This window comes from Phragmites australis, chromosome 2 (genome assembly GCF_958298935.1).
Source record: "Phragmites australis chromosome 2, lpPhrAust1.1, whole genome shotgun sequence".
Taxonomy (NCBI): domain Eukaryota; kingdom Viridiplantae; phylum Streptophyta; class Magnoliopsida; order Poales; family Poaceae; genus Phragmites; species Phragmites australis.
The window spans coordinates 31,758,642-31,825,274 of record NC_084922.1 but is presented as its reverse complement, the minus strand read 5'-3'; the positions used below and the strand labels follow the sequence as shown (position 1 = coordinate 31,825,274).

Here is a 66,633-nt window from a genome sequence, read left to right as displayed (position 1 = left end):
TGCCGTCTCAATGAGCGTGCGGTTCTTGCTTTCGACAACCCCATTTTGTTGAGGGAAGTAGGGTGCCAAAAATTCATGCTTGATTCCTTTCTCATCAACAAATTATTCAATTTGAGTGTTCTTGAATTCACTCTTATTGTCATTTCTAATTTTCTTGATCTTTAAGTTGAACTCATTTTGGACTCTTCTTGCAAATTTTATAAATATTCGGTGAGTTTCACTCTTGTCATGCAAAAAGAACACTCAAGTGAAATGAGAATAATCATCAATAATTACTTTATAATCCATATTTTTTACCGCCAATGCTTATCTAAGTAATAGGAACAAAAAGATCCATATGAAGTAGTTCCAAAGGTATTGTGGTCGTCATGATGTTCTTGGTGGGATGAAGTGCTCCAATTTGCTTTTTGACATGACATGAGCTACAAATCCTATCTTTCACAAAGAAAACATTTGTTAGTAACAAAATATGCTCGCCCTTTAGAAGTTTGTTAAGATTCCTCATACCTGCATAGGCTAGCCTATGATGCCATAGCCACCCCATGCTAGATTTAGCCATCAAACAAGTCTCAAGACTTGCTTTATCCGATGAAAAATACACAAGATAAAGCTTTCCCTTCATATGACCCTTGAAGACTATTGAGGAGTTATATCTTCTAAAGACCGTCACATCAAAATCGGTAAATAAGCAATTGAAACCCATTTCACATAATGGAGATACAAATACAAATTGTAGTTCAAGGATTTTACAAACAAAACATTTGATATGGAAAGGTCGTTTGAGATTGCAATTTTATCTAAACCCATTACCTTTCATTTGCTATTGTCACCAAACACAATATTCTCATGTGATAATCCACTTGTATCAATTAATGAGAACATTGATTTCTCTCCGGTCATATGATTTGTGCAACGGCTATCGATTACCCAACTTCTTCCACCGAAAATATAGTTCTACAAGAATTGATCAATTTCTATTTTTAGGTACCCACGCTTACTTGAGTCCTTTCAAGTTAGTCACAAGCACTTTTGGTACCTAAATAAATTTCTTAATAGAAACATGCTTATGTCTAACACCAACATACTTAGCAGAAATTCTACCATGACTATTTTTCTTAAGCACATATGAAGCATCAAAAGCAGCTTGAGATGCATGAATATGGTTTTGGATACTTTTAGCTTTGACAAAATTGATGAATTCTTTCTTTTGTACCAAGGTTTCAACTTTCTTTCCCTTAGGAGAATACTATATAAGTCCTTCATGGTTGAAGTTGCTTCTTTGGTAACCAAGATACTCCTTGAGAGCCTTACTACCCATGTGACACTTTAAAAGGCTATTGTGAATGAGTCCTATAAGCTTCTCATTTTGGCTTGCTAATGCTTGCATAGATTTAGAGTTAGTAGCATAAGCATTAATATCAATATCTTTGTATCTAGAACAATCAATGTTGTTTGAGACACTAGTGGAACAAGATGCATCATTAGAAATTAAGGTGCTACTCTTGACAATTTCAAACTCAACTTCAAGGGCTTTATGAACTCTATTTCAGCATTCAAAATTCTCTTAACGTATTTCTTTTGAATTCTCAAGACTAGCATTTGAAGCTTTGTCTAACTCAAGCATTTTAGCTAATTTTTCGTTTTTCTCCCTCTCTTTAGCAAGGTCCTTCTTGAGTTTAAGGTTTCTCACTTTTTCAAAGATGAGCAATTCTTCTTACTTCTCGAGAGTTTTCTCTTGACCTTCTATTGTCTCAAGAAATTCACATATGCTAGGTAAAGATATTTTACTCAAATCATCTATCAAGTCATCATCATTATCACTACTACTACCATGCTCACTAGTAACATCAATATATGCGATCTGGTAATAGATGATACCTTGCGTCCTTTTTTCATAAGACAAATGGGTGCCTCATCGTCGCTTGAGTGATCAAATGGTGACTTAGTCGGTGGAGTTGTTACAAAAGCAATAGTTGCAACACCTTCATCCTCATCGGAGTCGGAGTCGGTGTCGAAGTCGTTGGAATCCCACTCTTGACCAATGTGAGCTTGACCATTGTAGTTCTTCTTGTGATACTTGGTCTTGTCTTTCTTGTGGTATTTCTCTTTCTTCTCATTATCTTTCTTGTCCTTCTTGTTTGGACAATCAGCTATGAAGTGACTCGGTTCACCACACTCATAGTATCTTCTCAATGAATGTCTTCCCTTAGACTTGCCGAAAGCTTTTCTTCTGCCATCCTTGTTGCAACTACTCTTATTGAGAAACTTGTTGAATCTTCTAACAAAGAGTGTCATGTCATCCTTTCCTTGGTGGTATTCACTCTCATCTTCACTTGAGCTTGATTCAACTTCTCCTTTTGCTTTCAAGGCGAGATATTATTTCTTTGAGCTTGAGCCTTGGTTGGTGAGATCATAAACTTCCTTAGACTCATGTTGCATCAACTCATGTGCTAGAATTCTTCTAAGTACATCATGAGGTGTGAGATCATTGAAGTATTGTCTCTCCCGGATGAGTGTCACCAATGTGACATTTCTTGGAGTGATAGCTCGGAGCATCCTCTTGATGATGAAGTTGACGATCATCTCCTTGCACCCAAGCCCCTTGATTTCATTCACAAGGAGACTTAGGTGATTGTACATCTCACTCAGTGTCTCATCATCGCCCATGACAAAACGATCCAACTTGCTCTTTAATAGCTCGATCTTGGACTCTCGGAGAAGTGCATTCATGAATATCACGAAGTGTGTCCTAAATTTTTTTGGCACTCTCAAGACCTTCTACCCGATTGAACTTGTCTCCACTCAATGCGCTAAATATTGCATTTGCGACTTGAACGTTCTTGTGTTCATTTTGATCATCTATGAGGGTGGGTTTGTTTGGATCCTGCACTAGATAGCCATTTTCCATTATACGCCAAATAGAAGAGTTAATAGATTTCAAGTGCAATTTCATTTTATGCTTTCATGCTGCATAATGAGTACCATCAAAGTAAGGTGCTCTACTGGAATGACTTGAAACATATGAATGTGCATTTGGATACTCATATGGAATTTGACCTTTCCCTTTCTCCGTCATCTTGAATTCTCCAAGCGGTTAAGCCTAATTGTGAGATTAGCCTCTGATACCAATTGAAGGATCAAGATATGACCTAGAGGGGGGGTGAATTTGCATTTTTTTCAAATATTATAATAGAACAACACAATGAAAACAGATATCAAATATTCTGATATAAATATCGGATGTTCTGACTTAAACCAGAAGTTCCGATGTATACGATCATTAGGAAGCTTACTGGATTTTCATGGGTTCAGAAAAAGAGAACACCATCAGTTCCCTGCAATCAAGAATAAAAGCCATTGATCTTGATACCCATATCACTTTGAACAAATTGATTTTTATTCCTTATTCTAATCTAATTCTATTGTTGAGACAGTTGAAAATCCACAACTGACATAGGCAAATCAAATAAGAACATTAGTGAAGTTCAAAGCTTTTTTTTTGTTAATTTGAATAGGTACCTTGTAATTTCGGACACAACTAATATTGTGCAAATTTGGCTTGCGATATTTTGCTTCAGTTTTTTTCATTAGTAGTACTCTGACCCTAACCGAACTTTGTCAAATTATTAATGTTGTTTGTTCATATACAGATGGTGCAAATAAACATTATTGATGTTGATTCCTTCCTGGCATGGACAAAGAAAAAAGGCAAATTGAAGAACAGTTAGCATAAGAAAGACCAATATCTTGGCAGTTAAACAACTCATGCACGTCTGCTTAGTGTCCTGGGCATTTCATCGAGCTCTTGGTAAGCACTAGTGTCATCAAATTATGTTAACAAAATAGTATTATAATTTGATCTGCTGATCATATCAATCAATAAAATGACATGTCAATTACCATTGTGTACGTACATCATGATCAAAGTGAATAAGGCCATCATCAGTGAATAATTAAAGTGAAGCGGCGACGCGCAGAGGAGCTCCGCATATGTGGGTTTGCAGGTGCGAATGACTGAGCATGGGCGAGGGAGAGGAAGAGGAGTGGTGCCTAACCGAGCTTCAAGGGAGAGCACAAGGAGTGGTGCCTCACTGAGCTTCAATGGAGAACGGAAGGGGACTGGAGGGGCAGAGAAGGCCAGTGGTGGCCTCGCAGCAATGACATTGCAGCTTCCCCTATCCGCCACCTTTGGTGTCCACAAGTGCATGACAGTGGAAGAACTTGTGGGCCGCACTTAGCTCGTGTGCAGCACGAAGGTTGTGGCCAGTAGCGGTGGCACTGTAGGTTCCCTAATCCGTCGCAGCCCCAGTGCCCGGATCTGGCCATTGCCATCCCTACGCCCGGATCCTGCCGTTGCAGCCCTCCAACCACATGAGAACCCGCACATATTTGTATGGGTTTCTGCTCCACGCTCGGCGGTTGCCATGGAACAACGGGATGGGTAGTGGAGTTGAGCAGTTCTCCCTGGAGATTGACGTGAGTTGTGGTCAAGGTGAGCAGTTATTGGGTCTCCATCGTAGCTGAGTTGGGTCTACATCGCCACCCGCAACCTCCCTGCCTCCCTGAGAACTAGTGACGCCTAATAGTTGGAGGAGGACTAGAAGAAATTACAGCTAAACTGCGTTGTGAGGTGGCGGCGGCGGAGCGTCGCTAATGTTGCGAGGAGAGAGTCCAGCCAACGGCCTTGGAGTGTGACATCTTGAATTTAGCATATTAATTAAATAGTAAAATTTAGTGCAAAATTAAATTTTGATTAGTAAATTGAAACCAAATAAAATCAAGGAAGTATCTGTGTGAATATTAATACTGGTATTAATTGGCTAAGTATTCCAAAATGCTCCAGATTTATTTTAAGGTAATCTATGCCTTAAGTTATTTCATACGCATTTGGTTTACAGTTTTTATGCATCTTTGAGTGGAGATTTGAATTAAATGTCTTTCAAATTCAAATCTTTTCTTAAAATTCTTTCCAACTCAAATTCAAATTCAATTTAAATCTTTGATTCAAATCATGTTCCCAAATCTCAGAGCTTTACCTCTATCTCATAATTCAAATATCTCCAATTGAATTGATCCTAATCCAAAGTTAAATTTAAATTCAAATTCAAATCTCTCTTTTGAATTTAAATCCATATTCATTTTCTTTTTCCTTTTCACCCCCGAGCCGAATCTCCTCTCTCTCTCTTTTCAGCCCGCCAGCCAGCCCAGTCTTCTTTCTCTTCTTCCCTGCTTTTTCTCCCGCGCACGGCCAACCGGCACGCTGCGCCGGCCCAACCGATCGGCCGAGCGCGCGCCAGCGTCGCCCGCACCCCGCTCGCGCTGCGCCATCCACGTGTCGCACATCCACCCAGCCCCCGCCCGCGCGATCTCCTTCCTCCTCTAGCACGACGTCGCGCTTTACTGGCGCTCGCCACCGCGGCACCGGCGAGCAACGTGCCCTCTCCCCCATGCCGCCATCCTCTCCGTTTTCCCTCTCCTTCTCTGCTCTCTCTTCCCCGTAGCCCGAGGGTCTGGCGTCGCGCGACTTTCGTGCCCTACCTGCGCGTGGCCGGCGCAGAGCACCCATGCCACAGGAAAAATGGTGGGCGCCGCTCTGCCACCTCACCGTCGTGCTGCCCACCAACATTCGCTTGGTGTCATGCGCGCACCGCCCCTCTGTGCTCCCTCTCCCGTTATAAATAGCGCCGCCCTAGCCTCTCTTCTCGTCCTTTCCCCACATTCCACTACCGCCATCGCCCATTCACGCCATCACATCTCACCGTTGTCGATCCTCCGACCACGTGCTGCTAGGGAGCTTTAGGACCTTGCTGCCGTCCCGGCCGCCGTCCATTCGCCAGAAGCCCGATGGGAGCTGCTCGCGCCAGTAGACAAACAGCGCCGCCACCACCTCTTTGACGAATCACCAGCTGTCGTCCCGCTCCTCGTCGTCCTTGAGCACGGTGAGCATCCCAAGCCCTTAGCGCCCCTCCTAGATAGCGCGTAGATGCCCCTAAGCTCTCTCTTGACCGGTTGCCATGCGCCGCCGTGTGCTTGAATTCCGCCACCGCTCTTTGGCTCAATGCCGGCGTGTTAGTACTCCATGTGCGTCGCTAGCCGTCGTGCCGTGATGCCTAGAGGCCTTAGGCCCCTCTTCTTATGCGGATTGACACTTCTCAGTATAGGGGAGCGCTGCCCGATTTTTGGCCACGCCGATGTCCCTCTTCAGCTACCGACTGGTATCGATTTCGTTGCCGGCCGTCGTCGATGTGCTCCTCGCTACGTTCACCGTTCCGCGAAGAAGCCTGGCGTCGACTTCTCGTCGTGAAACCCCGTCGGAATCCCACGCCGGCGAGCTTCCCCTTGCGCGCCGCCGGCCACTCTTTCCCCTCCCTTCCGTCGCTCGCGCTGCGCCAGCCATCGCCGCATGCCCACATGCTCACTTGGGCCAGCCAAAGGCTGTGACCTGGCCTGGCCGAGTGGGCCACAACTCGGCCCGAGCGCCGTTGGCCTGCTAGGTCAGCCCAGCCATTGAAAGGCCGCACCCCAGTGGGCCAGCCCAGCTCTCACAGCCTGCTAAGCCAGTCAGCCCAACACTGTGTAGCCCGAGCCCGGCCCAGACCTGACCTAATCTGGACCCATCTCGGCCCAACTGATACTGTTAATGTGGGCCTAGGTTACTGTTCAGTGGGCCCCACCAGTGGGTACTATTCATAAACAGTGCCATTTGGTATTTTTTAGATTTAATTTAGATTAAAACTTCGGGGAGCTGTAACTTCTCCATTCTGGCTCCGATTTCAGCGATTCTTTTGCTGAAATTCATCTAAAATCGAGATCTACTCATCTGTCATATTGTGATGTCCATTAGGGATCATTTGGTTTTCCATTTGGTATTATTTGATATTTTTCCAGTATAGCCGTTATTGATCGTAGTCGCGATTGCAGAGCAACTAGAGTTCTGCGATTGCTGCGCAGGAAGCATCAGGAGCAAGGAGGATCCGTACTACAACCAAGACTCTAAAGAGAACTTCGAAGAAGACAAGTCCTATCTCCTTGATCATACTGAACTCGTGGTTTTCAAATAATATACATGATCAACTAAAACCGGACTTATTATCGCATGTGCTATATATTGCGTTTTCTTTCAAACTACCTGTAGCAGTTAATCCTATCAACACTGCCATACCTTACATATCATCATCCTGAATATATATCACCTTAGGAATACCTGTTGTTAAAATATATTAGCGATGGACGACGCCTTGATATCTAGCATTCTTAGGATGGAATACGTCTCCTCGGAGACGTCACTTTTAAAACACTTCTCCTCGGAGACAAGATTTACTGTTATCAATGTTAACTCATATACATGAATCCTTGATGGTTATGAATTTCGTGATGGTTGTGAAATCCTTGACATCGTGTGGGATATGATGGGAGATGTGTAAAAATGAGTGAAAACTGTTTTGGTGGGGGCAGGTGGAGTAGTACTCTGGACGAGGATGCTCCTAGGGGCTTGAGTCACCTTTGTGATGTTCATTGCCAGAAGATACCTGCTCTGGCTGGTTAAGGACCGAGTCATTGCGCCGTCATGCTTAGCCCCCCCGTGCAACCACGCATCTTGAATGGGCAGAACTTGACTCTTCTTTGACCGAACTGGGTTAGGCATAATAGGAGGCCTGAGAGGCATCGTTGAGTCAAGTGTCTTCAGGTTCTGCGCGAAGGAGTTTTCGCCCCAGTCGATCATCGGGGGTCTGCCCTCTATACGAGACCTGAAGAGCTTGATGGATCACGTAGAAAAGCCCGACAGAAAAGGTGTTTGGAGGGTCTCGGTATGATTCACTGCTCCGCTTGCAATGATTGGAGGCTGAGCATATCGTATGGGTAAAGTTGTACAACCTCTACAGAGTGTAAACTTATTCTAATAGCCGTGTCCACGGTCATGTACATGTGAAAGCAGTAACCCTGATGACTAGACTTCGGGTGCGTGCGTCTTGATGTAGATATCCGTGTGATGAGGTTCCTGGCTCAATCCGTCAGAAGGTGCGTGGTACTAGAGGTACACCAGATGTGATAATAGGGACTGCGGAGTGAGGTGCAGCCCCTCCCAGGACCGAAAAACCCCAGATATAGCTCGTCACTAGTTTTTGAACTACTTAAAATGTTTTGAAGTCGATCATAGTTGATGCAATTGGATATCTGCATAAACTGCTTTACGCTTAAATCTAAATCGTAAAGCTTTATCCTTGAATAAACCCTTTATGCATCTATCAACACCTTGGAGTAGTATAGGACTTGCTGAGTACCTTCTGTACTCACTTTTACTGTCATTCAGATAAAGAAGCCAATGTCGACTTCGCCGGAGGTGAAGCCGGGGATGAAGAGTAGTCTCTGAAGTCGTGTTCGCACCCTCGCTGCTTGTGGCTTGGGCTTTTGCTTCCGTTATATGTTTTGATGGCCGCTAGGACACGCTTGTAATATTAGGTATGGATTGTAAACCTTTTGTACCCAGAACCTTACTATTTGCATACAAAGTTTAACTGTGATACTACAACTGTTATACTGTGCGTATCAGCTACGTAATCCAGGGACTGATACAGGAGGCACAGGAGATCCGATAAGGGGGGTCTTACATGGAGTTACCAGGAGGTCGACGGTGGTGAGGAGGCGTGGGGGCGGGCTCGAGCTTCGCCACCGCCACAACTCCTCCATGGCTAGGGATTTGGGTTTCGCGTTTGGGGTCTAGCCATCTGGGTGCAGGAGGAGGGGAGTAGAAGGGGAGCAGGTGGGTTACGCGGGCCGACGATTCTCCATGGATTTTTTTATTTTCACGTTCCCTGATTTTTTCTGGTTTTTATTAGGGGAGGTGAGATCGAAAGGCTAGGCATAGGATGAAACTAGTGCTTTATATTAGTAGAGATCTGTTAGCAATTAATTTTATTATATCTATTTTGTTAGATTGATTAGTACCATTATTATATGCTGATAGTTTAATTGATAGATGACATTGAATTTATTAATTGCAGTCTAGAACACGAATTTGGTATCGTCACACTGGTCGATGATCTGGTAGCCTTTTACATTGGATGACTGCTAAATCGGTAGCCTACACTAAGAGCTCACTAATTAAAATAATATCTATTGATATGCTTCTTGTGTTATCCCACCATATATTGTTAATTGTCATACATGGTATCTTGTTGAATTAGAGTAGCACCTTTCATGCTTTACATTTTGTTAAAATGCTCATGGTCATATATGCGATATTTTACTATGGCTTGTCAAGTCTTGTTTATTATGTTTTAATTCAGAATCAATTTAACCGGAAAGTTGCTAATATACTTTGAAACAACATATGTATACCAGCTATATTTGTACCGATCCTAACTTGATATATATAAAAAATATACTTTATGTCCGGATTAATGGTTCCGAGTCATCTACTTCAAATATTATAAACCATTTTGATGGTTACATTCAGTATTGCAAAAATGGTGACATAAGAATGTAGCTTTTTTGCGCTCTAGTGATCTCCTATAAAAACTCTTCACCAGTCCGAAGCAAATATTTTGTAGCCTTTGTAAGATACGATTCAACCTTATAAATGGTTGGATTCAAATTATGCATAATGCTGCCAAGTCATTGACAAAGCTTTTGGGCTACGTAATCTTGTCTTGTTTGGATGCAAAACAATGCATTTCAATTGGCATTAGGAATACCATGCTTTTATAAACCAGCACTAGAGTCTATCTTTACTAGTTAAGCAAAAAATGTATAAGATTTCTCTCCTCGTGCTTATATAAGTAGAATTCATTGAGCGCATGTATTTGAGACTTGCTTTTCAAATCAAATAATTAAAAAAACACTAGGATACTCCACGACTCGAAGACCAAACTGTTTAGAAGAAAAGATTGTCAAAATATGTTGATGAAGCCAAAACTTTAAAATAGATAAATACAATATAAAGATTGTAACATAACACGTTAAAAAACCAAACGAACTATGAATGGATGCACTTATTTATAATGTAACTTTGATTTTTCAAAGTACATAGTATGATCACACGAAAAAAATAGCTAGTTAGATAAACTCCTTCATTATCTCCCTCTATTAGATTAAATATTTGTGCATTTACAGAGGAACACGAACGTCCCTCTAAAAAAAAAAGGGAACACGAACGTCTTTTTTGAAGGATCTGACAGTAAAACCGCCTGAATTTTAACCGGAGCCGTCAAGCCCAGTTGCAGTACCGAAGGGACCGAGAAGACAGAACCGTGCACAATACCACAAGGACCCCCGCGCGACGCGCCCCGTCTCCCGTGTCCAATCCCCGCCCGCGCCCGCCCGCCCCTTCGGCCGCAGCAACCACCTCACCACCGGGGCCAATCCGAACCACACCAAACCGGAAAATCAACCAACCTTTTCCTTTCCCCATTTTCTCCACCCACGAACACGTCGTCTCCCCCTCCCATCCCCCGCCGCCGCCTCCATCCCTCCCTCCGTTCCCCCACCCCACCAAAACCCTAGCCGCCTCCGGCCCCAGCCCTCCCGCGCTCTCTCCCCCGCAGCCAAGGTCGCCCAGATCCCCGGAGGCCCGGATCCCTCGCGCGCTCTAGGGCTTCCGGGCCCCACCGCCCGCCCCGCATCTGACTCGGTGGGGGTGTTCGGGCTAGGGTTGGCTCGCCATGCCTCGGAGCTCGCGCCACAGGTCGCACCGGTCCCACAGGCGTGGAGGGTCCGCGGACCGGTCGGAGTCGGAGGGCGAGGAGGCGGCGTCGGCCGGCGCGCGGGAGGAGGTCGCGGCGGCTAGGGTTTCGCGAGATCCCGAGTCCGAGAGGCGCCGCTCGTCGTCGGGGAAGGAGGCCGTGAGGTCGGGAAACGGGTACGCGGATCACGGGAAGAAGAGGAAGGATAGGGTCGAGGAAGCCGTGGTGGATGTGGTTAGCGACCGGTGGAACAGCGGCGTCTGCGAGGATCACGTGGTCGATAAGAAGTCCAAGAGTGAGGTGCATGGGACTGTCGATGGGGAGAAACCGGCGGATAAGTCCAAGGGATCAGGGGATGAGTCCAAGAGAACAAGCAGGCGGTCGGTGGTTTCGGATGACAGGGTTGAGGAGGTTGTGTTGAAGAGCGACTCTGGGAAGCGGCGGTCAGAGAAGAAGGATTTGGGGAGGAGAGAGAGTACTGGGCAGTACAAGGATGACAGAAATAGGGAGAGAGAGAAGGAGAGGGAAAGGGAAAGGGAAAAAGAATGGGAGAGGCAGAAAGAGCGAGATAGGGAAAGGAGTAGGGACAGAGAGCGGGAGAAGGAAAGGGAACGGGAGAAGGAGAGGGAGGAATGGGCACGGGAGAAAGATAGGGATCGAGAGCGGGACAGGGAGCGAGAGAGACAAAAGGACCGGGAGAGGGACAAGAAAGACTATGATTCCAAGCATGAGAGGTATGAGGATGGGATTAGTAGGAAGGGTGTCTCAAAGGTAAACAGGATGGAAGAGGAGGCTTATTCATATAGGAGAGATATAGAGATCAATGGTAAAAGTCCTTAGTCTACATGTTCCCAACAATGCCGATAATCTCCTGTTACCTGTGTGCAATTATATGCCTTGTTCGTACTACTATGGTTTAGTCTTCAGGATTTTCTAGCTTGTGTAACATTTTGCGTGAGTAAATTACATTTTGACCTGTTTTGCAGGATACTATTGTTTTTTTATCTTTTACTAGTGTATATTACTAGCCTTGGCCAAAATGATTGTAACTTATGGAACCCACAGTTTCTCCACCTTTGTATTTTTTTTCTGCCACACAGCTAACAATTCAATCTCCTTTTTTTCTTTTTGGTACTTTGATGCCATCTCACCTGTTAGATTGAGCAGACTGCTGGAAATGCATCTCCTCAATCATAGATATCATAATAGCCTTGTTATCATTTGAGGATTATTTACCGTTGGAGAACCACGACTTAAGAATTTCTCAGAGATTTGATAGTATAGTTACCATTGCTATGATTAAACTCCGTTGTATTTGTTATCTATACCTTACGGTTGATATCCTGCTGTATACTTATATAATCATCTGAAACCATCTTTCTTCTTATGGAGTATTGCATTTGATGGTACTGAGCAATGTACCGGTGCAGTAACAGGATATATTTTATGTGTTTTTTTATTAGATGCTTAATGAAGTTCACTTATCTACTTGTTTTGCCTGACTGCTGTTCATTTACGGTTTCTTTATATGTTCAGGGTTCATTTTCCTTTTGCTGCGCGTTGTTTCCTAAACTGGTTCTTTTGTAAGCAGAAATTCCGTCAAAGGAGTATTACAGTAATCCCGAGAAGCAACCTGACAAACACAGCCGAAGAAAGGATGATTCTGAAGACACAGATAAGTGGCCTGCTGACAATAGAGACAGTGATGATAGAAAGACTCTGTCCAGATATGAACATGGTAAAGCTAGGAATTCTAAGGAACAAAGGTTTGAGGATGACAAGTACAAAGAAAAGTACAAGGATGACTATGGAAGGGATAGAAGACAACAAGATGACAGGTTTCTTGATGAGCGCACGACCCGAGATCATGAAAGTGATAGGGCTGATTATAAGAGCGCTAAAGATGGGCACAAAAGCTCAGAGAGCCATTACAGAAAGGATGCAGTTCAAGATGGTGATCATTATGATGATTATGGCAGTAGGTATAAGGAAAGTAGAGGGAGAAAAAGACCTCCTGAGGAAAATGACGACCAATATGATTTAAAGACTCCAAGTGCACGGGATCGTGTAAATTTGGAAAAATCTTCAGGCAGTGGGCGTTTGGATTCTCTGATTGAGAGAGGAAGACCTGATCGTAGTTCTAGTCCAAGTAAACTCCATGCAAGAAGTTCACCCAGCCCAGGTTCTCATCACGACAAAGATCAAAGCCGGTAACTTTTCTTCTGTATGGTTATATATATATGTGAAAATACCACATTAATCTCTTAACAGGATGCAGCATTGTAGCTGTATCTTGCCTTAGTATTACAGTAAATTTGCTTTTTGTCATGTGCGCGATTTAATGTTAACTGTGCGAATATTTGTTTCATGCTTACTGAGTACATTTATTAGGTGGACAGGCTGTATACTAAATTGTTGCTGTAACTCTGTGAAAAAGGTTGTAGGCATCTCTGTCTGACGGATAAATATGTTAAATTATTCCGTTTGGATCTGAATTGGGTTTTTTATTAGCTGGCAGCTTCCGAGGTGAAATAACTCCTAGCAGTGTGAGCTAATAAGTTATAGTTTCTGAGGACGCCCAATGAATATAGGTAGATTTGCTGACTAAGGTGTTAGATATTGTGGGTGAGGAATAATGTAAAGAGTATCTGTTATAGACTGGAATGGATCAGTAGATTGGAAAGTTCCTCTTTGAGGTACAAGGTTACAGTTTGGCTATCTAACATAGTTTGGATGGCTCCTCATTGGTGTTTACTTTGTTTCTGGTCCACAAAAAGCTTTGAATCAGTTTAGTACGGGCTGGAATGGATCAGTAGGTTGAGAATTTCCTCTTTGAGGTACAGGGTTACTATATGCTTATGTAACATAGTTTGGTTGACTCTTCATCAAGGTTGATTTTGTTTCTGGTGCACAAAAAACTTTGTATCGTTTTAATGGGTATGACCTATGGAGGTTGATCATTTCCATGTATTGCCCAATACACCTGCACTGGTAGTGACTAAAGAACAAATTACAAATTTCATGATATCGGCTCCAGTTACTGATTTTAGATTGACAAATATTACAAATTATTGCAACTGATAAGACAATCTTGCAACAGATAAGCAGATTTTGATGTTCATGTTATCTGCATTTCTCTTGAATGCTTTGTTTCTTCTAACATTTGGAATGGTTAGTGGATTGATTTCCAGGCATGGATCTAAACCGACAGATCATCGAAAGAGAGAAATACTGTGTGATGAGAGAACTATTCGACCAAGAACATCTTCTGTGAGAGAAAGGACACCTGCCTCTAGACTTCGTGATAGGGATGCAGAAAATTGGTCTTCAGAAAGGCTCAAACAGAAGGATGATCACCAGTCTCACATCGTACCATTGGAAATCTCTACATCGTCACAGTATGACCGCACACCTCGGAAAGATAAGCATACTTCACCGAAGAAATTATCTGAAAAATCTCCATCTTCAGGCGACCAAAGGTTTTCAGGTAGGCTTAGTGATGGGCGTAGTTTTGATAATAAAGGAGAAAGAAACAGCATTACAAAATACAGAGATCGAGATGGTGACCTGTCCCAAGAACGGTCACTTCATCAAGATCGCACACCAGCTAAAGTTCCGTTCAGGGAACCAACACCTTCTGGTTCATCCATAAGCAGAGGTGGCCATTTTTCAGGCACTTCACCGAATCATTCTCTGCCACCCTCTGTGAGGCACAGAAGTGATGATTCTTCTTTCCTGGGTTCACATGATGATGACCGTAGACCTCAAAGTGGAGATAGGAGGTTCCATGGCCATCAAAAGAGGAATGATATTAATTCTGGACGTGGACATGGACATGCCTGGAACAATCCACCAAACTGGCCTTCTCCAGTTGCAAATGGTTTTGTCCCTATCCAGCATGGTGCTCCTGGATTTCACCCACCTGTCCATCAGTTTCCTGGCCCACCTATGTTTAACCTTAGGCCTCAAATGAAATTGAACCAACCTGGAGTTTCATATCCCATGCATGACGCTGTTGACAGGTTTTCGACCCACATGCGCCCATTTGGGTGGCCTAATCCTCTGGATGAATCATGCCCACCTCACCTGCAAGTTTGGAATGGAGGCAGTGGTGTGTTTCCTGGTGAACCCTATATGTATGGTAGGCAAGAGTGGGATCAGAACAGACCACATGCTGGCAGCAGAGGATGGGAGGTGACTGGTGATGCATCGAAGGGACTAAATGAAGTGCCTGATGCTGAACTTCCAGTTGCTAAGGAGCCGGACTGTGCAGCAACTGCTATTTCCGAGTCTTCTGGTGGACAACACAACCTTCAGTCTCAGATCAAGCAAAAAGAAATTGAACACTTGACATCAGAAAACTGTGAAGCAAAGGATGATTCTAAAAGTGCCTTGAAAAGTTTGGAAGCTCCTCAAGGAGAATCAGTTATGACTTCTATCCTGTCAAAGAATGGTGCAGTCTTTTCTAAAAGCTATCTATCCAGAATTAGCGTGTCATATGATCTTGTTGAGTCAGAGTTGTACAAAAGGTGTATATCCTTGCTGGGAGACTTGGGTGTAACCAAAGCCCCTCTGGAGGTTAAGAATGAACCTATTCAGGTAGTCACATTCGTTAAAATTGATGTTAGCATCTGTTTCCTCGTCCAATTTTGATATTCTCATGGTGATTTTATGTTTTATGCAACAGAACAATGGAAATATTGGAAAGGTAACTAGAAAACATGGAAGCCCCAATCCTTTCAGTTCACTTTACCTGAAGAGTAACAGTACTATCTTTCAGGCAAGTCCTTTTTTATTACCTAATCTTCTTGAGGACTTGACTTTAAAGTGAAAATCTGTTTACCATTTGCTATTTTAATTCTTATTCCACTATGATTTAGTGATATGGGTGTACACTAAATTTCTCCTTTTCCCCTATAACAGAGAGCTATGGTCCTTCACAAGAATCAGATAGGAAAGGGTTTAGTTCCTACTAAGATGGACTTACCAGAAGATTCTCATGTCACAGAAATGCTTGACAGTACTCCAAAGGAACCAGTGGTGAGCAACCCTGCTCCACTCAATTGCCCTGATATTATTGAGGAAGGGTCAACGTCAAAACTGGAACCTGGTGATGGCATGGGGACGGCAAATCCAGCAACTGCAGAATCTGGTGGTGGGGAGGAACCTCCAGCAATCAGTCAACCTGATGTAGAGATGGAGGCGGTGGCACGACCAGCAATCACAGAACCAGAAATTGAAGTACCTACTGATGGCCTGGAGGATAGTGCGCCACAAGTAACTCTAGAACTTGCTGTTGATTTGCCGGAAGCTACACCTGCTGATGGCCTGGAGGATGTTGCACCTTCAGCCGTTGGTGAATCAGGTGATAGCATGGAGGTTATGCCTCCTGCCATCACAGAACCTAACATTGGCAAGGAGGATGCTCCTGCTGTTGCTAGTCCTGACGGTCAAGAGAGACCCTCCATCATGCATGCCAGTGCTGAGACAGGTATGGAAGAAGAGATTGATAAAGTTATCGATGATAATCCTGGGGATGGTGAGGTGAACTCATCTTTCCTTGCCCCCGAGTTGGATGTCGCTGCAAGCGATGCTCATGATTCTGAAGCTATGTTGGTGGAAAGTAGGGTAAATTTAACTCGGATACCTAATTCCCCAGAAAGTACACATTGAACTCCTTTTTATTCCATTTTTAATTCCTTTTTGTCTGAGGGTCTTGCGTCCTCAGCCTAGTGGTTCTTTTGAGTTGCATCTTTTTGTTTACCTCCAGGCGTTGCTCTTTCTAGTGTTTGTTCAGTGTGCTAGTTATGCTGATGGGGACCTTGACGTGCCTGTGGAACGCTTAACAAGCAGGTATGTCATGCGTGTCCCGTGCCCATCCAGTAGTGTTGCTTGTTTTCTGCGTGCACGTACTAGTACTCCCATAGGTATGAATGTCTCCCTGCAGCTTTTGCGTAGCGTCTATAGAAAGGATTTTCTTATTTAGCTACCCTTACCGCATGATATACTTTTTTTTTTCTGGGATGTGGTTGCTCAAGGCAAAATATCAGGGATCGGAAAAAAAGAAGTGCATTAGTGTTTCGCCCTTTTTGTAGCTGTCAAGTGATTTAGATACCTCATTTCCCCCATAGGAAACGTAGGATAGCCCATTCGGAAATCGTGCCAACTATGTGGAGTCATTCTGGTTTGATTTGTTTTGGTGATTGGACATTTTTGGAGTTCCGTTAAATTTGCCACATGGGTTTTGAGCTTGCTTCGGAAAGTTTTCCCCTCTTAGGGACATGGTTGGTGACTCAACAGTCATAGTTCAAATTTTATGAAAAAGATATGTTGGTGTTCTAGCTAGCAAGCATTTCAAATTTACGTTCACACAAATTATAATTTAAAGTAGTTATATTTGATAGAAAACAAGAAATTTAATTCAAAACTATTTGCTGGTTTGCACATTTACGAAGGCAAAATAGTATTGTTAAATTTGTAGAAATTTTTAAGTATTATGACAGTTCATTAGGCTAGAAAATAATAACTAAGCCAAAATAGTACAACTTTGACACGAATCAGGATAATCCCCGCTCAGTGAAGGCGGTAAATTCATTGTTGAGTGTACAGCACAATATTGATGCTAATTCACCAAATACAAGATTTGTTCGCCCAAAGGGTATAGGTACATACGCTTGCCATCCTAGATTTCTGCCAATACGGGTCTGAGGTGATTATATATTTACATGTGAGAAAATGTACGTTGCTCCTACCGGCTCTAACCGATAGCGTTGGTACTTGGTAGGGACGTAGGGTGGCTCGTTTGAGGCTCGATAGTTGTTGCATTCCATGGAGCCTGAAGGATTTTAGAGAATATTCCTTGCATATAATTACTGCCGGCCTCCCATCTCTGTAGATCATACTAACGGGATCTTGTCCTAATAGCTGAAACTTTGGGTTCTTTCTATTTCGCGAGGAAAACTTTTCTACTTGGGATTCACGACCAACTGGGATTATTTTGATGTTAGCGAGAAAATTGAGGCGTTGACTGATAGTTTTTTTCCCCATCGAGCATAGCTCCAGGCTTGAGCGTGTCACAATCTGGCCGGTTCGAGTGGGTGATTTAATTCTAACAACTTATAACCTTGTAGTCATCTAAAAAAACAGAAACCTTATACATCAGAAAAAGTGTACGCATCAAACCCCGATTCACAAACTGTTGTGACCATGGGCAGCTGGAGGATGGCTGCTAGCTTATTCATACCTGGCACAGCGACCTTCAAGAATCAATGCATTGTGTACCGGCAATCAGGGACATCTGTCAGCAGAGAATATCGGTTTACAGTTACCGCACGATAGCAGGCTGCAGGCCCGGCCGAAGGAATGGAACGCACGGCGCCAGCGCCTTGGCAGACGATGCGATCAGCCCGCACACCAACCACGAGCACAGGCGCACAGCACGCGGCAGGCACGAGCGAGCGCTCGCCCGCTAGTCGCGAGCTAACTGTGCGGTCCCGACGAAATCGCCCCGCCCGGGTCGCGGGACTCCGCGTGCGCGGCTGGCCCTCGCCACCCGGCGAGCTCGGAACTCGCCATCCGGCACCCGCCTTCAGGAGCCGGAGGCAGCTCTGCGAGTAGAAGGACTTGCTTCGTGATGAACAAAATCGTGTTCGGGCTCGGGTCGGCCGAGCGCGCACGGCACGAGAACCGGGCTCGAGCAGCGTGCGGCCTCGGATCGAGCCGTGCGCGCATGCCCCCCGGACGTTTCTTCCTAACGCGGCGCGGCGTGAGTTAGGACACCTAACACATCTCAATCATATTTTTTTATTTTATTCCTCTTTTAATTTTCTCTCTGATCTTATTTCTTATATTTTCTGTTATTTCTAACAGATTATTTTTGAAAGAGTAAAAAAGAGAGAATCCTATCCTCTCAAGAATAACTTTAAAAATTCTTTTGTGACGAAAATCGTTACAGCGCTAAAAGAAATTAAAATCCCTACCCTGATAAAAATCGGTTAGGGATGGTCAACTGCTTCGGATCGGGCGCACCTCAACGGCCCGAATTGGTCCATCTCTGCCGTTGTGGCGCTTGTGCCGCGCCTGCTACCGCCTGAAGCCCGGAGGTAGCATGTCGTGCGGTGCCGGTGGGCGATCCCATCCACCCATCTGTTGGACGATGCATCAGTTGAACTGCTACTCGGATTAAAGAAATGGAATCCGACAATATGCTGCTCTGCTTGATCCACGCTCCACGATGCCCAACCTTGAATCCAGCGGACCGGCAAGCATCAGCGTCGACCGATCAAACTACAAGCAAAGTAACAGCTCCGCTACCAAATTGTACGTCTGAGGCCACAGCGGTGCTGCCTCTCTAAAGTTAGACGCGGACATGAATGCATGGCACAGAACACCGGTGATCTCTTTATTAAGATATGCGAAAATGATATGATGTGACGATGGCTATAGCCATAAAAATCATGGCACGAACAACTATGAAATAATATATTTTTTCCGAGTGAAATCTTACTACTTACGATCCGCAATCAGATGGGTTGTTTTGATATCGGCGAGAAATTTGAGACGCTGACTAGGTATGATGTTAATTCTTTAACTTCTCTTTTTAAAACCAAATTATTGAACTTCAGCGCGTCACATTTCGGTTACCTTTTGCAGAGAAGTTATGCATCGACTCCCGCAAAGTTTGTGGTAACCATGATGTTCGTTACAATAAGGCCGGTTTCGCACGACAATGTTCGCAAAGGATAGCACGCTCGGCCAGAGCAAGAGGAATAATGGATGATGAGCACGGGTGCAGCCCGCACCCCTTCTTTTCGTTGGAGGACTATCGGGCTGTTTGGTTCTGGCAACAGGCTAAGTCAAATTTTAATGAAAAAAATGTTATCTGGTTCGTGACTAAGTTAAAATTAGCATACTAGCAAAATTAAGGCTATTTGTATTGTAATCATATCAATTTTTTTTAAAAAAATATGAGTATAACACGTGAGACTCACATGTAACTAATTTTTTAAAACATTAAAATATAGTCAATATAGGTCTTTATTTGTAGATTTAATTACAAATAATACAACGGTGCAAACGGATTAAAAGTCGGATGGATAGTTTAGGAGATATTGTAATTTAAAATTTGTTAATCCAAATCTTTTGAAATAGGTGCAGCCAATGAACGACTGTCACTCATCCATTTGTAGCTGGCCGGCCAAAATGCTGGGCGAGCCTTTTGCTTGCCCCAGCTCTGCCCATGTTCCTTGTTAACTGGAGCTGGCCGTCTAAATTTTTTGTTTTCGTATGATCAAAATTTGGCTCCTAATCAAACGGAGGTCAAATTCACATGTATGGTTAAAAATTGGTCTGATCTGTTGAGGTCGCGATCCAAACAGCTTCTATGGACTCACGTGAGTAAAAAATAAAAGATATCTATTTTAGTTCTATCAGTAATGAGTTTGAAACTGAGAAATTTTAGATGACGTTTTCTACTCCGAATTTGTTTGTCTTTCCTGGATGCTAAGAAGAAGAAGAGAATTGAGTCAAAAGAAAAGCTATTTTAGGATTTTATCAACAATTTCCTTGTGTAGGTGGGGACCTGGTATTTTTATAATCCTTATGTAAGGGGAGTAGCTCGCTGAGCCAGCGGTAGACGCAACAATGTCAAAATAGGTGTACAAAATATTTCATCTTTTTATTTTGTCCTAAATATGTCTCATTCTAGCTCTAAAGTTTTATTTTCCTAAAATTCATGACTAAAAAATAGCAAGAGGTTAATGTTAGATCAACATCTCAAAATAAGTAAGACCTTTGTAATGCCATATCCAAAACTTGCAAGTTAGTCGTTGCATCATTTCCATATATCATGATTTAAATTTCTTTTTCGCTTATATCTTTAATCTAAAAATATCAACATTTAGATGATTTTGCACCATTATAGTTTTTTCCTAAAAATTATGAATGAGATTGCCACTGCATTTGTAATGCATTATTGTGTGAATTAGAGAATCTATAGTAGGTTTTATTAGAATTTGGCTTTGTCTAAAGTATAATATGTTCGTTTGGTTTAGCTAAGGCTATATGTTTGAATTGATAAGACTGTTTTAGATGTTCTAAAATTGATATCTTTTTTGCTTGCAGTACAGGAAGCTGATCGCATGGGTATGACTAAAGTAATCTTCGAGATTGACTCGCAAGTCCTCTAACAATCGTTGTCAAGTTCCAGCCACGATTTGGTCCTAGAGGGTGCAAACTTTCGAGAGATTAAAAGTTGATTATGTTTTCTTTTAGTTCTTATAGGGTTTGTTTCTACCCAAAGAATGTAATAATGCAGCTACATGTGTTAACAGCTGTTGGTGTCAGGAGTGACCTTGAGTCTGAGTTTTGGCTCGATCGCTTCCTAGGTTTTGTAAAAAATGTGGTGGACGGCAATTTGGGACACACAGGGGAGGGGAAATCGGCTGCCTCGTGTCGCGCAGGATGAGAGTTGGGACACACATGTCAAGCCTCGGTGCTAACAGTCAGTCGAATACGATTTCACTAAGCCGGTCCAGATTCGAGACCCAAGCGTCCTCTTAATAAAATCTCAGAGAGAGGTACGTCCTCCCTTTTTTTAAGAGTTGGGACACACACGGTAGCCGCATTGTGGCAGGACGGCCGCGCCGCAGAGGCAACCAGCGCGCCGTGCAAAGATGCAAGGGCTCTGCTGCCGCTGTGATGCTTTGTGCCCCGCCTGCTACTGCCTGAACCTGGAATAAGCATGCCGTTCGGTGCCCGCCTGTTGCATGCATCAATTGAACTGCTTGGAGTAAATCTGTAGTTGCCTGCAAATGAAATGAACCCCGACCGCGGATCACCTACCGCCGTCCTTGATCTACAAACATGATGCCCAACCTCGAGTCCTGTCCGCCCGGTCAACAAGAATCGACGCCAACTGATCAAACAAGCAGGTTTCCCGCCAAATGCGAGACTGGCTTGATGCTCTTGGACCACTCTGCTGCGGCGGATCTGGGACTTCTTATCAGAGAAAGTTCCAACATTGCACGCAGAGATTCGACTTCCAATAGCACAGGCTAAAGTCATTATTATTATTTTATTCTGCCAAATGTCAACAGAATATATGAAGGTTGCAAGAGAATGCCCTAAATCTGGGCAATCATCGAGTCTTAATAGGTTCCTCATCACAATGGCAACTGGACTACTACCTTGCATCAAGACGTCAATCGTATGATACCAACAAAGTTACTCCTCTTGCACAAGTACATCAGGGAATACAGACATGTCAAGTACGCTAATGTGCAATATCGAGCTCAACATGGGCGCAAAATTTCTTCATTAGGAAAAAACCTGATCGTAGTGAATACATTTGTGGTATTTACAGGAATGGAAGCTCAGGCTTTTGGGCTCTAGCTAAACTTATTTCTAAAAATGAAGGTCAAAGAATGTGGAGAGGATCAGCATATACCATAAATGGATCATGAAAAAATAAAAGATAAATAAGCAGGAGAAAATAAAACCTATGTGAGTGGCTTATTGACATATACAGTAAACTAATTCATGAATTTGCGGCAGTTAGCAGTCTGGCAGAGGCAAGGAACTTTGCGTTCATCAGCCTCATCAGGATCAAACAGGTAGTCATACCTACAAATTAGACAGAACAAATAATATGATCAGCAATGATGTTGTTTGTTTATGATCTTGTAGAGATGATGAACAAAGAGAAATATTTTACACAGCATACGTTAGCTCATCACCGGCACGGACATTCTTCTTGGCTATTAGAACAATACGGCTTTCATCATGTCCAACACTCATAATCCTTGCATAGCAGTTTGGTGTGCACTGCATCAAAACATCAAATAAGCATCAATTTCAGAGTTGAATATATTTGAATTTAGAGCATATGATCCTTACAGAATGATTGATCAGGCGTGCAACATTCCCTTTGTCTGTGGCATCAACAACCACTTCCTCGCTGATTTTGAAAAGCTGTGTACACACACAAAGAAAAAAGCATTAGAATGCAATTATTAATATACTAGTCAGAGTATCAAAAGACATGGACAATAAAGAAATCACTAAATATCAAATACAAATACAATGTCGTGATTTCATGTGATGTGTGTTTTCTATGACCATTCGATAGTAGCAGAAAAGGATTATCAAAGATGAAACTATTTGACCTCTCTCTAGCGCTACTCCGGCAGTCAATACACCATACTTGCTTGTTTAACGAGACAAAATCAGCATAATAATTAGCTCGCCAGAGACATATTTTTGTATATATTGTATTTAGAGATAATGCTATTTCCCTCCCCCCCTCACCCCCCAAAAAAAATCCTTTCATCAAGTTATTCACACCACATATCTGACGAACTGATGTAATCATGTAAGATGACTCACATAACAATCTTTCCCTTGCACGCGATATTTTGCTTCCCGTAAATCAGCAACACTTCGTCTGACCTGTTCACCACGATACTCAAGGACCTGAAAAATATATCATGAAAAACAGTGAAAGGAATGGACAGAGATGAAAATAAAAATTTGCTCAAAGGGAGGGAAAGTGAACACTGCCATCATAGTGATGCATATTAAGGTTTCTAGTGGCCACAACTCTTTACAAAAAAAAGTTACATGGTATATGCTAGATGTAGTGAGCGAAAGAGTACCATTTCTCCTTCTTGAATGTCTCTACGAGCAAAAAGTCCCCACCTGTGAATTCCTGATCTACCAAAGCATACTCTATTATGCTCTGTTTTCTGAAATAATGGAAAGATATCATTATATCATATTAGCATAGAAGGTACATGCAAACTTGAAAACACTAGACACACTAACCTGCAGATAACACAGACGCTCCTTAAAAGTAGAAAATGATTCTGGGTCCCTCTCTTCCTGCAGAGAAGTATAAAGGTTTCTTTATAAGAACTTTAGGAGACAAAAAAAATCTAATAAGCAAATAAGTTACATAGTAAATCAGAAAATTACCCTACGTGGATTGAGACTGTCAATTTTGTCCCAGCGGTGTTGACAGGATCCCCTTACACGGTGTGCAATTGCTCCTTCTTGAGATCTCTGCGTGTCAATAAAGCACACTTATGTTTTCCAAACAGGTGGTATACCAATGGCTCAAAGATACAGACATGGAGAATCTGAGAGAAGCAATAGCATAGAAAATGAACATCAATATAAAGATAATTAATATCCTTGTGGATTTGAAGCTGAGGTTGGTTGCAAGTCAGGAACCTGTATTACCAGTGTTACACATGATTGGCCGAGGGAGGAATGGTTACAAAGTTCAGATACCATCAAAACATTGTCTTTTTTTAACCTAGGTTGAATTGCCACAATGATTTCTACCCAAAGCATGAGCAATTTTGGAAGTGCAACAAGCAACTTGTAAGCTGTGGGCAACCTTCTGAACAATTAAGAGATTTTATTTGAAAAACACGGGGACTAATTGAAATACTGAACATAGCATTTAAAGTTGAACATGAAGATAGTGCGGGTGCCTATATATACATATTGCCCCCGAACATGAAATATATACATCGAATGTATCTCTTGTGGTCCATGCATACTTTCTTTAGAATATTGGTTCCCTACTAGTGGCGAAAGCGTCGTTCTGAAAGATAAGAGAATATTTCAACAGCTAGGACTTCAAGTTCTTTTTAATTACTGTCGCTTATACTTTTTAAACTACAAAGTTTCCTTCAAATTTAGTTAAGGATTGGTCCATGTAAGTATGTAACAACCATATTAGCAATAGCCAGCAAGTCAGCAGTTCCAGAACAACCTTATTGGCAAGACTATATATCTGGCCAGAAATTCACCATATCTTGTAGGATCTAAGCACATAAGGAACTATTTCTGGTAGTGTGACTGACTTCAAAGCTAAATAAACATCATACTCTTAAGACCACTAAACCAATTATATTGTAGCAGTTCTGCGCATATTTAGTAGTTAACAATTTTGCTACTTTTGCTATCTTCTAGTGAACCATGCATAGTTGCGTAGCACTTTCCATAAAGTTAAAACATTAGTATCCTATGGTGCACAACCACTTCTCTAGAACTTAATTGCAAAGGACTGTTTATGTTACCATGTTAACTGCAAACAATCTAGCTTCTCTAGTAGCTAGTGTAGAGTTGCCATTCCCTACTCTCATCTAAAAAAATAAGTTCTATTTCAAAATAGTCATAACTCAAGCATCTAATATTGTAATACCTTTAGATCTTTCCTTAAGTAAATTCGACATCTTGCAGTTGGTAAGTGCTCAGAAATTTCAACTTCTGATGGTGAATCCATGGGAAGATCTTTCCTAATCAGTCTTGATGCAGCTACATTGCCATTACTCTGAACAAGCTTTTTTGACGAGAAAGTTCCAGCCGGAGTTTGAATTATCAAAACATTATCAGGGTTAGGGCTCCTGCACAGAAACAAGTAACCTTCAAGCTCTCACTAACGCGAATACGGGCCAATAAAATCACTGAATTTGAACGAAGAGCCCTTATGGAAGTAAAGTGTTAGCTGCTGTATTTTTTCATTTCCTCCAGTCTTAGACAAATCTTACCGATGATGAGCACAGTAAGAAATCTTCTTTGTTGTCTGTTTGCCATTTTTTTCCAAGCAGTGCAGCTGCATACATGAAAAAAAAGAATAGTAGAAGTTAAGACCCCTACAGACAAATGTGAGACACCAAAAAAGAATCACTGATACATTATGTGTCAGCATAAAGGTATCTATTGCCAGTAGTCAGTATTATTGTACCTCCATTCGATAGCCCGCCCTTGATGCACAAATGGCATGGTAGTAAGTAGAGCACCTGTAGCATTGTGTACATGAACCATGTATTTGCCTACAAATCACGCACATCTGGAGAAATGCATGACATGAGAATGGAGCATATTTAGATTGTCTTAGTTCAACATATGAAATAATGTAGTGCTTGATGATCAATCTGCTTAAGAAACTTAAATTGTCGTACAAAAGATAAACAACCTTCATAAATAGCAAAGGTTGGATATTCAATATCCCAATAGCAGGTTCCATGAGCTCATCACTAGCAAAAGCAACCTGAGGCTGAAACCATGCACATGTCACGTGGACCCACAAATTATCAACATTCGTTGGCTTCAAAGCACCACCTACAATAAGTGCAAAAGTTCACCAAGAACCGGGTTAATTATTAGCAAATCGCTGCAACTGGATATTCAGACCCCAAACTTGGCAAACTCATTCTGCTCAGGTGTGGTTAAATTTTAGCCACTGCAATAGTCATGCAAGCTGGGAAGGGAAGCAAACACCAAACAATGTTCATGTAAACAGCACGTCACTACTGTTATTAGCATAACAGACTTAGGATCTAACATCAGTAGCAGTACTAAATTCACCCAGTATTATTACTGAAGGAAAGAAATATAGAATAGTTATCAAATGCACAAGGCTTACCTCTTACAGGGCAAAGACAGCACTCCCTCTTTTGTTCAGGTATTTCACAAGCCCGACAAACCCATGAGGTAAAGTCTTGCTTACCCCTCACACCATAACATTCCTGATGAACTGCTATCTGACATCTGAATATGAGTGTTGTTAATTGCAGCTTGTAGTTTGCTTCATATTTCAAAAAGAATTTGCACTGGAGAATAACATCGCAAATAATATGAGTTTAGTTACCTGTTACAAATAACAATTTTGTTGTAATCCCAGTCTTCAACCCATCTACAGACTGCACATCTTTCTGTTGTCCATTTTACATTTACAGGATCATATGGTTCTGTAATGCAAACAAATTTGAGCTCCATAAATTCAAATCCCCTGGGAGAAGGATCTTCAAAATAACTAGGCTACTAAGAAGATTAAAATCAAAGCTTACGTACCATTTAGCAAATCAATTAACTTCTGCTTCTTCATTTTCTGAGATGAGCGTTTTGCAGGATTTGTGGGACACACACCTGGTTGATGTTGATCTATCTGTATATCAAAATGTTTGACAATCTTAATGTACAAAAACAGAAAGCAGAAAATACAAAAATACAAACTTGATTTGGACTAATGTATTCTCATTATATATATTATATAGTGGAAAAAGCTGAAAATATGCTGTGGCAATTATACGCACCCATTTTCCAAATGGCATCAATGAGCCCTTAATCTTAATACTAGACCTCCAATTTTTACTTCTGCAGCCAGCATGCCGTTCCCATTCATTGAACAAAAATTTCTGTCCCTTGCAAGGGACACAATGGCAAGAAATTCTGCCAAAAGGATTTTCCAGAAGTCATAAGAAGATTCCAGTATAAACATACAAACATCAGAATGACAGGATCACAGGAATGCATAAGAATGGAAATAACTTTAGTGATGAACTGTTACTGATTTTTCATATATAATTAACATAATTCGGAGCTTACAATTCCAGGTCTGGTAGGTAAGCTCCTTCCATGTCAAAACAGACAACTGCAACTTTGTCAGGCCTTCTTCCTTTCTGCGTAGAATTATCTTTTCTGCTTCACAAATAGATTATACAGGATACACGTTATTGTTGAATCAACAGAACAGATACTTTAAATATGGAAGCATCACACAAACAAATGGTTTTAGCTCACCTGACATAAATCTTTTTTGTATTCCCAGAGAGAGTTGAATTCAGTTTAACTCTGCAGTAAGGGCAGCAATAACTATTGTCTAGTAGACCCTATTGCATTAAATTGTAAGCATGTTACATATGTCATTTACTAAAGAATAGAAGATGTATTTGTTCTGTTATTATGAGAAAAGAAAGATGAACCTTGAGGTTGCTGCACTTTTCGTCACATTCTGAGTGAACCCAACTTTCACAACCATGACAGCAAACCTGGTTAGTCACTTTCCGACATGAGAATTTGCAGAGATGCAAACAATGAAATATACTGAATATTTTAACATCTGCGATCTGTCTTACCCATCTTCCAACACATTTATGTTGCAAACTTTTCAAACAAATTCCACAGTACTTTTTTGATCTCAATATCTGCAGGTACATAAAGTAGTGTCAGGAGTAAGGACTACAAGCTCAAGTTTCGCCAACATAGCCATAATGTAAGTAGTCAAGTTGGTATGCCAACACATACCTTATCACAAAGTCTGCAAGCACGTTGCCCCATCACACACACCATCTTGTTTGTATCCTTGTTTGGAAAGCAATTTCCACAACTCTCACACTGCAGTGCTCTATTATAGTACTGTGTGCATGACCAAACAAACAGAATTAGTCTATCAGGGCAATATATGATATATAGGGGTGCAAATTGGTGAACCTAAGGGTACCCACCGATCATCTTGAGTTCAACCAATCACACTAGTTTTCTAAAAAAATGCTCAAAATGAGAAAAATAGTGTTATTAGTTGAATTAAAGGGTCGGTGGGTACCCTTAGGTTAATTAATTTGCACCCCTAATGATATAACTGCAGAGTTGTCAGTGATGCTTAAGTGATATGATAGTACTAGCAGTAGCCAGTCAATTAGATACAAATGCTGGACACTATCATTCTGCTTATATTCACATGATACAGCATCTGCTATAATTTATTTGTTACAAGTGTTTACCATGTCATGAATCAATTCTTTTGCAGGTATCAACCCTCACCTAAAGTTTTGATACGAAGCAATATAATGATAATGAAGACAGAGTGGCACCATAAACTTTCCCATGGAAAAACATAGATCGACATATTAACACCAAACCAGATAAGATTGAGCATAATACATTGCTTGATTGTTGAAATGTCCTACACATATGCGATACTTAGCTGTGCAACGACTAGGAAATTTCATCAACTTGCCTTAATATGTGACTGAGACTCCAGCTCATTTGAACCAGTGACTTCTTGTAAATCAGCTGGAAAAGGCTGACACACCACGGGCTGCCCTGCGTTACTGCAATCCATTGGCACTTCTGAGAATCCCTGATCAGCCAAAAAGGCCTCTTCTAGTGCCCTCTGGAAATCACCAGGTTTGCAACTGCTTAGTTCTGTTTGCCCTTGAAATCTGAAATGGAGATAAAGCTAGTTTTTAACATGCATGTTTGCGTCATTCTAACCACAGTTCATTTGTCAAAATATATCTTTGGGCAGGTTCTTTTAGAAGCATTTTATCTGCTATAGTAATATTTTGAATCATTACTCACCGGTCCATGTAGTCAACAAATGGAAATATCATCCCCTGCCGCACCCACACGTACTTCTGCAACCAACAGATCATCAAATGCATCATTACACAATAAACATTTCCAAAGAGAAAAGAGGTGGCAATTCAAGTCAGTCAGTTTGAATAAAACAGCCTATTAATAAATAGTACCTTCTCATCACTGAATTCTGTGCACCAGCCGAACAGCATCACACAAAGCACAGCACCACCGCGAGGCTGCGGCGGCAATGCCTCAGGAGCAGCCTGCTGAGTTGGGTCGATCACCAGTCCTGGCCACACCGGCTGCCGTTTGCCAAGCTTTGCCCACACAATGTCCCCATACACAAACTCTTTGCTCCAATGAGAGAACTCTTGGTCTTCCTCCTCTTGATCCTCTTCTTCGTCGTCGTCCTCCTCATCACCATCATCATCATCACAGTAGCGCCTAAGCATTACTTCCTTTCTGTGGTAATTGCTGTATAGTCCATCGTGTGTTGAGGTGAGCGTGCTCTGGGACGTGAAATAATTCTTGTAGCCACCAAACTTCCGGCATGCTCGGTAACGCTCCACCATTGCCTCCTCGTCCTCGTCCTCCTCGGACAATGCGAAGCTCCTGTCGGAGATTGCACCTTTGCTGTACAGCACCTCGTTTTTGCGCAACAACTGCTCTGCCTTGACAGGCACAGGCGGTTTGGCCGGCTTCTCCTTCTTCCAGGGGTCGATAAGCACCGAGTCATTGAACCTGGAGGGCAGCACCTGGGCACGCCCCCGCGACGTGCGCACCACCGGCGGCCTCGCCTCGGCTGGCGGCTGCGCTGCCTCTGCGGGCGAGGCGGCCTCGGGCTGCTCGCTCCACCGGAACCCGTAGGCGGCGTACGGGATGCTGGAGGCCGGGACGTGGCCGAGCAGCTCTACTGGGAAGAACTCGTCGCCCCTCCGCCTCTTCGTCGGGCGGCGCTCGCCTCCCCCCTCGTCCTCCCCTCCGCCGCCCGCGGCATTGCAGCGCCGCAGCTCGAGGATCTCCAACCGCTGGTTCCGCTTGAAGATCATCTCCAATCGTCAAACCAACCGCTAGATTGCCCTGCGAATCGGGAGGCGAGGGCTCGCGCCCCGCAAACCCTAACCCTACCTGGCCGCCGCGAGAATTCGGGAATTGGGGAGCTCGTCTCCCTCCCGAGCCCTCGCGGAGGCGGCGGAAAGCGAAGGGAGAACAGCCTCGGATGGAGATGGCCAGATGGGCACGGAGAGAAATTGGATTGGGATTTTGGGGATTTTTTTTTTTTTTTTGCGCTCCTGTGCTTGTTCTTTGTATGTTCTAATGGGCTTCCAAGTACCAGGAGGGGAACGAGAAGGGAGGGCAGCACCAGAGGGAGGTGCGAGAGGTGCGGTTTTTTCGAAGTTTCGTCGTGCGATTCGGGTGGCGGATCGGATTTGGATCGGAGGGGCGTTACGTGGAAGTCGTCGTCGTCTTCGTCGGAGCGGCGCGTGCGGTTGCCATGCCGATTTTCCTGTTGCCGCTGGTGGCCGCGGTGGTGTGCGTCCATGGAGATGGAGCAGGAGTGATGGGTGCTACGAGTTTGGGTGTTGCATTTTGGCATCGTGGACTCGTGGTAAGAAATGATGATGCGATTCGTGATTTGTCTCCTATTTGTCGGGATTTTTTTGGTGTTTCTTTTGAGCTCGAATCTGGAATTCGACTTGGGTTTTGGGCGTTGGTAGATGAGATGTGCTTGGGAGTTCGATTTTTTGGTGGTGGTTTGGTGCGGAATCGTGGTCTGGAGGAAAGGAGTGGCCATGAACAAGTTTTGTGCAGCGCCGGAGCGCGGATGATGTCACAGATAGAGTAGGCAGGTAGGCGCTGTGCTCATGGGTTCGATTTGGAAAGCTCGGATGCTGCACAGTCTCGATGTGAATGAAGATCGATGATGGTTTCGCCGCCTCGACGGAAGCAGATGTTGACGACGAATTTTCTATCGCTTCGACTCTATTTTCTCCTCCCTGTTTCGATTCCGTGTGGCTCGGCCTCGATTGCGGCGTTCGATCTTGGGGAGCCACGGAACAAATTTTTTGTTTACTCGTTTCGAGCTTGGATTTCTCGGTGTTTCCTCGTCGATCCTGTTGGTTGAAGCAAAAAATCGTGCACGGCCGCAGGACCATAGTGGCTGGCAGGTGTAGATCCAGTTTGAGCCACCGTGGGAAGCCGGTGAATCCGAGCAAGACGAAGGACGGAAGGATTAATCAGATTTTGTTTTGTTTTTTTTCTTTCAATCATCCTCTTCGGTAATTCGAGCACGCGTCTATTTTTGTAAGGGTCGTCGTGGTCGAAATCCACCGGCGGCAAGGTGTGCCATCTTTAGTCGGGTTTGAAAAGTGTTTAAAAATCGCTCGGTATTAGTGAATATCAGTCAATTTGATTAGTATCGTATTGAGAAATCGTTTGATTTTTAAATTTAAATTCATAAAATTCAAAAATAAAAAATTCATAAATTCATAAAAAATTCTAAAAATACTACAAATAATTCTAAGACTTTCTGTGAATTTTTTTTAAAAATAATGTCATTTGCATCATATTTTATGGAGAGTAATTAAAAAATGAAAAAAATACAAAAATAGGTCGTATGAATATGATGATTTGGATCATCATATTAAGGAAAAACTTAACATGTAAAGACATATTTTTATGTAGGACGTATCTTAAAATGATCTATAAAATTGGTTTCACTTCATTTAGAATTTTATTAATTTCTCTTTGATTTTTACAAAGTTCACAAATATGTTAATAAATAATACTGTAATGAACTTTTTCATGCCTACCATTATTATTTTTTACATAAAGCATAGTATAAGTAAACTAATAAAAGTAGTTTCACTAATTTTGGATGCGTGATGAGTTAGTTATGAATTAATCTATTTGCAACACATTTTCAGCAATTTTGCATGTTAAAATAACTATTTCATGAGCTTATGTATTCTTAAAAGACGTATGATCATATAAGAAGACTAACAAAATTGGTTACATGGTTTTTGGACTAGCAAAGAATTAATTATGTATTTAACTAGATTTAGCAAATATATTTTCTCACAAAAAATATTCAACTTTTTTATGAGTATAAATACTTTTATTATGTAGGTCATGTTACAAAGAAACCAACAAAAATTTGCTTCACTTGGTAACCAACAAAAATTTGTTTCACTTGGTTTGAAACTCAGATGAGTAATTTATTGATTTTACAAGGTTGAGCTATTTTTTGTTTTTCCTTGTTGAACTTCATTGTAATTCGAGAAATGCGCTCGACAAATCAGGAAATTTGACCATTTTTTGACGAATTCGTTCAAAATGCGAAAAATGCAGAAAATTGGAGAATTTGCTCAGTAAATCAGAGAATTCACTTGGTTTTTTATGGAATTTGATCGGTTTTCGCTTACTCAATTTGGTCAGTTTTTGCCTCTGATTTATAAATTTGACCGAGTGAATTTTTTCGAATTCTCGCCGAATTTTGACCAAATTTTTTGTTCTCGTGAATTTCGGAAAATCACTGGGTCCCGATTTTTGGGTGCCAAACGGTTTGTAAACCTTAGGGAGACGACGATGATTCCCTCCCACTCCGTCTCCATCGTACATTCGTGCCATCTCCCCTGATTCCTGTGCTTTTCTGGCCAAGGCCTTGCCAGAGTTTGTCTGGGACCCACTTCGCCGGAGTTGGATAGAACCTTAGGGGACTTCGATCCAAGGGAGGGGCCGAGCAGCCCTACCAGCGACACTTTTCCATTGCATGACAGTGGGTTCTAATGGTGATTTGGCGCGTGCCATGCTAGATTCCAGCAACTCGTGTTGGGGAGAGTCGTTAGGTATTAACTAGGAGGCGACAACTTTGTTTCACTAGAAATCGCAGCATCGAGTCATTCCGTGAATCGTGCCACAGGCACAAATTGTTTTGCCCATGGACGGATGCTTCCACAGGAGCGGAGGTCCAAATGAGCAAGAAGCCGGAGGAATGACCCATGTGCATGTACAAACCACAGAGGATGCCGCCATGGCCACGGATCCCAAAGCTAGCTCTGCTCGAGGGGGCGATGGCAGGGCAGATGCAATGCCAAGGTCCCTTTGGGTCATCACTGGTCATAGAGCGTGCAACTTTCCTTCCCTTGGCGCTAACCACGAACGGATCCGAAATGCGTCGGCAAGGTTAGAGCTGCGCCGGTATAGATTTCATAGCCTGACATGGTTTTGCACCCACGCGTGGCTATGGTTAGCTATTCGCTTGTTCAATAAATTTGCTCCGTACCAACGGGCAGTGCCGCAGTCGCGTCGCGTCCTTCTAGAAGCGCGATTTACGCAATTTGTTTCCCTTTTTTGTTATTAAGGCATTTTATTTATTTGCTCATCATGTAGCTTGCGACGCGGTAGAGAACAAAAGATAGGTGCCCATGGCCGTAGAGACATCGCCTGATTAGGGGCTAAGAAGAGGTGAGGTAGCTAGAGAGGACCCTCCTCCTGCCTTTGTAGCCAAACACCCAATCAAGGGTACAGTACAACCCTCTCTCTCTCTTCTCTCACTTGGCCCATGGTTTTTAAGGCTTTTACTCTCCGTTTTCACAAGGCTAGGTACTTGCAAAGTGGTTGTTTTGCCCATGAACACAGACGCTTCCACATGAGCGGAGATCCAAACGAGCAAGAAGCAGGAGGAAGACCCGTGTGCATGTACAAACCATGGAGGATGCCGCCATGGCCATAGATCCCAAAGCTAGCTCTGCTCGAGGGGCTGATTCTAGGGCAGATGCAACGCCAAGGTCTATTCGATTTATCACTGGTCATAGAGTGTTCAACTTTCCTTCCCTCGGCGATAACCACAAATGGATCTGAAATGTGCCAGCGAGGTTAGAGCAGTGCCGGTACAAATTTTCTAGCCTAACATGGTTTCGCACCCACACATGGCTGTGATCAGCTGTTTGCTTGTTCAACGGATTTGCTCCGTACCAACAGGTCATGCCGCAGTCGCGTCGCGTCCTTCTAGAAGCACGATTTACGCAATTGTTTCTTTTTTGTTTTGTTATTAAGGAAATTTATTTATTTGCTCATCGTGTACCTTGCGACGAGGTAGAGGACCAGAGTTATTCCCATAGCCATAGAGACGTTGCCTGATTAAGGTACAAAAGAGGTGAGGTAGCTAGAGAGGGCCCTCCTCCTGCCTTGGTAACCAAACGCCCAATCAAGAGTATAGTACAGCCTCTCTCTCTCTCTCTCTCTCTCTCTCTCTCTCTCTCTCTCTCTCTCTCTTCTCTCGCTTGGCCTATGGTTTTTAAGGCTTTTCCTCTCCGTTTTCACAAGGCTAGGAACTTGCAGAGTGGTAGTGCTCGTCGGCAAGGTTGTGGGTGTGTGGCTATAGGTACGGAGAATGCGGCGGTTTTGTCGTGTTGGTGGCACCTTTCGGAACGAGCCATGCGGCAAGGCCGCGGCACCGTACATGCAAGCCTGTATCACTCGACATTGGCTCATGCTAGGGCAAGACCATTTTGTCGTGCGTTTTGCGATGACTTGTCTGATTTCACGACTCTGGATAACAGTCACATGCGTTCGATGAGCGATGACTCATGGCAGTACTAGGAACCTAGGATTTTTTGTTTTGTTTTTGGCCCCCAAGTCAGTGCTCTGAGCCTCTAACTGGGGTGAAGCGCCAAGTCGATATTGTTTGTTCCTAATAGCTTTACATTAGTTGAGATCCAACAGTGTTCGACTAATATCCTGGTAAAATATATTTTCTTATAATTGTGCCTGTTTATGTCCCATGGCAATTGCGCTTGTTCATTTGCTTATCACGGCATCATCTCTTCATCGGTTCTTCTTATTGCTTTTCTTCAGACCTCTACTTTCCTGCCATTAGTTTCCACTCCTTTTCTTTCTGGAGCAATTTGGTAACAATGCAACCTCTGCCGCTTACTACCACTACTACCTATAGAGCACATGATTGCAGAGGGAGGAATCCATCATATACAGCCATGGCCGCATCACCCTGCAACAATGACGATCGCCACTTTGGTTGGAGTCCAATCCGCCGAGTGTCCACCTGCTTTCAGCCTCGGTTGCACCAGCTTCCACTGTCTGGCACCGGGGCGAAGCTGCTAAGAGCTGCAGAATGTGCTGTGTGCTGGAGCACATGGAGTTCGTCGTTCTCTAACAAACAACTCAATCGTAAGTTACACTAACAAATACAATTGGGGTCAATCACAAAGGATCCCATTTGTTAACTCAGTTGGCTGCTTCTATAGATAGGGAGGAACATCCTTAGTTCAACATTATAACACATAGTTTCTGATGCTACTATAGCGCTTCGCTAACTCAAAGTGCCTCGCTACGAGAATGACGCTTAGCTAACGCTCGGCTAAGTCGTCGAACCCTCGCACTGACCATTCGCTTTCTCAGTAGCGGAAGTGCTTCTCTTTGCTCCTTAACTTAATAAAGTATTTGGAAAAGAAAGATATTCTTGGTTTTATTGCTCCCTGAGTGCCCCATAAAAAGATATGATAGCCAGTTCAAATTCAAGGAAGAAATTCTCTACTTGATACTTTATCAACTACTACTTGAAACACTTATTCTCTCCTTTTCTTCTAAGTCTCGCTTCATTTTATTTGTCGTAAAAAGATGATATTTCTCACCTCCTACTAGGTACTCGTTTTATGCTTATCTCTACTATATAAAGCACAAGTTAGTGGTGCATTGCCCCTCCCACCTTCTGTTCCCACTCCACCTAATAAAACCCCCAAAAAACCCAACAAAAATCATGCAAAACTAAGAACCAAGAAAACCCAGCCGACTTATCCTCTTTACCCTCCCCAACCAACAATCTTTTCCCTTCCTTCTGCAAATCTTGCTCCCCCTCGCAACCACCAGCCCAAAATCCTCGTCCCACCGCATCAGCCTCCCCACGCCCTAGCCCCCAATCCCCATGGAGGTTGAGATTAAACTCGTCCTCCCTAACGGCGCCGTGCAGCGTGGCCTTGTCAAGTTACAACCAAATGAATGGCTTGAAGCAGACAATAGGAGAAGCTTTAGGGAAGAACAGAACAATAATTTAGGAGAAGAGTAGGGAAATACTGCTAGGGTTCTAAGCTAGGAAGAACAAAAGTGAATTAGCAACTGGAATATGCTATTAATTTCATTAGCGATGGGTTTTATACCCCAGTGCAGTCATCAAGTAGCTAATCATGATTACAAATGTGCTTTGGCGCCAAATGACCTTTTGCTGGTTAATGAACATGTTTAACTGAAAATGGAATACTAATGCGAGTTGCCGAGCAATGTGAGACATCTGATCTTCAGTGAAACAGTATCGAAGCATCTGGACCATTGAAGTGTTCCGTCAGCTATGTCTTCCTCTCACTGCCTTGTTTGAACCTGAAAATACCCCCCCCCCCCTTCAGTTACTCCTTGTCTGCAAGGAGTAAAATTCTAGAAAAGCTTGTTTGATGAAGGATGCATCCTCCCAAGTAGCATCTTCAAGAGCGAGATTCAACCATTGTATCAGCCATTGCACCACAGGCTTATTATTCCTGGGTATCATGTGTTGCTCTAGTAGGGCTATTGGTTCAGTTTTGATTTGGCCATCAGCATCAATGAGAGGTAAATTGGAAAGAGGAACAAGTTTAGGACCCAAGTGCTTCTTAAGTTGACCGACATGCAAGACTGGGTGGATTTGTGCTGGATCTGGAAGAAACAATTTGTAAGCTACTTTTCCCATCTTTTCAAGAATTTTGAAGGGACCATAAAACTTTGTTGCAAGCTTTAAAGACTTCTTCAAACCTAGTGCATTTTCACAATAGGACTGCATTTTAAGATAGACCATATCACCAATTTCAAATGATCTTTCAGTTCTATTCTTGTCTGCAAAGAATTTTATCTTGTCCTGGGCAATCTTCATGTTGAGTTTGAGATGCTTGATGATATTCTTCTTGTTGGCAATAGTTATTCTAGCATCATTTGGGATATTAGTAGGAACTGAAAAATCACCAATTTGTGGTGTATGATAGCCATAAAGTGCTTGGAATGGTGTCATTTTGATAGGTGTATGGTATGAGGTATTGTACCACTATTCAACTAATGATAGCCAAGTATACCATTTATTGGGTTCCTTGAAAGTCATGCATCTCAGGTAGGTTTTGAAAGTGTTTCTACACCTCCTAAGTGAGTTTTGGCTTATTGATGACAAATGATTAAGCGACTAATGGTTTGCTGAGTTTATAAACATGTTTTAAGTCCCATTGGTTAAGATAAGAGTTATTGGTGTCCCTCAAAAAGAAAAGAGAAGTGACATAGTTACTTAATAGGTTTAAATTTATTTTATTTTGAATTTGAGTTAAGGATAGCCGTACTATCAAGAGCGATGCATATTGATAGTATTGAAGATGTCTCAGTGCTCAAAATATCCTTTAAGGACCAAAAGATGAGAGATACAATCACTCACGAACACTGGGAAATAGTTTAGTTGTCTGAGCCCGGAGTCTCCAGGTTAGCCCGAATACTCCGGACTCTGTCCAATTGGCCGGAGTCTCCGAGTGAGACTACACCAAAGAGTCTCAGTTTGAGTTAAAGAAACTCAACCCAGAGTCTTCGGGTTGGCCTGGATACTCCAGGGTTCTGTTAGTGACCGGAGCCTTCGAGTGAGACTCCGTCAGCGAGTCTCGGGTAAAGCTGTGTGTGCTCAACCCGGAGTCTCCAGGTTGGCTCGGATACTTTGGTGTTCTGGTTGCGGTCGGAGTTTCCAAGTGAGACTCCGCCAGCAAGTCTCGTGTAAAGTCTTGTGTGCTTAACTCGGAGTCTCCGGGTTAGCCCGGATACTCTGGTGTTCTGTTCATAGTCGGAGTCTCTGAGTGACACTCCGTCAGAGAGTCTCGGTTAGGCCTTAAGTGTGTTACCCGGAGTCTCTAGGTTGGCCCGGATACTCCGGGTCCTGATGTCTCTGGACCCTCCGGAGAGGTTCCGGACAGTGTATTTTGCCTAAGTCTTCATGTGTTACCCGGAGTCTCTGGAACGACTAGTTTTTTAAAGTGAGCTATATATACCACTCACCCCTTTTGTTGGGGTGCTGCTGAACCAACTCATGCACACATACTTTCAAAGCCATCCAATAGCCTCTCTAACTCCTCTAGAGCTCAAATTTGTGCCAGATTTGGAGATTAGGGTTTGGGAAGCGAGTTGAGCGCTAGAAAGCAAAAATTCCATTTTTGACCACTTGAGATCATCAACAAGCTTTTGATTCGCAATCTTTTCTCTTAGAGCTTTGAGCTCCTAGACGGAAAGGCATCATCGGGAGAGCACCAAAATTTGTGGAGTGCCGTGGGAAGTTTGTGTTACCCTCATTGAATTGAGTAAGAACCCTCGCTTGATCTTTGTGGTCGCTTGGGAGAGGAAAGGGTTGGAAAAGACGCGGCTCTTTGTGAGCTGCTCGACGGAGGCGTAGGCACCTCTTTGTGAAGTGGCCGAACTTCGGGAATAAATTCTTGTCCATTTCATTTTGTTGCACATTAACTTGCTTTAGTTAATATTTGGGAATTTTTCCCGATCTACTCGTTAGTGTGCTTGTGAATGCCGGGTGTTGGTGATAAGGTACTTAGACTTCCTCTAGAACCTGTGGCAACTCTTGGAATCACTTAGATTTACTCAACAGTTATTCAGTTTCGCTTTCCTGTATAATCCGGAGTATCCGGATAAGGCCGGAGTATCCGGGTTCTGTATAACCCGGAGTCTCTGGATAAACCCAGAGTATCCGAATCCAGTTATCCGCTGTCAAGTTTTTTAAATTACAAGAATCGCCTATTTACCCTCCTCTAGGTGACATCTCGTACATTTCAATTGGTATCAGAGCCTAACCTACTACAAGGCTTCACCACTTGGAGGATTTCAAGATGTCAGCATCCAGAGAGAAAAGCCCAAGAAGTCCAAAAGGTGAGACTTCGGATGGTGGCTCAAGAAGGCCAATGGATTCGGGCGATGCTTCAACAGCTGGTGGCTCCAAAGATAGAAGGGGAGTCGAATTTAATTTTGATTATAGTAAATTGAATTCTCCATCTAACAACTTTATCTCCGTGCCTTTTGGGCGTGCGCCGTTCTTTGATAGCATACATTACGTCGCTTGGAGGCACAAGACGAAGATGCATTTAATCTCGCTCCATCCGAGTATTTGGAAGATTGTGTGTGTAGGTCTCTACTTTCCAACGGAAGACATTGAACTCACACCCGAACAAGAGTAAGCAATCCATTGAAATGCTCAAGCAACAAGTTTTCTCCTTAGTGCCTTAAGCCTCGAGGAATTCAACAAGGTGGATGAGCTTGAGGAGGCTAAAGCAATTTGGGATACACTTCAAGTCTCCTATTAAGGCACCACTAGTGTGAGGGAGTTCAAGATAGAATTGTTTGAAGGAAAGTTGGGAAGATTCATTATGGAGGACGATGAAACCCTCCAAGCCATGTATGATCAAATGGTGGTGTTGATAAACAAGATTAGAAGGCTTGGAAGTGAAGAGCTCGATGATCACAAGGTGGTGAGGAGGTTGCTTAGAGCCTTTGCACCAATAAATCCCACCTTGGTCACACTAATCCGAGAAAGAAAGGACTACAAGAGGCTCACTCCAAGTGACATACTTGGAAGGATCCTTGCTCATGAGCTTATGGAGGAAGAAGCCAATTAAGTAAAAAAAACCTTGCAAAGCAAAGCTTAACCTCCAAGAACAAAGAAGTAGCATTCAAAGCAAAGAAGAGCAAGCAAATCGAACAATCAAGTCAAGTGAGGATGAAGACTCGGATGATGAAGAAATAGCATTCTTCATGAGAAAATTCAAAAAAATTATGAAGAAGTGTGGCTATAGCAAATACAAGAAAGACATGCACAAGAAAAGAATATCCAAGAGGGCATGCTATGAGTGTGGTGAAGTTGGTCACTTTATCGCCGAGTGTCCTAACAATAAGAACAAGGACAAAGAAGAAAAGAAAAATAAGACTTTTAAAAAGGACAAATACAAGACCCACAAGAAGAAATACTCGAGTCAAGTTCACAATGGAGAGGAGTGGGATTTCAACTCCAACTCCGACTCCGATGATGAAGGAATCACCACCATCGCCATTCGTGCCCCTACATTGACAAAGTCACTTTTTGGTGACATAAGCGACGACGACACACCCAAGTATCTAATGGCGAAAGGGCGCAAGGCATACTCCTCCGGTGGATCAAGTTGGGTGCTTGATAGCGGTTGCGCAAATCATATGACCGGAGAAAAGAGTATGTTCTCATCATTTGAAGAAGATGGAGGACCACATGAAAATATCATATTTGGTGATGATGGAAAAGGAGAGCTAATTGGTTTAGGTAAAATTGCCATCTCAAATGATCATTCCATTTCAAATATCTTGCTAGTTAAATCTCTTAGTTACAATTTATTGTCCGTTTCATAACTTTGTGAAATGGGATATAATTGTCTTTTTACCAATGAGGGTGTGACTGTCTCTAGAAGGGATGATGCCTCAATAGCTTTCACCGATGTGTTGAAGGGTAAACTTTATCTTGTTGATTTTTCAACGGATCAAGTGAGGCCTAAAACTTGCTTGATTGCTAAGTCTAGTATGGGTTGGCTTTGGCATCGCCAACTAGCCCATATTGGTATGAGGAATTTGTCTAAACTTCTAAAAGAGTAGCACTTCCTAAGACTAACAAATATTTTTTTGAGAAAGATAGAATTTGTAACGCTTGTCAAGCGGGAAAGTAAATTGGAGCTCCTCACCCCCGTCAAGAATGTAATGACAACCACAAGGGCATTGGAAATTCTACACATGGATTTATTTGGACTAATCATTTACATAAGTATTGGTGGTAATAAATATGCCTTAATTATTCACTTGGCTATTCTTTTTGCATGATAAGAGTAAAACACAAGCCATATTCAAGAAATTTGTAAGAATAGCTCAAAACGAGTTTAACGTGAAGATAAAAAAAGTTAGAAGCAACAACAGAAGTGAATTCAAGAACACACAAGTTGAAGAATTTCTTGATGAAGAAGGGATCGAGCATGAGTTTTCGGCACCCTACTCCCCTCAACAAAATGGGGTTGTCGAGAGGAAGAATAGAACTCCCATAGAGTCGGCAAGGACAATGTTTGATGAATACAAGATCTCAGATCAATTTTGGGCGGAGGCCGTCAACACCGCATGCCATGCTATCACCGTTTATACCTTCACAAGATTTTGAAGAAGACCGCCTACAAGCTTCTAACTGGTAACAAACCAAATATATCTTACTTTAGAGTTTTCGGTAGCAAATGCTTTATTCTAATTAAAATGGCTAAAAGTTCTAAATTTGCTCCTAAAGTAGATGAAGGTTTTATACTTGGTTATGGATCAAATGTCTATGCCAACCATGTCTTCAACAACACCTCCAGTTGTGTTGAAATCGCACGTGACGTAACATTTGATGAATCTAACAGCTCACAAGTGGAGCAAGTTGATCCTAATATTTTAGGTGATGAAGAAATTCCAAGAGAAGCAATTAAGAAGATAGCAATCGGTGAAATCAAGCCTCAATAACTCCAAGAGCCACAAATAGATCACAATGATCAAGCTCAAGCATCTTCATCAACTCAAGTAGAGTCATCAACATCTATTCAAGATCGAGATCAAATTAATGATGACTCTAACAAGTTCCTTGATGATGATGAAGTGGAAGCGATTCAATGGCAATCCCAAGTGCCACATCCAAGAGTTCATCAAAGCATCTACAGAGATCACCCGGTGGATAATATCTTTGGTGATATACAAAAGGGGGTAACCACTCGTTCTAGAATTGCAAATTTTTGTGAATACTACTCTTTTGTTTCTTCTTTAGAACCATTGAAGGTGGAAGAAGCACTTGGTGATCCAGATTGGGTAATGGCCATGCAAGAAGAACTCAACAACTTCAAAAGAAATGAAGTATGGTCATTGATACAAAGACCCAATCAAAACGTGATTGGAACCAAATGAGTCTTTCGCAATAAGCAAGATGAGAATGAGATTGTAACAAGAAACAAGGCAAGGTTGGTTGCTCAAGGCTTCGTACAAATAGAAGGTTTGGATTTTGGTGAGACTTATGCTCACGTAGCTTGGTTTGAACCTATTTGAATATTACTTGCCTATGCTACTCACCATGATTTCAAGTTGTATCCAATGGATGTGAAAAGTGTCTTTATTAATGGACCAATCTTTGAATTGATGTATGTGGAGCAACCACCCGGGTTTGAAGATCCCTCATATCCTCATCATGTGTTTAAACTCCATAAGGCGCTCTACGGGCTTAAGCAAGCACCTAGAGCATGGTATGAATACCTTAGAGATTTTCTTGTCAAAAGGGCTTTGAAATAGGCAAAGCCGATTCTACTCTCTTTACTAAAAATGTAGATAATGATTTATTTGTTTGCCAAATATATGTCGATGATATTATATTTGGTTCTACTAATAAAAGTTTTTGTGAAGAATTTAGTAGGATCATGATAAAGAGATTTGAGATGTCAATGATGGGAGAGTTGAAGTTCTTTCTAGTATTTCAAATTAAACAACTTAAAAAAGGAACCTTCATATGTCAAACAAAGTATATCAAAGATATGCTCAAGAAGTTTGACATGGAGAATGCCAAATCCATAAAGACTCCTATGCAAGCAAATGGACATCTTGATTTAAATGAAAATGGGAAGGCCGTGGATCAAAAGGTATATCGCTGCATGATTGGTTCTTTACTTTACCTTTGTGTATCTAGGCCTGATATTATGCTTAGTGTGTGCATGTGTGCAAGATTTCAAGCAGCTCCAATAGAGTGTCATTTGGTGGCCGTTGAGAGGATTCTTAGATATTTGGTTCATACCCTTACCTTGGCTTATGGTATTCTAAATGTTCATCCTTTGACCTTTACGGCTATTCGGATTCTGATTATACCAGTTGTAAGGTGGATAGGAAGAGCACCTCGGGGACTTGCCAATTTTTGGGGTAGGTACTTGGTGTCTTGGTCTTCAAAGAAATACAATTCCTTAGCTTATCCACCACCAAAGCCGAATATATTGCCGCGGGTGCTTGTTGTGCTCAACTCCTTTGAACGAGACAAATATTGAAAGATTATGGCTACAACATGTCTAAGGTCCTACTTCTGAGTGACAATGAGAGTGCCATCAAAATAGCCAATAATCCCATACAACACTCAAGAACCAAACACATAGACATCCGTCACCACTTCCTAAGAGATCACTCGACAAAAGGGGACATCGATATTCGCCATGTGAGAACCAAAAAATAACTAGTCGATATCCTCACAAGCCACTTGATGAGCAAAGGTTTTGCGAGTTGAGAAATGAGCTAAATATCATCAATTCTTGCAACGTGCTTCATATGTTGCATGCAATTGACTGTTCTAGCTTTATAGTTTTGGTAGCTAGAATTTTACGAAAATCTCCTTGTTTGCTATTTTCAAAAGATCTTTTGATCATAGCTTACTACTTGTGATCATTGTTATGTATTGTTGTTTGTTGGCTGATCACAAGTGGTAAGAAGTTCTTATATGTCCAACAATCCTTTTCTCAAAATTCTCCGTCAAATCTCAGCTCAAAATTCAATCCAGTCAAGTTCCAGAACCCGGAGTGTCCGGATTTTGGACGACCAATTCTTTTATGTTGAGTTGACAGAACCCAAAGTCTCCGGGTTCACCTAGATACTTCGGGTCCTGTCACTCAACCCGGAGGGTCCGATTCACCCTCCGAGAAGAAGTCTCTGTCTCGTGCCTAACTCCAACTCGGAGTCTCCGGGTCATGCCGGATACTCTGGGTCATCCAGGCTTTTTAGCCTTCCCCGAGCAGCACACCTCCTATTCAACCTCAAAACACCTCTTTCATCTCTCCTTCTCCGTGAAAAGCCTCCTTTGACGATTTCAAGCATCCTCCAAGGATTTTGAAAGTTTTTCTTCAAATCAATCTCAACTCTAGGCCGGATTCTCCGGGGTTCCCTCCGAATCGATCATTGGTGGTATTTTTGCCCTAAAAAGGTACTTCAAGAACTCTTTCACCCGATCTCTCAAAATCCTCGATCTAGAGTTCGATTCCTTTGGTAGATATACTTCATTTACATCATAGTATCACATACTCAAAGGATATCGCAATGCCTTTCTCCAATCTCTCATACCCTAAATTCTTGCTCCGGAGTCGGGTTACTCGTAGTATCCTGGTTCACCTGGATACTCCGAGTCAGTGAATTTTTCTGCAAAAGCCTATTTCATTGATTCCTTCGTGAGCAATCTTTCTAGTATCTTAATATGTTAATCCTCTAGTGTGTCTCAGGATTTGTAAAGATGGGACGAGACAAGGGCAATGCTTATCAAAGAACTAAAGCGAAGTTTGATCCGCTTACCCAATCTTCTCCACATCAAGCAGAAGGAAGTGAGAGTAGCAATGACAGTGGCCATGGGGGTGGTCTTGGTCGATCTCGATCAGTTGTTCGGAAAGTACCCCACTCATCAATAGGGATTCATATTAATGAGCCTGTTCCCACAACAACTTTAACTCGCGGGAGATCAAAGATACAAGCTATGAGAGGTAGAGGAAAAGGTGCAGCGGAAAATAGAGGAAAAGGGAAAGCTGCTGCTTCTGGCTCTTGGAGTCAACATCATGAAGAAATTAAAGAAGAAGAAGAAGCTCCAATGATGAGTCCTTTGAAGCTTCATCGACCCATTAGACTTCACACGACAAATGACATTCCAAAGCAAGTGGTTAATTACATGAAGAGGGCAAGTAGAGACAAGAAAGAGAGATATGAGGACCCTTTTCAGTATGTGAAGAATGTATCTAATCATCGTTTCTGGAGTGACTTTCAAGTAGATTTTTATGAAACGGTGATCCTTACAAAGAAGAAGCTAATCACTCCTATGCAATGGATTGATTGGGACTACATGGCTAACAAAAATGATCCAACTTTCAATGAGGTGATTTCAGCTTGTGACCACAAAAGAATCAAGTCCATCATGGGTCTAAGATATGACTGGACTGAATAAGTAATTGCTCAATTCTATGCTATACTCTGGTATGACCGGGAAGAGAACCAATCCATGTTTTGGACTATCGAAGGAGAAAAGTATGAAATCTTGTATTGAGCCTTCGCTCATGTTTTTGGTTTTGACATCCGTGACAATCAGAAAACTAAGATCCATATTGAAAATTAGCTCTCAGTAGAGGACATGGATTTCATGTATTCAGATCACGGAAGAGTAGTTCATGGCATGGTCATCGGCTTGAGGCCTTTCTATAAATGCATGAACTCATTGTTTAGGGTCACATTGGCTCCTAAAAGTGGAGATGCCACCGCTGTACAAGGAATTTCAGGAAATCTTCTTGCTAGGATGTCCAATGAGGGAGATCCCTTCAGTGTGATTGATTTATGGGAAAAAATTCACACAGCATCTCACACTCCCAGCAGAAGCTACCCATATGCTCCCTATATCATGTTCATGATTAAGAGAATCTCCCAGAAAAACTTCTTCAAAGAAGTTAAGCACGAGCCTTACAGAATGAGGTTGGTGAGCAATAGATTAGCCACACCTCCTCCTTTACCTCCTCCTACAGCTCCTAGCGCTCACAGGCAGGCTTCACAACGTATGTCTTCCTCGCATAGCTCTCCATCTTTCATAAAAAGAGCTCTCAAGGCAATTTTCAAAGTGTGCACTCACAAAGCCATCAAGATCAAAGAGCATAAGGACAAAACAAATCTGAGATTGAGGAAGATATAAGAAAGGCAAAAATCTATTTATGCCCACATGAGGATTGAGCCTCCTTGCTCTCCACTTATCTCAGAAGAAGAAGTGAGTGAACCAACAACATTTGAAAACCCTTGGGCATGGTATGATGAGGCACAATCAGCTGCAGCCGGGACCTCTCATGTCCAAGATTATGATGATGAGGAGACAGAAGAAGAACATGTGCAAGGAGCCGAGGACAGCTCTCTAGACAACAGTGACGGCTCCGATGATGATGGCGATGAGGACTTCGCAGCGGACAGTGATTAGTTTCTATTCGATGCTTCTCTTTCTTTTTGGTGCTTGATGCTAGAGGGGGAGAGAATGTAATCTCTTAGGCTGTTCATCTTCTCGTGTTTATCTCTTTGAGTTCCTATCTTTCTGTTAGACATGTAAGACATATGTATCTTTTTGTGATGAACTATGTGTGTGTGATAGTTGTTAAATTCGTATTTGTAAGATTAATTAAATTTGTGCTCGTGTGATGCCATGAGATCTTTTGATGGTTGTGTCTCCCTTTCTTTTGTTTGTGACATATTTTATCATATGCATCACGTACTATCATGTTCACACATTTGCACCCCACAGATTCTAAGATATAAGGGGAGCTCTCGCAAAATTTCTTTAAATATGTGCATTTGATCTCAAACTCCAATTTCAAATCAATGGACACATTTAGGGGGAGCTCACCATAGATCTTAAAATTCAAAACTCTTTAATTCAATTATTTCTTGTAAGCTTTAATCGTGTTGTCATCAATCACCAAAAAGAGAGAGATTGAAAGTGCATCTAGGCTCTCTAAGTAGGTTTTAGCTTATTGATGACAAACGATTAAGGGACTAATGATTTGCTGAGTTTATGAACAGGTTTTAAGTCCCAATGGTTAAGACAAGAGTTGTTGACATCCCTCAAAAATAAAAGAGAAGCAGTATAGTTACTCAATACGTTTAAATTTATTTTATTTTGAATTTGAGTTAAGAATAGTCGTACTATCAAGAGGGATGCATATTGATAGTCGTAAAGATGTTTCAGTGCTCAAAGTATCCTTTTAGGACCAAAAGATGCGAGACACAATCACTCACGGACACCAGGAAATAGTTTTGTTATCTGAGCACGGAGTCTCCGGGTTAGCCCGGATACTCCAGACTCTTTCCAGTTGGCCGGAGTCTCCGAGTAAGACTCCGCCAGAGAGTCTCGGTTTGAGTCGAAGAAACTCAACCCGGAGTCTCCAAGTTGACCCGGATACTCCTAGGTTCTGTTAGTGGCCAGAGCCTTCGAGTGAAACTCTGCCAGCGAGTCTCGGGTAAAGTCGTGTGTGCTCAACCCGGAGTCTCCGAGTTGGCCCGGATACTTCGGTGTTCTGTTCGTGACCGGAGTCTCCAAGTGACACTCCGCCAGAGAGTCTCGGGTAGGCCTTAAGTGTGTTACCCGGAGTCTCCGGGTTGGTCCGGATACTCCGGGTCCTGATGTCTCCAGACTCACCGGAGAGGCTCCGGACAGTGTATTTTGCCTAAGTCTTCATGTGTTATCCGGAGTCTCCGGGTGAATCCGGATACTCCGGGTCAGTTCAAAATAGATTGTAATGGCTAGTTTTTTTAAGCGAGCTATATATACCCCTCACCCCCTTTGTTGGGGTGCTGCTGAACCAACTCGTGCATACATACTTCCAAAGCCATCCAATAGCCTCCCTAACTCTTTTAGAGCTCAAATTTGTGCAAGATTTGGAGATTAGGGTTTGGGAAGTGAGATTGAGTGGTAGAAAGCAAAAATTCCATTTTTGAGCACATGAGGTCATCAACGAGCTTTGGATTCGCAATCTTTTCTCTTGGACCTGTGAGCTCCTAGACGGCAAGGCGTCACCCAGAGAGCACCCAAATTTGTGGAGTACCGCGGGAAGTTTGTGTTACCCTCGTTGAATTGAGTAAGAACCCTCGCTTGACCTTTGTGGTCGCTTGGGAGAAGAAAGGGTTGGAAAAGATCCGGCTCTTTGTGAGCTCCTCAACAGAGACGTAGGCACCTCTTTGTGAAGTGCCCAAACTTCGGGAACAAATTCTTGTCCATTTCATTTTGTTGCACATTAACTTGCTTTAGTTAATATTTGGGGATTTTTCCCGATCTACTCGTTAGTGTGCTTGTGACTGCAGGGTGTTGGTGATAAGGTACTTAGACTTCCTCTAGAACCTGTGGTAACTCTTGGAATCACTTAGATTTACTCAACAGTTATTCGATTTCTATTTCTTTATAATCCGGAGTATCTCAATAAGGCCAGAGTATCCAGGTTCTGTATAACCCGGAGTCTCAGAATTTACCCGGAGTATCCGGATCCAGTTATCCGCTGTCAAATTTTTTAAATTGCAGGAATCGCCTATTCACCCCCCTCTAGGCTACATCTCGTACATTTCAGGTTTCAATACATTAATGAACATGCTCTGTCTGGCCATAATTTTGTGGATGGTATTGAGTGCTCATACGCAATGATACATTTAAGGATTTGAATAAATCTTGCCATAATGTAGTAGTGAAAATTCTATCTCTACCACTGATTATCACTATTGGCCGTCCATGTAGTTTCATTATGTTGTCTAGAAATAACTGAGCTACCTCCTAAACTGTATATGGGTGAGATAGTGGTAGAAAATGAGAATATTTGGTAAGCTTATCTACCACTACTAGAATGACATCCTTTCCTTTTGATTTGGGCAAACCCTCAATAACATCCATAGAAATATGTGACCAAGCCATATCAGGTATAGGAAGAGGTTCCAATAGACCAGGTACCTGGACATGTTTAGCTTTGGAGACTTGACATATTGGACATTCATTGATCGAAGTATGTATCTATGATTTTAGATGAGGCCAATGAAAAAGCCTTTTGATCTTGTGATATGTTGCTTTGATTCCAGAATGGCCCCAAATGGGAGAGGAGTGGAGAGTATAAAAAATTTGTCTCCTCATGCTATTACCATCCCCAACATATATTCTTCTTTTAAATCTAATGAGTCCATCTTGGACTGTATACTTGATATTTCTGGCATTGGAATTTTGGGAGTGCTGCAAAATGTTTTGACACTTGGAATCAGTAAAGTAATTTGATTTGATGTTAGTGATCCAGTCAGGAGCAAATACACTAATTGTAGTGCAAGAAGTGGAAGGAATCAGTTAGGGATGGTCTTTCCTGGACAAAGGGTGTGTTTGGTTCACGGCCCTGATGAGCCAAGCCAAAATTTCGCTATGCCCGAGTGATTTGGCATGCGTTTGGATCACGGACAAATTTTGGCTCCGTCCCAAAAAATTTTGGCTCGTCCATCTACATTCAACAGAAGAGCGTGCGAATTCCTGGGCCGCCATTTTGCTCACCTGGGATTTGGTTGGGCTGCACGTAAGCACAACGCTGATGTGTTAGCATGTGAGTGGCTGCACTAAATGAGTTCCATTTGGGATTAGCAAGTTTAAAATCATATTATTTTCTAAATTGTGTATCCAATTTTTAATCCATTTGATCTGTCCTTGCAATTAAATCTACAAATCAAGACCCACGTTTACTATATTTTGATGCTTAAAAAAATAGTTACATGTAGGTCCCACATGTCATACCCACAGCTTTTATAATTTTGCCATGGCTTCAATCAAGACGCCCATTTCTAGACTCAATTTTGGAACTACCTTAACATTGGCTTGGTCACGAACCAAGCACTATTTTTTTTTTTACCAAATTTTGGTATTGCCTCGACTTTGGCCATGACCAATATTTGGTCAGGCTTTTTGGGGTATGCAACCAAACATGCCCAAAGCAGCAGTCACTTTATTTTCTTTGTCCTTTTTGTACTCCACACTGTAATCAATTCTAGTAATTTTAATAGTAGCTTGTGCTGGATTCCTTCAAGCATCTTCTAACTTGTGATGTATTCAAACTTCGATGATCTGTCTTTATGATTAATTTACTGCCCAGAATATAGTGTCTCCATCTTTTGAGTGCAGCTAAAATTGATGAAGCTTCTTTATCATAAATGGATTGTGCAGCTGCTTTTGGACATAGAGTTTTGCTGTAAAAGGCAATAGGTCGGACTTGTTGCATGAGGACTGCCCTAATTTCATTGTTGCAAGCATCTATTTTCAAGATGAAGGGAATGAAAAAGTTAGGTAGAGCCAGAACAGGAGCAGAAGTCATAGCTGCTTTGAGTTGTAGGAAAGCTTGAGTAGGATCTTCCTTCTAAGGAAAAGAGTCCTTTCTGAGGAGATCATGTAGGGGCTTGCAAATATTGCCATAATTCTTTATAAATCTTCTGTAATAGCCAGTCATACCCAAGAAGCTTCTTAGTTTTGTAACTGAATCAAGTAGTTGCCACTATTGTATGTCTTCTATTTTCTTAGGATATTCCACCTCAGTTGCTACAAATAAACATCTACTGAACTCTGTTTGGAACATGTTGGCTCTCAATATAGACATAACTGATTTGAGGTGTTCTTTATGTTCTTCTCTTGTTTTGTTGTATACTAAAATATCATCAAAGAAAACCACGGTAAAACTCCTCAAGTGAGCAAAACCATGATAAAACTCCTCAAGTGAGCAGCAAATATTGAAATTTATAAGTGATTGGAATGTGGCGGGAACATTTGTGAGGCCAAAGGGTATTAATAAATATTCATAGTGGCCCAAATATGTTATGCATGATGTTTTGTATATATCTTCTTGATGCATTCGAATTTGATGATATCCAGAATACATATCAAGTTTGGTAAAGAAATGTGCTCCATGAAACTCATCCAGTAAGTCTTCAATTACAGGAATTGGAAATTTATTTTTGATTGTCACAACATTCAGGGATATGTAGTCTATCATAAGTCTCCAAGAGCCATCCTTTTTCCTCAGAAGGAGTGCAGGAAAGAAAAGGGACTAGAGCTGGGTCAGATCATCTCAATATGAAGCATATCTTGCATTAACTTTTCCATTGCATTCTTCTTGTAGTGGGGAATTATGTAAGGTCTGATGGAAGGTGGAGAAGTATTTGGCAGCAATGGAATTGTATGAGCACAATCTTGAGGAGGCAACAATATTGAATTTCCTCAAAGACATTAGCATATTGGGATAAAATATAAGCAATATCAGGTTGTACAGACTGAAGTTCAGAAATAATATGACACATGTAGTGTTCTCTAGAAAAAAGAATATTTGTAGGTTGTTGACATAACATGATGAATCTCAATACATTTTTGCAAATGAGCTTGTTCAATTTGCTGGTCTTCTGAATAGATGTTCTTGGTTGAGTATAATCCAAAAATTTGAGAGTGTGTCCATTCTTCTGAATTTTGAGAGTTCTTTTATTGAGATCTAGAATGATAGGGCTATGTTGTTTAATCCAATCAGCTCCCAATATAATGTCAAAGGTCTTGGGGGGGGGGGGTAAAAATTTGAATGTAGAAGTGAATTGATAAAATTGTGCAACATACTCACATGTGACTGAAGCATTTGTAGACATCTGCCCTCCATCAGCAACTGTGACCCTCTATGTACTTATGGTGTGAATTGGGATGCTAGTTTGTACATCTACTTTGTAGTCCATAAAGGAACATGAGCTGCCACTGCCAACTAGTGCCTGATCTCATTGATAAACATGAGTAGTGAAAAGGTTGCTTCAGTGGGTACACCATTTAGTGCATAAGCAGAAATATGTAGAAGTTTTGTGTTTAATGGTTGTATAGGGCTTGTAGGAGCAGGGGTCATCTCACCTTCCAAGACTTCTTCAATCTGCATAGCTTCAGTAGTACTAGTCTCACTATCAAGTAGTATGGCATGAATGTGGGAAGGGTATTCAGTATCCTCATAATCTTCCACCAATAATGCATTGACAATTTTACCAGTTTTACATTTATGACCAAATGCCCAACGTTCCTTACAGAAGTAACATTTGGATTGTTCTCTTTGAAAGGAGCTGTCAGATTTTGCCTTGGGATGATTTGCATTGCCATCTCTCCAATTGGAACTTCTGAAAGTAGAGGGTGTTCTGGTATATACACATGGTAAGGACTGCTTCCTGGGAGAACCATTGTGCTCAAGATGTCTTACGTACCAATAAGCTTCAAGAAAATTATGAGCCCTATGGCATTTAACAAATTGTCGAATGTCTTGTTTGAGCCCTATGATAAAATTGGCAATGAAGAAATTCTCTTATAATGAAGGATTATCCCTTTTTAAAAGGACCATTGCATCTTCAAAACTATCAATGTAGTTGGAACAAAAGATGTTTGATGAACATCATGGAATTTCTCCATAGCATCATATGAACTAGTGTCAGCAAATCTATCACAGACCATAGTGCAAAATTGTACCCAACTTGGTAATTGTGGTTGAAGCATAATGTCAGTTCCCCTTAACCAAATATCAGCTCTACCAGACGTATAAGCGGTAGCAATTTTCACCTTTAGGTATTCTAAGGTTCTAGTGAGCTCCAAATATCTCTCACACTGTTTGATCTAACCAGATGAATTGTCCCCTGTAAAGTAAGGCATATCCAATTTAGGACTATTTCTGTAATCATGATGCTCAAATTTGTTATGAAAGCTAGGATCGGATGGTCTGAAGTAGCTAGAGGTGTCAAAAGGTCTGAATTGAAGAGGATACTCTTGAGTTGAGTGATGGTTTGGAAAAGTGAATGGTGATTGGTGTGGTTCTGGTTGGGAAGGGATGGGTGGAAAATAGCTATTGCCTGAATTCTGAATGTTGTGATGCAGTTGGATATGTGGAACAGGTCTAGTATTGTTTTGTGGGAAGGTGGGATGGTTTGGTTGAATTAGGTAGTTTGGCATATTGTAGTTAGGGTGTAGGTTTTGGGTGGGATATGAATCAGCTATGTGGGTGGGTTCGTTTTTAGTTCTTTTGCTGGGAATCATAGGCTCAATAGGCAATTTTGGATCAACAATTTTGCAAATAGAAGCATCACTGTGACTTGAACCTTCCAAATTAGCACCAGATGGGATGGGCTTTACCTTATTGAATTCTTCAATACTTTCCTTCTCGTTGGAGATAATCAATGTCTTGAGCATGTTTTTGATCTCATCCATCTCACCTCTGAGGTTCTTCAGTGAAACAATGTCAGACTACATCACCTGCATCTCAGCCTTCATGTTCAAAACTTCTTCATCAACCTTGGTCAGGTTGCCACCATCATCTTCGCCACCAAATCTGGTCGGTTTGGATAGAATCCTCCCCCTTTTTGCCAGATTGGTCTTGTCTACCGCCGCCCAGTGTGGAGATTAGATCTGGAACTTTACTCAGGGACTTGCTCTAAAACTTTTTCCTGAATCCACACCACCGCCATCACCACCCGCAAATCGATCGGATCGGCTCTCAGAATTTTATGTAGGTACTCGTCCTGCAACCCTCACCCTCACTGATCACTGCACAAATGTGATGAGGAGCAAGAGCTTTCATACCCTTGTCAGGTTCCAACCAAACAAATTCGTTCCTCCAACGACTGAATCACGAGTAAGTAAAATACTGATGATACATGATGAATCAGGTTCAGTTATATTTATGACCGGGCTGCACAACACATTGTTTTCCTTCCAATCGTAAACATTGCAACTTTTTTTCGTGAATGTGGGCAGTTATTCCAGTTGAATGCTTTTATTCAGGTAACCATTTGGAAACTATGGTGTCAAGTTGGAGAGACTTTCAGACCACCCAAGTAAGCGTCTCTTTTCACAATATATGTTAAATGTGAGTTTTCAGAAGATCCTTTTTTTATGCAGAGTGATTGTTTTTTGGGGTCATGTTCTTTTTGCAGGACCTGCACTACTATTTCTTGATCATTTCAAATTGTCTATGAGAAGGTGATACTTTTGTTGCAGGATTTTGTCTGATTCCTTACTTGTTCTTGGAACACCTGTGTTTACTTTCTTTCTTGTGACGCTGCTGATAAATAGTTTTTCCATGAACAGTACATAGGCATGATCAGCTTACATCAGTATACTTGCACCACTCGAACTCAGCTTAGCTCTTATGAATATAAATCTTTTCCAGAGAGGCCTAACAAATATAAGTACAAAGATTGAAGACACAACAATCATTAGTGTATAAGTTCTAGCCGTTTGCTAGATATTTTTTTTATCCATTTTGCATAAGGATAATACTTAGTGCTCTGAATAGTTCAGAGCCAAGTGCTTTGTTTCTTTTCTCCATCCCGTGTGCCCTCAACGACAGTAGAAGCAGCAACTCCAATTATGCATGTATGCTCCCTCTTGACTCAATTTGTTTCAAGCAAAATTAGGCTAAATTCTGCTCTAGATTTTCTCCTTTTTCATGCGCACCTTCTTGCTCACCACTGTTTGCTCAAATGCCCTTATGCTGAGAACATAATTGTTCGCATTTTGTTCTTAGGATTGACGGAATCTGGTTTTGATCTCATTGTAGGTATCCGCACGATTACATCAATGGGGTTGGACGAACTGCAAGAGCTTCAAGCGTAGGGCTCTCTATAAGCTTTGTTACACAGGTTTGCTAAATTCTGGAGTCCTGATGATGCTTTCACCCAATACAATTATTTTTTGTCCTACTGTCTTAAATAATTGGTCAAAGGTCATCAGGGAGGTAGGATATTTCCATATAAATTATATAACAAGTAGCAACAAGGTTAATTGAACAATTTTAATGGAAAATGTAATCCTGATTGCTTAGCATGAATATGTATCAAAAGTCATATAGTGTCAATGATGAGTCTTAGCTTTACCCACTAGCACTTACATGCCGAGGGACGTTCAGAAAATTAAATGGAGCATATACATTAAAGTTTCTTACAGAACAATGCTCGGTTTTTTTCTTTGTGCATCCATGATAATTGCCCCAGTTTTATTGAAACTTGCATACTAATCTAGGTGTGTCTGCAGAGGGATATATGCCTTTTACATGAGATAGAAGATGTTATCAGGAAGCAATTGGATGCCAGTACTATCAGGTCTAATTTTGTTGAAACTACAATTTTAGCTTCATAGATTAATAAAGCCTAATGCCAGTACTGTTAGGTCTAATTCTATCCGTTCTGGACTAGGTTAATTTTTTTAGAGTAGGTTGATTCTCTCTGTTTTATTTGATGCTAAAATCTCTATGTTAAATTTTTAGATTAGGTTCTTTTTATCTAATGCTTTACTGGATCAAACTCATAGAAGGGCATGGTGTGCAAAGAATTGAGTTTTTTTAGGGGATTTATGAAATTCGTCTCCTTGAAAGTGGAAGGATGAGGTTTTGTCCATCTGTTGTTATGTGGCTGGCCTAGATTAAAAACTAAAAGCTATCTGCACCACTTAGATTCACCACTTTATTGATTTAATGTTGAAACATTTGTGTTAGTATCACACATTAAGCTCCAATTTTGGGGATTGCCCTTCCAATTTCTGTATTTGAACTTGCTAACAAGATATTGTCACATAATATTCTTCTACCAAGGATTGGAGTTCTTATATAACTATGTCTGTTTCGTTCAGGGCCCAAATATTTTTAGGTTTGCAAACAGAATGCCACTTCTTTTGAACACGGTGCTGATGTCATCACAAGATCTGCTCTAAAAAGGATCAAGTATGGTTTCATTTCGGTTAGTACTTCATTAGTTTCATATTTTGTATCTCTTCTATACCTTTTTCCCTCCTTTTTAGTTGGAGCAACTACAAAATTAATTAGTAGCAAGATATGATCAGTGTAAGTGCAAAGATACCCTTTAAAGGAATTGGAAAGTAGTGCATTAGGGATAACATAACTGAAATATCAAATGTTGTTAGGGTACATTCCAACTTCCCTGATAAATGTCTCTGTATGGCCATATAATGACGATCCTCTTTCACCTTCAGTCAACTCTTGAGCAGTGTTGTCTTCAACTGATGCTAAAGATTCTGAAGAAACTTTAAGCTCGTGAGTGGCAGGATAGGAAAAGGAACCTGAATAGGTGATTTCTTGCTTGGTATTGAGTGATATATATATATATATATATATATATATATATATATATATATATATATATATAAATAGTATAGGGTCAAGATTCCTTTTTTATTCTGTTGCTGAACCACACATTCCAGAATGGCATTGAAACAATAGGTATGGTTCTTTTGTGATGCAATGAACGAATTGTTCATACCCTTTTTATTTAGTAACCATTGCAATACACATCAATTATGGTTATTTTTACTATCACCTAGACAAATGTTAGTTAGTACATGTATTTGACTCTTTTTTTGATGTGGTACCAGCAAGATAGTGCATTATTTAGAATTGTTAAATATGATTGCTATAGTTTACATTTTACATGTAGCCTCTGAGCTTGCTTGCTTTTTGAGGTAGTTAGACTTGGATGCATTAGTTTTTGCTTGGCTGCTACATTAAGTGCTTTTGTGTTGTTATTTTTTTTTTTATGAATTGCCCTTACGAATTTATGTGGAATATTTTTTAGTGGTGACCGACGAGAAGCACTTTTAGGTTTACTATTCACACTAATTAGTTCTCACGATCTTATTCTAGCAATGATCGAATTTGTTAAAACTGTCTCTCTAACATCTCAGTTCATATGTGTTCCAGGGGAGCTTTAAGAATCTGGAGTTAAAGTAAGACATGTATATTTGAAGAGTAGAATTTTGTTCTGTAACAGTTTGTTCACGTATATTTGACTTAGTCATCAGGTATGGTTTGTGAATGCAGTGCCCTCATCATTAACATTTGGCAAATCTACTAGCATGCTCAAAGGGTGCCGATGCAATTCTACTGATTGTCGCGGTGCTACCGGACCTCGACATCAAGTACATGCTTCGCGTTTGCAAAAATCTTGGAATGATAGCTCTTATTGAGGTTTGTTGCAAGTTCGTTACTTTGTCATATCCCTAAAATATTATTTATTCAATTTCACTTTTACTTTGGCCTCCTGTCACAGTAAATTGAAGCAGTCTACTTAGCTTAAACAGACTTTTCTGTGCACTTGTGTTATCTTTAGTTCGTTATAAAACTTCACAACTTGTATACATAGTAGGTATTAGGTATGCAAATATCAACTATATTAGCAAATTCAATCAAATTACCTCCATATCAGTATATTTTAATATTGTTTCCAATATGTAACTATAAAAAGTTTAAAAAAAAATATGATTTATTGTGTCACGAGCGAGTTTTAATTGAACATTCTTACTTTTTTAATATGCTAAACATAACTTGTATTTTAGGTTTATGATGAGAGAGAGTTGGATTGTGTACTGATGATAGATGGTGTTCAGCTTACCGGCATTAACAGTTCAGTCTAAGTTGTAGCCTAGGTGTTTTTTTTTTGTCTATTCTTGGATAACATCAATTTTGTTGATCTTTATATTGTTATCATGTTGGTACCTTCTTGACATGGCAGGATGTTGAAATTTATTTATGTTGCAAAGATTTTTAAAGTCGATGCTACAAACACAAAGATGTTAATAGAGAAACGTGGTGACATTATTAGGAAGAAGGGGATACGAGTAGGTCTTTCTTATCAATTACATGAGCTTTTTTTGCAATCTTAACTCGTCATAATCCTTTTGTTTCCATGAATTATTCTTCACTTTCGTTTGTTCTTGATGTTAGCATTGTACTAGGTATGGAGACAGAAAGAAATGCAGCAATTACTAGGTATGCGATGAAAGTGGAGTTAAAAGGAGTCGTGACGTGGCGGCATATTTGGAGCTAAGAGCTGCTAGAGGTGAGGGGGCGCGCTGTCGAAGAAAGCAAGGAATAGAGGTAATTGGGCTATTCGGTCAGAGGACTATTGGATGTGCATCTAATGGTAAGGAATGTTTGATAAAAAAACTCCACTTTTTAGTCACTAAGATGTTCTTATACATAGATATCTCTAGGATGTTATTGGGGATATGTTATTTTGTTATATTCATCTTAGACAAGAAATCAAGAGTCATGATATTATCCTAATGTTAGATCTTATGTATCGTAGAGCACTATTGTCCTGTGAACTAAGTATTATCTTTAGTATCATGTTTTGTTTTTTCATATGAGAAGTAAAATAATATTGTGTACGAGATTTAAAAACCATTGCAATGTAGAGTGCTAGATTTAGAGTCCGATGCAACGTACGGACATTATACTAGTTAAATAATAAATTCTCACTTGGATGATATATGAATTGAAGAGTAAGAAATGTGATAATGGTAATACTTATTAAGGTACCAACTGATCATCTGTGAAAAGAAATTCAAAAATAGAAGCATCACTGCACTAGGAACGAACTTGGAGCGGGCTAGCTGAGTAGGTATGTCCAGTCCAGTTGAGAATATTTTTGGTCAGATCAGGCGATGCACATTTGCATCACTGCAGATATCAGCAGCTGTGCTGAGGGCTCAAAATAAAAAAAAATAGATAATATACGCCGACCTATTTACCAAAATAGGTAATAAATCGGTATATTTATAAATTTAGCACCTATATTCGGCACCTAAAAATCCAAAAACCTGATTCCATTACCTCAAGCACCGAAACAAGACTGATCCCACTGTATTCGATACCTAAGGTGCCAAAAATGGTGAACAGTATTGTATTCGACACCCCAAGTGCCGAATACGACCTGTGTCATGCGCCGACGTGACCGCGCGCCGAAAGCATAGACAAAAAGTGACGGGTGCAGCAGGCCGAGCCGTATTCGACACCTGATTTGGCATCTCAGGTGCCGAATACAGCATTGTTGCCCATATTCGGCACCTGATCCGGACCTACCGTTCCATATTTTTTTAAAAAAATTGAGGTATCGAATATGAGTGCTAGATTTATAAATACGTCGATATATTATCTCTTTTAATAAATACGGTGACATATGTTATTTATTTTTCTATTTTTGCCGGCCAAAGATGAAGCAACGCACTTTCTTTCGAGAAGCACAGGCTATCTTGCTATCTTTTTCTGAGGTTTTTTTTTTTGACTGAATAAGCACAGGCCATCTTACGCAATCTACTAGCTAATTTAAGAACGAGCACCTGCGTCGTGCAGAACCACATAAAAGCCAAGAACTAAGAGAGTCTGCCGAGTTGAATTTTCTATCTTACGTAAAAGAATTGGTCTCTTTTTACGGTATATCGCGAGTGCAGGTCTCCTTGATGGGGACGGTGCATGGACGATTGGACGGTCGGTCTCAATCACTAGCAATTGCAAGGAGTAACTGGTACCAATTCTTGATCGTTCGTGCCATCGACTACGTTACGACGGTTATAGGTGACAAGAGGGGAGGAAGTTTTCGCGTTTATCAGATTTTTACCGGTGTGTTTTGTTATTTGAATTTCTCCTAATTTGATCGGATGAATACATAAAATTTCATAGAAAAGTGTATTTGTTTACCCACATCTACTGTTCCAACAGAGACCGTCAGATGCAAATATACAGGCTCATCCTAGCGTGGAAGTGAAGCTCGATTCGATTCGAGTTTCACTACGATCCATACAGACGGACTCACATGTTACAAAATTATTTTTATATAAGTAACTAATCATAAATTTAACTTTTGCATCCGCTCATATAACTCAGATTCAGTTATCAAATAGAAACTCAACTCATAACTAATCAAACATTTATCTTTTCAATAAATATGATTCCGTTTAACCTGCTTTTCGTACTTCTTATATTACCTTGTGCAGTCTTTGGCAAGAACAGAATAATTTTTAATGTTCAGGGCACTAGACGGAGATTCAGCCTGAGAATACGAAGATATCGGTCCAAGTTAGTTGATTTAGCAAAGACGTGCAATGAGCCAATGAATTCGAAAATAGAGAACGTTACTATATACTTGCAGATATGACGCACTTACTTGCGCTTAGCAGTTAGCATTAATTGTTTGTTCTGCAAGTGCACATGATCAATTACAGCTCTTTCACCTTGAGCATTCGTATTGTATCCACATGAAGCGAAAAAATCACTTGCTTGTCCCTCTTTTATCAGTTAGTGACAGTAGATTTGACAAGCCGAATCACATTTCACTCTGCTCCTGGCCGACAGATGTTTGCGGGCCGGGCGATAATGACTCGAGAGAATATCGTTTTCAAAGCAATTGGCCATCAACAGTAGAAGTGTACAACCAGATCTGGTCCAAAACGATATCCTACAAATAATTTTCCAAAAGAAAGCGATATCCTACAAACGAACGCTTGGACCAAAGCCTCCAACAGGCTCCAAGCACCGCGGCAACAATGACGACGAGTAGGATCATAGCATGTGAACCTGTGACGGATGGGTAACGTTGTCCTTGTTGAGTGCCACTCAAGTGTCATTGCCCCTTCACCTTCTGGCGCCTTTTCGAACTGCCATTGTAGGCCAACTAGAGCCGCTTCTCATGAAAACGACTTGATTTTTTTTTTTTTTTTTGTGATTTCGACTTTTTTTTTTTGTGATTTCGACGTAGCTTTAGTGCTTTTATTGATTTATGGGTTGAGATGACTTTACAGATATTTTGCTCTGGCGCTTACTTGGCCCTTTGAATCTTGGTACAGATTAAGATACGAAACAATGACAGACAGCAGACCTGAAAGATATACCCAACCAAAACCTGATCCTGGTAAACAAAACAAAGCTGCTAAAACACACCAGAGCACAGATATATCCAGAAGAGAGCGCTCGGCATGAGCAAAAATATGGTTTAGGTGAGAGTACGAGAATTGGTGAAATATTATCGTGTATATTGTATTGAATCTCGAGGACTAAATATATAGAGTATAAATGATTTAGATATAAGAAACTTTAGAGATAAGGTGAAATCTAATCCTAACCTAACATAATAAATATAACTTTATGTATTCTATATCATATACTCTAACATCCTCGTAATCGTAGCGGGAGTGTCACAGATGATGAGACTGGAGAGGAAGATGAATGCCATCCCTCATAGTCGAAACAACGTGATGCAGATGTTGTGACTAGAGAAACCGATAAGTTGCTCATACAGATGGTAGCCCTTTGTGCTAAAGTTGAGGTAGCCGAGAGCGGGGCGAGTAGCCGTGGTCGAGGATGCCACATGTGAGATAGCCGTGGTCGACGTAGCCATAGTCGGGGTTGCTGCGGTCGAGAGAGCTGCACTTGAAGCTACATGCGCTAGAGGTGCCATGGAGACAGACGCAGGGAGGTCCGAGGGAAGAAGACAGTGACACAAACGAGGCAATCATCGAGGAAGAGGTTGATGCCGAAGTCGATGCAGTCGAGGTCGTCAACGACGACGCCTGCACTAGGTTTGCCAAGCCCGGTAACGCATTGGAGACGAAGGCACATATCGGTGTTGCCAGTACTGAATGCACGAAGATAGGGAGTTCAATCATGTGCCAGTGTCTGAGGGACCAGAAGAGGAGGCTTCTGAGATAGTTGCGGTGTGTAGAGCGGCAAGGAGGAGAGTGTCGATGTAGCCCGTGGTTGCCGGAGTAGACGAACTAGTCGGGGAGGAGACTGCGATGTTGGCAACGAGGTTGTGCTGAATGAAGGCGGTAGAGGGAGGTCGAACCAGTGGCCTGGAGCGGCGACGTTGATGTCTCAGAAAGCGTGACGGCTGTGCTCAAAGAAGTTGGCGAAGAACACCCGAAAAGCGTAATGAAGACCAAGTGCACTAACGACAAAGGCGACGATGCGTCGAGGGAGGTGGCGTTGGTCAGCCGGAGTATCGTGGCGTGCGGTGATGGTGATGTAGGGCAACAATGAGAGCCTTCGGTTGGCTGGACCACACCTGAGAAGGCGTGGCGGCGCTGCGGAGGCACGGATCATGGACGACAACACTATGGCCCGAAGGCGATGCAACGGCAACCCTGATACTCGGGTGAAGACATACTTACTCGAGGAGGGCAGGAACCACGCCAGATCTGCTGGGAGGCACGTGCGGTTGGCAAATCAGACTGAAGGCACACATGATGGTCGTGGTGGAGGCGTCCCGAGTGGCGAAGGCGACAATGAACCGGTGTGGAGCACCATGTGAATGGAGTGGTGAGACAACGACGCGTGAGGATGTCCCCTGGAGTTCTAGAAGCCCGCACTTGTCAATTAGAGTGATCTGTACTGTCCTACAAGACTCTACTTCTAGATACGACATGGAGGATAGATTGGGGTTCAGACTTGAACTTTTGCTATCACTTAACCCCAATTGATTAGTCAAAACTCCCGGTCATCAGACCATCTTCAACCATATTCCCTCAATTTCATTTCCTTCCTGATTCACTTCTTCATTTTCATTCCCTTTATTTTATCTCATCTCCAACAGTTTTTCTTCGAGGGGAATCACGAAGGAAAAGGAGAGAGAATTCCGACATGAAGGAAATGACTCTAAGAATCCCGTCGTAAAGGGAACCGTGAAGAAAAATCGTTGGAGCGTTGAAGGAAACGGAAATCCCTTTACGACGAAATTTTAGTCCCCGAAGGGAATCCGTTGGGGCTGGCTTCAGCTCACCCAAACAAACTGCTAAAAAAATCCAACGAAATCCATGATCCATGTACTCCAAACTCCTCCGGGCCATCGAAGTTATCTCTCATCTCTATCTTCAGAAAGCAAATTTTATAAAATTTAGTTCTATAAAAAACTTTTTCTTTTAATAATACGTATTTACTCTATCTCGGCTTTCAATCTAATCATTAAATTATGATGTCAAAAAATCTTTTGATCTAAATTTGCTTCCCATCGCCACGCTTCCGATTCATACAAGTAGGCCCCACCGTCCGATCCTAAAGCCAGCGCCCACCTACGCCGGAAAAATTAAGGAACGTATCCGTGACCGCCATGTAGGCCCCGCGCGCCCACATACGCTCGCGAAGTTGCTCACTTCTCTCTCCCCGTGCCTACATCTCTTTCCCTCCTTCCACAAGCGCCGCCGCCGCCGCTGCCTCCTACCCGCCCCTCCCGATCTCCGAGGCAAGCTGCACAGCTGCCATGGCGTTCGAGAAGATCAAGGTCGCCAACCCCATCGTCGAGATGGATGGTCAGATTCGATCGCTTACTGATAGTAATCGAGTCGTACCTTCGCGTTTGTGTTGCTGAATTTTTTAATTTCGACCCGGGTGTGTGGTGGAGGTCCGGCGAGATCTGTGAGATTTAACCGTCCTTGGGATGCGGTCCTTCGATTAGATCTGTTTTGTTGGGTTAAGGCGGTGGTCGAGTTCATCTGAGGAGGTTTTAGCGCATAATCTCTTTGTACTCTGCAGTCGAGTTGCCGCGGCGTGAGTCTGCGGAATCGCGGGATGCGATTACATGCTGTTTCGGGGATAAGGTTTAGGCATGTCGCAAGATTCATATACTGCGTTTATGCGCGCGTGCGCTGATGATGAACTTGTGCGGAGAAAGGTGCAGAAAATTTGGTTTTAGAGATTAGCTATTGTTTTCCTGGTGGAACAGTTTTGGTGTACGTCTAACTACTGGATCTTGCTTAGATGTATACTTTCTCAAGCTGCAACTTTAGTTATTTTGAGTGCCATGGTTTATACTACCTCCTAGTTTTTATTGTAGCAATTTTGACTTTGCATTCGTATTATTAGATTCATCGTGAAATGCCCTTCATTAGTATTGTATATGTCGTGAAATGTACTTCATTAGTATTGCATACTTTTAAATATCCGTAATTTTTTCGTAGGGAAAAATAAGGTCAAAATTGCCACAGTAAAAAAGTTGGTGACAAGTAGACGAAAAACAGAGGTAGTACTTTGCGTTCAAACATCATCAGTGCTCCGCCTTGTGGCCCACATGATAATCACTCTTCCATCTTTAAATTAGAGTAAGAATAAATCCATCTTGGTGATTAATTCGTAAGTATAGTATGTCTGTTTTTTTCCCATCTGACAAGCACAAGACAATTAATTTGCTTATCCATTGTAGCGCTGATAGCTTGTGTCATTTTCCTACTATAGGTGATGAGATGACGAGGGTATTCTGGCAGTCCATCAAGGAGAAGGTAATCAATACTTCTTGGCTCCCTGTGATCTGATTAATCTGCATTACTTAGTATTCTTTTTATTTATATATCCATTAGGATTCTTTTTATTTATATATCCATTAGGCTAGATGCTGATAGTTTTGATTCTTTCAGCTTATCTTCCCATTTTTGGACCTGGACATCAAGTACTATGACTTGGGGGTCCTGCACCGTGACGCAACTGATGACAAGGTCACGGTGGAGGCTGCAGAGGCTACTCTCAAGTAATATTTTGTGTGTGTGTGTGTATATAGAGAGTCCCATGCAAAGGATGTGCTTGATTTGCAATTTTCTGCACCCAACTTTTATCATCAGTAACCTGTATATTGTGTTAGATTCTTAAGAATTTTATTGAATTTGATTTACAATGAGAGTCAGATCTTTCCTTGAAGGTCCTTGCCGTGATACTGTACCGTGTACCTGTAACTTTGCAGTTCTATATTCCTTAGATCTAACCCAATGTTTTGCAGGTACAATGTGGCTATTAAATGTGCGACCATTACTCCAGGTACAATTGATTCTTGTGCAGATGAAATATATACTCTTCATATTGTTGAAATACTTTTCTATGATGTAATTTCATCTATCTCTGACTATTTGAACACAATAACAGATGAAGCTCGGGTCAAGGAGTTCAACCTAAAGCACATGTGGAAGAGCCCGAATGGCACAATTAGGAACATTATAAATGGTAATCTGCTGCTGTAATTTTGATGTAATGCACAGATTTTGGTTGTTAACATTTCTTTTTCTGCCTTTTGCCTTTAGGCACTGTGTTCAGAGAGCCAATTATATGCAAAAACGTCCCAAAACTTGTTCCAGGTATTTAGGGAGTTTGCGAAACTACCATAAATTTTGATATGCAGAGTTTTTTTTTGTAAAGACTAAGCTGTTGGTGCAATTAGGATGGACTAAGCCCATTTGCATCGGAAGGCATGCCTTTGGTGATCAGTACAGGGCAACTGATGCAGTTCTGAAGGGACCTGGCAAGCTAAAGCTAGTTTTTGGTATGGTTGCTTACATTGCATCATTAAACTGTATTGGTGAACAAAATATTTTCTTTCACAGTTCTACATTTTCACGTATATGATTGTATAGTTTGTCATTCAGAGAGCTGATGTGAGCAAAAAATTGATACTCTATTTTCCCTTGTTTCCTTTTCGATTGGTAGAGGGAAAAGAAGAGCAGATTGATCTGGAGGTGTTCAACTTCACTGGTGCTGGAGGAGTTGCCTTGTCTATGTACAACACTGATGAGGTACTGCCATTTCATTACTAGTTTGATGTCTTTAGTTACAAAACAATGCCGCGATTGTGAGTATTATCTGATCATTTGTTTAATTGATATGTATAGTCAATTAGAGCTTTTGCTGCGGCTTCTATGACAACTGCTTATGAGAAGAAATGGCCCCTCTACCTTAGCACCAAAAACACAATCTTGAAGAAATATGATGGCAGGTACTTACATAGTTTTATGGTCCTATTATTTGTAGCTTGTTCTGGTCTTTTAGACAATTGGTCTTTTATATATATTTGTGGTGATATTCCTTGACTTCGCAGGTTTAAGGACATTTTCCAGGAGGTCTATGAAGCTGACTGGAAATCCAAATTTGAGGCTGCCGGAATTTGGTGAATTTCCATCTTGTGTCGTTTGTTTGAATTTTCTGGAAGTTTTTTCTAGAAACTTTTCCAGAAGTTTTCTCACAGTAAGTCGTGATGTTGATTTCTTGCAGGTATGAACATCGTCTTATTGATGACATGGTTGCGTATGCGCTTAAGAGTGAAGGAGGCTATGTGTGGGCTTGCAAGAACTATGATGGAGATGTGCAGAGTGATTTCTTAGCTCAAGGTCATAATATGATAACTTGTGAATCCATGCATAGCATATGCTCAATGTTATCTTTTCCCCTTGTGTGATAATCAACAAGGCTAAAGTGCAATCTAATAACTTGATCAATTTATTAATGTGCAGGGTTTGGCTCTTTGGGTTTGATGACATCAGTTTTGGTATGTACTTTCTGATTTCTTATTCATGTTCTTGTTCTTGACTAGATCTCGAAATTGCTTAAGAGTATTGTCTAATGCATAAAACCTTAATTTTTGTTGAATCAATATCATAGTTGGACATATTTTTATATATTCAGAGAAATACATGCTTTACATTATCATAAAGAAATACAGTGATGCTGATCTGTTCAGTATTTAGGTGTGCCCTGATGGGAAAACCATCGAAGCTGAAGCTGCCCATGGCACAGTTACCCGCCATTTCCGTGTTCATCAGAAAGGAGGTGAGACCAGTACGAACAGCATTGCTTCAATCTTTGCTTGGACAAGAGGACTTGCACACAGGTACAACTTCTACTTGCTTCAGGGCAAGCCTTGCTGGCTACAACCCTTTGTAATATAGATGGAGGGAACTTTTGTCTTTGTTCCGCTATATTATATTAGTGTGTAAGGACATCACCCTTATTGTTTCACCAAAGTAGTGAATTAATGCTGCCTGCGTTTAGGTTCTTATGGCTAGCTGATTCACTTATTGTGAATTACTTTTCTTCTACTTGGATTTAGGTTCTTATGGCTAGCTGATTCACTCAGGCACTCCTTTGTTTGTGCACTGCAGGGCAAAGCTAGATGACAATGCTAGGCTACTTGACTTCGCTCTAAAACTTGAGGCTGCCTGCGTTGGAACTGTGGAGTCTGGGAAGATGACAAAAGATCTTGCACTTCTTGTTCATGGATCTTCCAAGTATGTTATGCTTCTCAATTTTGGCCTCATCTACTGCATTCTTTTCCCGGATCATCTTCCCTTGTTGCCCTGATCGATATCTGACCTTGCTTTCCTTTTTTTTAAAAAAAAAACTTGCAGCGTAACAAGAAGCCATTACCTGAACACTGAAGAGTTCATTGATGCAGTTGCTGTCGAGCTCCGATCGAGACTGGCAGCCAATTGAGCTTACAAGAAACTCTTGGCCACTTTTGTGCTTCGTCACCGATCTCGTTAAGTCATTTAGGCTATATCGGCATTATCATTCATGCTTCCGTGCTGGAATGAATTGGCATCAACTCAATTTACTGTCGATGTAAACTA

General features: G+C 41.6%; 3 protein-coding genes across 7 annotated transcripts in view; 2 read left to right on the top strand and 1 right to left on the bottom strand.

Annotated features, from left to right (window-relative positions):
• The first annotated feature begins 10,351 nt into the window (after window positions 1-10,351).
• LOC133908394 (uncharacterized) lies at window positions 10,352-16,393 on the top strand. 2 transcript variants are annotated; one of them, XM_062350401.1, is made up of 5 exons: window positions 10,352-11,508; window positions 12,274-12,892; window positions 13,874-15,281; window positions 15,370-15,462; window positions 15,606-16,393. In XM_062350401.1, exons 1-5 carry the CDS (start codon window positions 10,662-10,664, stop codon window positions 16,353-16,355), a joined length of 3,717 nt encoding a protein of 1,238 aa, XP_062206385.1. In that variant the 5' UTR covers window positions 10,352-10,661; the 3' UTR covers window positions 16,356-16,393. The 2 variants fall into 2 exon arrangements, with proteins under 2 accessions (XP_062206385.1, XP_062206383.1); XM_062350399.1 differs by having other exon boundaries at window positions 10,354-11,508; window positions 13,859-15,281.
• A 5,574-nt stretch (window positions 16,394-21,967) lies between these two features.
• Window positions 21,968-30,935, bottom strand: LOC133908393 (histone-lysine N-methyltransferase ATX4-like). 3 transcript variants are annotated; one of them, XM_062350396.1, is made up of 23 exons: window positions 29,006-30,928; window positions 28,836-28,891; window positions 28,492-28,696; window positions 27,780-27,890; window positions 27,611-27,679; window positions 27,458-27,523; window positions 27,276-27,364; window positions 27,081-27,176; window positions 26,789-26,924; window positions 26,547-26,640; window positions 26,344-26,443; window positions 26,119-26,243; window positions 25,669-25,814; window positions 25,438-25,542; window positions 25,241-25,305; window positions 24,895-25,096; window positions 23,655-23,741; window positions 23,505-23,561; window positions 23,336-23,425; window positions 23,067-23,153; window positions 22,578-22,652; window positions 22,405-22,505; window positions 21,968-22,304 (listed from the first exon to the last, which is right to left on the bottom strand). In XM_062350396.1, exons 1-23 carry the CDS (start codon window positions 29,882-29,884, stop codon window positions 22,214-22,216), a joined length of 3,132 nt encoding a protein of 1,043 aa, XP_062206380.1. In that variant the 5' UTR covers window positions 29,885-30,928; the 3' UTR covers window positions 21,968-22,213. The 3 variants fall into 3 exon arrangements, with proteins under 3 accessions (XP_062206380.1, XP_062206381.1, XP_062206382.1); XM_062350397.1 differs by having other exon boundaries at window positions 27,081-27,173; window positions 29,006-30,926; XM_062350398.1 differs by lacking the exons at window positions 21,968-22,304; window positions 22,405-22,505; window positions 22,578-22,652; window positions 23,067-23,153; window positions 23,336-23,425 and having other exon boundaries at window positions 23,660-23,741; window positions 29,006-30,935.
• Window positions 30,936-62,398: 31,463 nt separating this feature from the next.
• LOC133908392 (cytosolic isocitrate dehydrogenase [NADP]-like) overlaps window positions 62,399-66,633 on the top strand; it is a 4,299-nt gene continuing 64 nt past the window's right edge. The window contains exons 1-16 of one of the 2 annotated variants that reach the window (XM_062350394.1): window positions 62,422-62,559; window positions 63,208-63,348; window positions 63,482-63,525; window positions 63,661-63,770; window positions 64,017-64,054; window positions 64,160-64,237; window positions 64,315-64,368; window positions 64,452-64,553; window positions 64,718-64,803; window positions 64,900-65,003; window positions 65,106-65,174; window positions 65,279-65,394; window positions 65,518-65,552; window positions 65,752-65,894; window positions 66,166-66,291; window positions 66,412-66,633. The exon at window positions 66,412-66,633 is cut by the window's right edge and continues 64 nt beyond it. In XM_062350394.1, coding sequence (XP_062206378.1) covers window positions 63,490-63,525; window positions 63,661-63,770; window positions 64,017-64,054; window positions 64,160-64,237; window positions 64,315-64,368; window positions 64,452-64,553; window positions 64,718-64,803; window positions 64,900-65,003; window positions 65,106-65,174; window positions 65,279-65,394; window positions 65,518-65,552; window positions 65,752-65,894; window positions 66,166-66,291; window positions 66,412-66,496 — 1,182 coding nt within the window. In that variant the 5' untranslated portion in view covers window positions 62,422-62,559; window positions 63,208-63,348; window positions 63,482-63,489 and the 3' untranslated portion in view covers window positions 66,497-66,633. Of the gene's footprint in view, window positions 62,560-63,207; window positions 63,349-63,481; window positions 63,526-63,660; window positions 63,771-64,016; window positions 64,055-64,159; window positions 64,238-64,314; window positions 64,369-64,451; window positions 64,554-64,717; window positions 64,804-64,899; window positions 65,004-65,105; window positions 65,175-65,278; window positions 65,395-65,517; window positions 65,553-65,751; window positions 65,895-66,165; window positions 66,292-66,411 lie in introns of both variants that reach the window. The other variant, XM_062350393.1, reaches the window with a different exon arrangement.

What these genes read in the sequence shown, in the direction of transcription:
- LOC133908393 (XM_062350396.1), bottom strand. Translation starts at nt 29,884, where the DNA reads ATGATCTTCAAGCGGAACCAGCGGTTGGAGATCCTCGAGCTGCGGCGC. An exon ending in TTTGTTGACTACATGGACCG is followed by an intron (nt 28,697 to 28,835) that starts GTGAGTAATGAT and finishes TCTCCATTTCAG; the next exon opens with ATTTCAAGGGCAAACAGAAC. An exon ending in CGTGCCGGTGATGAGCTAAC is followed by an intron (nt 22,305 to 22,404) that starts GTATGCTGTGTA and finishes TCTAATTTGTAG; the next exon opens with GTATGACTACCTGTTTGATC.
- LOC133908394 (XM_062350399.1), top strand. Translation starts at nt 10,662, where the DNA reads ATGCCTCGGAGCTCGCGCCACAGGTCGCACCGGTCCCACAGGCGTGGA. An exon ending in TTAAGAATGAACCTATTCAG is followed by an intron (nt 15,282 to 15,369) that starts GTAGTCACATTC and finishes TTTATGCAACAG; the next exon opens with AACAATGGAAATATTGGAAA. An exon ending in GTAACAGTACTATCTTTCAG is followed by an intron (nt 15,463 to 15,605) that starts GCAAGTCCTTTT and finishes CCCCTATAACAG; the next exon opens with AGAGCTATGGTCCTTCACAA.